Source organism: Zea mays, chromosome 7, assembly GCF_902167145.1.
Source record: "Zea mays cultivar B73 chromosome 7, Zm-B73-REFERENCE-NAM-5.0, whole genome shotgun sequence".
NCBI classification, from domain to species: domain Eukaryota; kingdom Viridiplantae; phylum Streptophyta; class Magnoliopsida; order Poales; family Poaceae; genus Zea; species Zea mays.
The window spans coordinates 42,654,662-42,726,750 of record NC_050102.1 but is presented as its reverse complement, the minus strand read 5'-3'; the positions used below and the strand labels follow the sequence as shown (position 1 = coordinate 42,726,750).

At 49.0% G+C, this 72,089-nt stretch overlaps 1 protein-coding gene and 1 pseudogene across 1 annotated transcript; both read left to right on the top strand.

The window, feature by feature from the left end:
• Positions 1-42,868: 42,868 nt before the first annotated feature.
• On the top strand, positions 42,869-63,463 carry LOC103632289 (uncharacterized; annotated as a pseudogene).
• A 3,959-nt stretch (positions 63,464-67,422) lies between these two features.
• Positions 67,423-68,461, top strand: LOC103633846 (uncharacterized). Its single transcript, XM_020541244.3, has 2 exons — positions 67,423-67,734; positions 67,934-68,461. Exons 1-2 carry the CDS (start codon positions 67,456-67,458, stop codon positions 67,979-67,981), a joined length of 327 nt encoding a protein of 108 aa, XP_020396833.1. The 5' UTR covers positions 67,423-67,455; the 3' UTR covers positions 67,982-68,461.
• The last annotated feature ends 3,628 nt before the right edge of the window (positions 68,462-72,089 follow it).

Below are 72,089 nucleotides of genomic sequence, written 5' to 3'. Positions count from 1 at the left end.
GTGAAAAATCCCCCGCAAAAACATGCGTCGAAAAAAGACCGCGACGACAGTCTTCGACATTCGACCAATTCAAGGTCACCGCGAGGCTAAGCGCTAGCCACCCTCGCGTGCGACAAATCCGCGCAGAAGTCGCCTAAGGGTGCAGCCGGACTAGCACAACAAGTGCGAAAAAATCAAAGTCTACCGCGAAGACTATCCGTGCAGAAGTCGCCTAAGGGTGCAGCCGGACTAGCACAACAAGTGCAAAAACACCAAAGTCTACCGCGAAGACTATCCGCGCAGAAGTCGCCTAAGGGTGCAGCCGGACTAGCACAACAAGTGCGAAAAAACCGAAGTCCACCGCAAGGACTAACCGCACAGAAGTCGCCTAAGGGTGCAGCCGGACTAGCACAACAAGTGCGAAACAACCGAAGCCTACCGCGAAGACTGTCCGTGCAGAAGACACCTAAGGGTGCAGCCGGACTAGCACAACAAGTGCGAAACAACCGAAGCCTACCGCGAAGACTGTCTGTGCAGAAGACACCTAAGGGTGCAACCGGACTAGCACAACAACAGCAGAAACGACAACATCAAACCGTCCGCGCCAAGACCGACTATAATTGCACCAGCACAGCATAACCAAACACACCAGACAAAGTACACAACGCCTTCGCAGGCACAGACAAGCGAGGGCACACAACTTCATCATACACACCTTTACATATATACAAGCGATGGCGCCACACTCTACATCGGCTCAACCTTAGGAATAATTCCCATCTCCCTATAATTAAATAACATTATCCTAAGCTCCTCACCCGCAAAAAGACTTCGCAGTTCCCCTTCACCTGTACTCGCGGCGGCCGGCAAAGATAACAGTTCCTGCCGGCCAGCCCTACTCACACGAAGCCGAGCCCTCTCCTCCCCACTAACCCTACGCTTCGCAACCACCCTTCGTCGTCGGCGCCCAGTACTAGGACCTGGCACATCTTGTGCGTCCGCGGCGTGTGGCGAAGCCTCCGCCGCAGCCACATCCAAGGCCGCAAAGTAGTCCAAGTCCTCCTCCGACGACTCCTCAGTCCACTCAACCGAGCTCCCAGAGTCAGCAAAATAAAAAAACTCAGATGCAGATCCACCACATTCATTTCCACCTTCCGCGGTCGAAGCCGCCAAAAATTTAGTAGTAGCGGTTGCGTGCGCAGGCCCAAAATCTTGAACCTGCGCAGCAACCAAAATTCAGCAACATATCCAAAATTCTCCAACCCTCTACACCCACTACGCCACCTACGAAGGCCCTGACGTCGCGGGAGCCTCCGCCGTTGGCTCCGCCGTCGCTTCCGCTGTTGTTTCCGCCGCCACCGCCGCGGGATCTTCAGCACTCGGCGCAGCAGCTGCGGGGGCATCAGGCGCGCCTTCGGCCACCTTTGGGAGCAGGTCCTCGCCGGCCACAGCGGATGCGGGGGCATCCGGTGCGTCTTCCGCCGTCTCCGGGGTTGGCTCCAGAGCGACCCCAGACACGGCCTCCGCCAGGGTCGGCTCCAGGTCAGACAGCGCGCTGTTCAACGCCCCGAAGTCGTCCACCCGCTCGCCACGCGCCGCCTAAGACAAAACACACAAAATTCAGCAAACGCACGCACAGCCCACATCCAACAAACGCCAAACAAACGAAAACGTTACCTGAGCCCTCGCCGTCTCGGCCCGCTCCCTGACCACCTCGCGACCGTGCGGACCCCACATCCGGTCGTAGATGGCCCCGACGGATTCCTTCACTACGGGGTCTTCAACCTTATAGATATCTCGCTCAAAATCTTCATCGGCCTGGTCGAAGACCTCGAAGTGCCGACACCCTTCGCGGGAGAGCGCGTTCATCGCCCCCTCGCAGGTGACCAGGGAGGCGTACGACATAAACCCCTCCACGACAGTGGGGAGTGCCTGCAGCTCCTCCTGCACCCATTCCAGACAACGAAGTCCAGGCTCTCGGTCCGGAACTTCGGTCCGCGCACCCAGCTCACGATATGTATCCATAAGCTGTGTGCGCGTCCGTTCGGCCTCCGCGCGCGTCGCGGCCTCGGCCCGCTCCACGCGGCTCTCCAGGGCGATGAGCCGCTCCTGCAGCTGCTCGGCGTGCTCCCTGGCAAGATTGCCCTCCGCCCGTGCCAGACTGGCCTCTGCCTGCGCAGCCTGCGCCTTGACGAGGGCCTCGTTGGTCTCCCTCCTCTCCCCCGCCAGTTGGCGCCGGAGGTCAGCCTTCTCTCCCTCCAGCGCGACCACCTTGTCCGCCAGCTTGCGGCACTTGCTGTCGGCGGCCGATTTCTCTCGGACGGCGTCAGCATGTTGTGTCCGAAGTCTCTCGACTTCGGCAGACACAACTGCCGTGAAGGCCCCCGACGCCGTGCGGTTGGCGAAGTCAGCCACCTGCACAACACACATAAGACCGCGGCCCCGGCAAAAAAAAAGAAGCCTGGCTCAGCGAACCTGACTTAGCGACTCCACCACCTCCTTCAGCCGGCGGGACGCAGCGCCCGTCTCATCCCTGACAGCCGCGAGGGCCGCCACCTCACCTCCGGCGCTAAGAGCCCCGCCCTTCGCCTTCGGTGCTACGGCAGCCGTCGTTGTCGCCGCAGCAGGCACAACTATAGCAAGCTGGCCTTCGTCCGACCCTGCGATGTGTCGACGAATAAATAATAATAATAATAATAATAATAATAATAATAATAATAATAATAATAATAATAATAATAATAATAAAAAGAAGAGCCAACGACTTACCACCAAGATAGTCCTCCACACTAATATTGGTGGCGAAGTCGGCGACACGTTTGCCCGCCGACGGCAACGCTCGGGCCGCCTTCGCGACCTCCGGCACTCTGCTGGACGGCGGCACTGCCTTCGTCGATTTTGAGCCCCCGGCGCCTGCCGTCGCCTCCGGCGCTTTGCTAGACGTAGGGGCGCCCGACTTCGCCGCCAGCGGTGGCTTGCCTCCGCCGGGGGCCACAGCCTTCGCAGACCCTCGTTGCCTCTTCGGCCTAGCTTCAACGAGCCTGACAACCGCCTGCCGCTTTTGTGCTGCTCCCTGGCGGTCCTTGTCCATCACTGCCGACACAACAGCAGCAATATTCCGCCCGTAAGGAAAAACTCTCCATTCACGAACCATGCGAGATGTAAAAAAGTCCTCGCCAGCCGCGCGGGGGATAGGAACGTTCCTAGGCCAGCAACCCCCGGTAACCCTCAGCATCCGAGCCGAAGACTCCCGGAGCTCGGGCGAAGACATCCTTCCCCCCGGGGCCGTGCACGTCCTCATCAACTCTCTAGCAAAACTATCAGAAACCTCAAGTCCTCCCATAGCAGTACCTAATTTTCTCTTTTTAGAGGATGGGGCGGCCGCCGGCGCAGGGTCGTCTCCAGTCTCCACCACCGGCTTCTTCCCACGGCGGTCCACGTCGTCTTGACCAGGATAGCCGTCATACGGCAATTGATTCAATTCAAAAACCCTGTTCAAACGGTCATTCGACCCGCGAATATCAAAGCTGCGCTGGCCCTCTGTCCTCGGCATGTAACGTCCAACGAGCCGCACCGCCCCATCCTCCGCCTCGCGCACAAAGGCGGCCGGGTCGCGGTTTTGCAGATTAAGTGCGAAGGCAGGACTTCGCACCACCCTTCCACCGTGAAAAGGCATTTGGCGAGGGCACACTTCGCCCAACGCCCAGCCATGCACCAAGGGCCATACCCCGTACGCAACAAACTCTTCAACCAAATCGCGCCCATTGCTCAGGCCGGCGGCGCCCCGAAGGGCCCCTTCGTCCAGATCCTCCTCTGCCACTTCAAAGGGCGGGTACGCTGAGTAAAAATGAGAACACATCTCGGACACGGGGAGTCCCTCATGGCCTTCGACGATACCCTCAGCAACGTAAAACCAAAATTCATTCCAGTTGCCCCACTTGTTGTGGGCGCACGGAACCAACTCGACCACCTGCATCGTGGTCTTGCCGGTCTTCGGCGTGAATGTGCAGGACCCAAACTGAGCAACTTCGTCCCCAATCCTCCTCTTCTGCCAGTGCAAACAATAATACTTCGCAAAAACCTCGACCGATGGCTGTCCGCCGTACGAAGTCGTCGCCCAGACATACTTCGACAGAGCCACCACGGCATTCGGTGTCAGCTGATGTATCTGAACATTAAACCTGCGCAGGACTTCGCCAACAAATCGGTGCGCAGGCAAGCGGAGACCGGCGGCGAAGAATGCCTCGAAAACAACCAACTCGCCCTCCGGCTCGGGGACTTCCTCTGTCCCTGGGGCACGAGCAACTCCGCCGCCGAAGTAACCCAACCGCTGCATATCTTGCACGCGGACCGACGACATCCGCGACACGCCAAAATCAACAGAATCGCCGGCGCGCAACTCCTCCGCCATCAAACTACTCAGCGTCTCCTCAGACGAGGCGGCGGCCGGCGGCGAGGAATCGGCCGGCGGCGTAGCGGCAGCGGAAGAAGAGGAGGTCGGCATCGCTACGTACCGTCGGCGGCGGCGGGCGGTCTGCTTCACTCGAGCCAGATCTCCGGCGAACAAGAGCACGGCGGGCAGACGAGCAGCAAGACGGCGGGCGGCTAGGGTTTTCACGGAGCGCGGAAAGTGAAGTTCAAAAAGCGCCGACCCCCGCCCCCTTTTATAGGCAGGGCGCGGCGCTTCGGGAAACCCGCAATCCAACAGTACGCCGTCAATCAACGGTCACATCAAAAACCCCCGCGGAACCACTTCGAGCGAGGGCAGCGTCTCCGCCATCTAGCGACGTCTTCGGCACCAGGTGACTTTGTCGAACTGGTCCCTCGGAGGGCAAATGTTGGGGCGAAGGCAAAGACGCCACCCTTCGCTTGAAGTCTTCGCTGCAGCCGCTGGTCTGACAGAGACAAAACCGGCAGGGACACCCTTCGCTTGATCGGCACCAGACAAAGACCGGCGACGAAGTCATCCCACCGTGCGGCCTCGCATCCGCTCAGAGGCCCACGTGCGATCCGGCCCATTGTAACGGGCCCTGCGTGGCCGCCGCGCGTTACGGGCCTAATTTGTAAAGGCACCCCTGTAATTACAGTCTGTAACCCCGCTTTATGGGAATATTCTAGGGATAATCTAGGTAGTTGAGGGCACATGCGTCCTTAACACAAGGCGCTGGGCGCTCAGGTACCTATAAATACCCCTGCACAGTGCCCGTGGGAGGGCAGATGAACAGAGCTATTGCCTTCTAGCACGTAACCCTGTTGTCATCACTGTCCACTCTTGTTGGCCTCCTTGCGACTGAGAGCAAGTTCCAACATATATCTTGGCCAATCTACAACAGGAGCTGTTATAGTTTAGATATACACTTATTCTAATAGCCTACCTCAATCACAACCTTCTTAGGTTGAGATTGATTTTGAAGTTTCCTCTACTGGTAATTCTTTTATGAATCCGCCTGCAACTTGATCTTGTGAAGAAACAAACTCAATTTCTAGTAACTTTTGTGCAACCTTTTCTCTCACAAAATGGTAGTCTACTTCTATGTGTTTAGTTCTGGCATGGAACACAGGATTCGCCGATAGATATTTGGCACCGATATTGTCAAACCAAAGTTTTGCAGCTTTAGAACTTTAAACTCCAAGTTCTTTTAACAGGGTTTGTGTCCAAATAATCTCTATCGTTGCATTAGCTATAGCATTATATTTTGGTTTTGTACTGGATCTAGATATTGTGGGTTGTTTACGTGCACACCATGACACAAGGTTAGATCCAAAAAAATACTGCAAAGCTTCTAGTGGATTTTCGATCATCAATACTGATAGCCCAATTTGCATCTGAAAAGCACTAGCCAAGGTAGAGGTCGACTTATGCATGTGAACGTCTACTGTCGGAGAGGAAATCTCCCCGGCCGGGTGGCGGATTGCACCCGCCCTAAATCCTAAAAAGAGGAGGGGCCTAAGCGTTTTGCTTGCTACGAGACTGGTGGATCAACACACGGGATCACGCGAGGGTTTAGAGTGGTTCGGGACGCCGGAGCATAATACCCTACTCAACTTGTGCGATGTATTGCTCGGGAGCTTATATGAACTTGTGAGTGTCTGCCTAAAGTTAAGTCTAAGTGAACCTCAGATTGCGTCGCATGCCTCCCCTTTTATAGCTGAAGGGGGGCACGCACAAAGGTACTGAGCCCCGACATGTGGGCCCAGGGACAAAATGTATATATAACACTTGAAGTTTCTAATGTTCGCTGCTGGGGCAATCTTCCCATGCCCTGACGCCGGAGATCTGCGTGTCCTTGGCGTGCAGGGGAAGCTTTCTTGCAGAAGGGATAACGAGCACAGTCCGCCGCATGGCACAAGCGCGCTGTTTGATGATAGATTGGACAGGCGCGCCGTCTGACACCGTCTGCCAGCGGAGAGGACTGGACGCATTAAATGCCGAGGGGCACATCTTTCGTTGGCTTGGCGGCAGACGTCGTGTCCCCACTGCAATAAATGTAGCGGCTGCGTGGCACCAGTGACCCGACGTCAGACTCCTTCCGTTGGCTCACGTCATGGGCCACAAGCCATGTGGTAGTAGCGGGTCTTTGCCTTGGCGGGGAGCGTGGTGCAAGCCCTGGACACCTGTCAGTCTCGGACCCCTTCCAGGGCAGGGCCCGGGTATTTCCTGCCCTAGGATTTGGGACCCGGTGGTGAACCGTCCTGACCTCACTTGGAAGGGTCCGGGATCTGTCTCGGAGGTCCGCTCGTTATGCACGGGGTCCGGCGCCTTCCATGCAGCAGGTCCAGGCCTGCTGTGTACATCTGGAGCACCTCCTTTCCCATGGCAACCCCCAAGGCGGCTGATGTTGCGCGACGGTGAGCCGTTTACCGCGCAACCAGAGACTTGGCACAACGCCTTTTCCTTGTAACAGGGGGTACCCCTGTTTCAAGGTACCGACAGTGGCCTCCGGGCCCACCTCAGGGGAGGGCGCGAGCCTGCAGGTGGGGCCATAACCCTCTTCCTGTGTAAGCTCTGCATGACCGAGAATCGGGGCATCTTTTTAGCGCGCGCCGTACTAACTCAGTGCGCACAAGCTGTCAGTTTGCTACTGGTCACCCCAATCGGCGTGCCCGTCTTTGCGGCAAACTGGCGTGTGGCCCCCCATGCATGGCGGTTCGGACATGCCCCACGTGCGTGGGGCGCCCTGCTGGCCCCGCCTATGTTAAGAATATCTTCCAGCAGCGGCCCCGAGATGGCGTGGGAGCGTGCGGCGGTTTGTTCTTCCTGTGCATGGAGACCAGCGCCTCAGCCATGTGACTTGCGGGTCCCTCTTATAGCGACTGAGTTGCTCAGGAGCTAGGTATGCGCCAGGCGGATTTTTTCGGAGCATGCGAGGAGCCATCTCTTGAAGGAGGGTTTTCCGCGCGTAGTGGTTTTGCCCCCGCATTCTTTCCTAACTGCTCCGCCCTTTCGCCTCCGAGCTTTCCACGCTTCTCCGCGTTCGTGCTCCTCAGTTTTCGGTCGTCGCGGTTGCCATGGCCATGCTGGTTCGCCCTGATCACTACCAAACCGAGGAGGCGCTCGACTCGGTGCGCCGTATGCTCGGATGGGGCTCGACTGCGCTCGCTGGGAGGATCCGGGCCAGCACTATTCCCCTCGGCAATCTTGCCGCCGGGGAGTTTGTGCTCTTCGTCTCCTATCTCTTCCGTGGATTGGCGCTGCCGATTTTGTCGTTCTTTCTGTTGCTGCTGGAGGAGTTTGGCTCCAACTCCAGCATCTCACGCCCCACTCCATCCTCCAGGTTTCCATCTTTGTTCATTTCTGTGAGATGTTCGTGTTAGTGGCAGCTCGCACTTCCCTCTTTCGCCAGTTTTTTGTGCTGGTAAGGTCTGGGAAGGGCAAAGACCACGTTGGGGCCTACTACTTCCAGAAAGGTCAGATTCGACAGTGACCTACATCGCCTCTCTTGGCGGCGCGAGGTGGGAGAACTGGCGGCACGACTGGGTGATTGCCCATACTGAGGTCAGCGACCGTCTTGCCCTTCCGAGTGACGGGCCCAGTCTCAGCTGGAAGCAGTGGAGGGAAAACCCATGCCTCGTGCCAGAGTTCGTGCCCATCCTGGATAGGATTAAGGTACTGGCGGTTGGCGGCCTGACCTCAATGCACGTACTTGGCGATTTCCTGAAGCGCAGAGTCATGCCACTGCAGGGGAGGCCGCGTCTGTGTTGTTGGTTCACCGACTCCAGTGATATTGGCAGGATCCTGCGCGAGCCTGGGACTAACCTGACCTGGGAGGAGTTGGAAATTTTCGTGAGGGGGATTACCGGTGAGGCTTTCATCCCCGAATCCTTGATGCTTCCCCAGGGCATTTCGCCACTCTGCAACGACCCAAGGTTACAGTCAGCGGTGCTGGCCCAGCTGTCGACCCTTGATGAGAGTGGTGTGGCGGTTCGCCAGACCAGCGGCCGGGACCCCATCGGGGGATCCATATTCCTGGTACACCAGCCGGAGGCCCCCAGCCTGCTGATGTGGCCCCCAGGGGCCCCCCCATGGGCCCCAGCTCCTCGGGCAAGGGCAAGGAGCCTGCATGCAGCTCCTCTACTCCGGACGTCGCCGGGAGGCCGGGGGAAGAGGGGTGACCTCGACTGCGTCGCGCCGATGGGTCCTTTGTTTCGGACCCACCCCTTGATTCGGCCACCGGGAGGTCGGGGGAAGAAAGGCGACATCGACTGCGTTGCGCCGATGGGTCCTTTGTCTCAGACCCACCCCTTGATTTGGGCTCCTCCCAGAAGCGCCAGAAAACAGTTGGTGGGGCTAAGGAGGCCGAACCTCAGGCCTAGGATGGGCAGAGGGGCGTGAGCCCTCCACCGCTACCTCCTTCGGATTTAACACCACCACCACCGCCCTCCATGTCAGATCGATCGTCATCACCGCAGGGGCAGCGGCAGCAACGACAACGGGCGCCCCGCTTCCAAGGCCACTAGGAGGTTCATGGCCCCAAGTAAGCTTAAGCTCTTCCAAATGCCATATTTCGAGCGTAGTTTTTAGCTGACAGGTCATGAACCACCCTTTGCCTGTAAGGGCCCCTCCTTCTTCAGCTTCTGTGGGCGCTCGTACCCCTTCGGTCGCCGTGCCCACTAGTGGGTCTGGTTCCCAGCAGCGTACACCCGCTGAGGACATCGCCGGCGATCTGTCAGCGGCTACCGCATCTTCAGCATCAGCGTCGGTGCCAAGTCCTCCATTGGCAGTGGCCAAAGAGGTTCCCATTATACTTGTCTCCACCGTGTCGGGTGGCGCTGGTGCAGAGGTAGTGCCGTCGGACCCCCAGGATCCGCCTATCACCGTCGAGGCGGCACCTTTGGGTCCCTGAGTTCCAGTTGAGGGTCCAGAGGTGGCGCTGTTGCCAACAGCTACTGAAGGCCTAGTAGTGGGGATACCGTCGGATGCACCATCGACGGTAGGCATGGGAGGCGCGTCCAACTCTGTTCCGCCACCAACTCCGGGGTCTCCAGAGGTTATCCTTGGGCGACCGCTCCGGTCTGGCCTCGAATCTGAAGCAACGTTGACTCCCCTCCCTCAGGTGCTGTCCCGCACTCACCAGGCTCTCCGGGAAACCGAGGTGGCTATCCATCGGGAGGAGGCGCTCGAGACCGAGCACCAGCGCCTTGGCAACTGGTGCACCCAACTGGAGGAGCGCACTAAGGCAGTGTCCTGCCACTTCGCCTTAGAACGGGCTGAGTTTGAGCAGGAGCGCGAGGACTTCAAGGAGGACATCCGGAAGGTGTCTGACCGAGAGGAAGAGGTGATCCAGAAGGAGAAAAGTCTGGCTAGGAAGGAGGTACGTTTAGACCAAAGGGAGGAAGCCGTCGCAACGCTCCATGCTAAGCTGAAAGCTTATAATACGGTGCTGGAGAAACAGCGGAACAAGCATGCTGCGGCTGAGGTGAAGCTGCAGAAGCTGCAGTAGGAGCTCGCCGACAGGGCCAGCGACATTGCTCGCGCTGAGGGAAGCCTCAAGGCAGGGGAAGCTTCCCTTGCGAAACGGGCAACTGGTCTCACCTGGCAGGGAGGAGATGTGGGCAAGGCGGAACAAGCTGCTGGATGAGCTTGAGCTCAAGGCCGAGGAGAAGAGGAAGCGTTTGGAGGAGAAAGTGCGGGCTCTGGAGGAGCAGGTCTGCCAGTTTCGGGCAGCGCAAGTTGCTCAAGCGACGCAGACAGCCTCGGGCCCCCAGGCAGTGGAGGCGATGCGGAAGACACTCGACGACCTCCGGGCTGAGCAACATGCCGGGGCCCAGCGCATCGCTGCCTAGGCCGACGAGGCAAGCACGGTGTTAGTGTTGTTGGGGGTGAGCCCCATCCCCTAGTGCGGCCGGCGTCCATCTCCGATGCGCTCCCGGTACTGGATTCTACTGTTGACCACCTTCGACGTCTGGATCAGATTCTTGGCGCCAGCTTGGAGGCCGAGGGCAGCAGACTTTGCCGGTCGGCAATAGAATACGTCTTGACATGCTTCCGGAGCCATGATCCGGCTGTCTCCTTGGGGCCAGTCATCGCAGGTCCGGTGGCCGATGCTGAAGATGCTGCTCGGGAGGGCGTGCAGGACGTTGTGGACGCGGTGGCCAGGCACTTTCAGCGGGATCCTACTGGCGATGAGTAGCTAGGCCTGCGTTGAGAAAATGAGGGTTCCGCTGGGGAGCGGGTTGTAATATACCATTGATTTCGTAAGATACTCTTCAGGTACTACTTACTGGGCGATATTACAACTTATCTGCACGCCACTTTTTCTTTGCTGTGTGCACCGTTACCAACTTCTTCCTTGATACTTGGCCCCCCTGGGATATGGCCTCGATGCGTCGGGGCTGGATACTAGGATTCGTAAGTGGTAACTGGTGTCGTGACCCTCAAGGGGCGCTCCCAACTGGGACTTGACCTGCACACAGTCTTGGCAAGGTATTTTTAGTAGTGCACCCATAGGGTCCGCCGGCTGGTATTTCTTATCCTTTGATTTACGCAACAGGGCCGACCGTAGGGCGGTGGGGCGTGTAGGCTTACGGTACTTGACCATACCAAGCGACTTCACGACCCCTAACCACCCCACCGTCTGGTTGCCGGGTCTGGCTACTTAGCTTGGATGTCACTATACCAGCCAGGGAATAAAACTGTATGGGTGGTGAGATAGCAATAATGGTCGCAAACTGTATGAATAAAATCCACATAAGAACAGTTTTGTGGGTCGAACCCCTTCCTTATAACTGGATATACACGGGCGCAGGCCAACAGACCGGGTTTATTGAGGGCAGACCTCCCCGGGCTGGCGCATATAAGTGTGCTTCTTGGTTACAGGGAAAGAGACCGAACCCCCAATTTTGTTTTTACGGGAAAAACTTACGGAGATGTTCTATGTTCCAAGGGTTGGGAAGAGGTACTCCGTTGGCTGTGGCAAGGCGGACGCATCCGGGCGGCATATTTCTGTCACTTTGAAGGGTCCTTCCCAAATGGGAGAGAGCTTATGGAGCCCTTCTTAGTTCAGTATTCGCCTTAGGACCAGATCCCCGACCCCAAGCTTCCTACTATGCACGAATCGTTGGTGGTAGCGCCTAAGCGCCTAGTTGTATCGTGCATTTCGGATTGACGCTTGCCACCTGTGCTCGTCGATGAAGTCCACATCTTCACGTCGCAGTTGTTTCTGCACAGACTCATCAAAAGACTGGACTCGCGGGGAGCCCATAATGATTTCCGGAGGGAGGCAAGCTTCAGCCCCGTACACCAGGAAGAATGGGGTCTCCCCGGTGGCTCGGCTGGGCGTGGTCCGGTTCCCCCACAACACGGATGGGAGCTCACTGACCCAATTTGCGCCATGCTTTTTTAAGCAGTCATAGGTGCGCGTCTTGAGTCCCCTGAAGATTTCTGCATTTGCCCTCTCCGCCTGCCCATTACTTCTGGGGTGAGCCACGGATGCGAAGCAGAGCTGGGTGCCGATGTCCTCGCAATATTCCTGAAAGATCCGACTTGTAAACTGGGTCCCGTTGTCTGTAATGATACGGCTTGGGACCCCGAATCTACAGACGATCGACTTGAGGAAGGCGACAGCAGCACCTTGGGTAATGCTGACCACAGGGGTGGCCTCTGGCCACTTGGTGAACTTGTTGATGGCGACAAAGAGGTACTGGTAGCCGCCGACGGCCCTGGGAAATGGTCCCAGGATATAAACCCCCCATACGGCGAACGGCCAGGAGGGCAGAATCATTTGAAGAGCCTGAGCCGGTGTGTGTATCAGCTTTGCGTGGTACTGGCACGCTTCGCAGGACTTTACTAGCTCGGCTGCATCCTGGAGGGTGGTTGGCCAGTAAAAACCATGCCGGAAGGCCTTACCGACCAGTGTGCGGGATGAAGAATGACTTCTGCACTCCCCTCCATGGATCTCCGTGAGTAACTCGTGGCCCTCCTCCTGGGTGATGCACCGCATAAGAATACCATTGGCGCCACAGCGGTAGAGATCCCCTTCTATCGTCGTGTACCGTTTGGCCAACCATACTATGCGTTCTGCAGAGACATGGTCTTCAGGAAGGATATTTTCCTTCAGGTAGTCCCGGATCTCGGAGATCCATGCATCGGGACCACTCTGAGTTGTCAGTTGCGGTGCTAGGGGGCCGGTGAATCCCCCCAGTGCACACACCACCTTTGGTGGGTCCTGGGACGCCACCAGGACCGCCGGCTTCGAGGTGCCGGTCTCGCCCCCCCCCCCCCCCCCTCGCTCAGTTCGGCTGGCTGGGCGGTGGGTCTCAGCAACTGCCTTTCGAAGGTGCCCTAGGGCACGGGTGCTCCAGTTGATGCTCTCTGGGAGAGATCATCTGCCGCTGAGTTGTCGGCCCTGGGAACATGTTGTAGTTCCAAGGCCGCAAAGTCCTTCTCCAGCTTCTTTACATGAAGGAGGTAAGCTGCGAGCCTGGGCTCATTACAGCTGCATTCCCCACGGGTCTGCTTGATGATTAGCTGAGAGTCCCCCTTCACAAGGAGCTGGCGGACCCCCAGGGATAGGGCCGCAGATAGGCTGAAGATCAGTGCCTCATATTTTGCCATGTTGTTGGTGGATTTGAACTCGAGGCGTACCACATACTTCAACTGGTCCCCGTCTGGGCCGACGAGGATCACTCGTGCGCCAGCACTCTCTTGTTGGGCGGACCCGTCGAAGAAGAGTGTCCAGTGGGGTTCGGTGAAGACCGGGCCCCCGCGCCCCGCAGGTGTGGGGCCTGGCTCGGGGTCCGGGCCCCCAGGGGCGCACGGGGGTGGAGTCCACTCGACAATGATGTTGGCTAGGACCTGACTTTTGATAGCGTGGCGGGGCTGGAATTCCAGCTGGAATTCAGCTAGCTCCGCTGCCCATTGGCGATGTTGCCAGTGGCGTTTGAGTTGTGGAGGATGGCCCTCAATGGAAAGGAGGTCACCACCACAACTCTGTGCGCCTGGAAGTAGTGACGTAACTTCCTAGACGCAACCAGGACAACATAGAGGAGCTTATGTGTCTCGAGGTACCTAGCCTTCGCTTCATGGAGGACCTCGCTGACGTAATAAACTGGTTTCTAGACAGTCCGGGCGCCCGATGCTGGTTCTGAGTTCTTAGGTCCTTGTCCTTCTGGTGTCGCCCTTTTAGCGACTAACACCATCCTCACTGCTTCCGCAGCCGCCGCAATGTACAGGTACAGCGTTTCTCCTGGCTCTGGGGCGACCAGGATCGGCAGGGAGGTTAGGTGCTGCTTCAATTCCCGGAAGGCTTGTTCCGCCTCTTCGATCCAAGCAAAAGGGCCAGATTTCCGTAGGAGCTTGAAGAAGGGCAGAGCCCTCTCAGCCAACCTTGAAATGAAGCGGCTCAGAGCAGCCAAAGATCCCATAAGTTTCTGGATGTCCTTGACACGAACGGGAGGCCTCATTATCTCGATAGCCTTGATTTTTTCTGGGTTAGCTTCAATGCCCCGGTATGAAACCAGGAAACCCAGCAGCTTTCCTGCGGAAACGCCGAAGATGCATTTCTCCGGGTTCAGTTTGGTGCGGGTTGCCCGCAGTTTGTCGAAGACCAGGGTTAGATCTTCTACTACAGTCGACCCCCTTCTAGTCTTGACCACGATGACATCGACGTAAACCTCCACCTTGTCCCGGATCAGGTCCCCAAAGGTCTTACTCATCGCCCGAACAAATGTTGGCAGGGCGTTTTTTAGACCATAAGGCATCACAACATAACAGTACAACCCATCTACCATTACAAAAGCAGTGTGCTTCCTATCCTCCCTAGACATCCAGATTTGATGAAAACCGGAGTAGGCATCTAGGAAAGACAAAAAGTCACACCCCGAGGTAGAGTCCACGATCTGATCTATACGTGGAAGCGGGTATGGGTCCTTGGGGCATGCCTTATTCAAGCTGGTGTAGTCGATGCACATCTGGAGTTTCCTGTTTGCTTTTGGCACGATGACTGGGTTGGCCAGCCATACGGGGTGATGAACCTCTTCAATGAAGCCAGCGTGCAACAGCTTCTGAACCTCCTCACAGATGAAGTCCTGCCGTTCCACGGACTGTCTCTGAGGCTTCTGGCTTACTGGCTTGGCGTTTGGATAGATTTTTAGATGGTGCTCAATCACCTCCCTAGGGATCCCAGGCATCTGCGACGGCTCCCAAGCGAATACGTCGGTATTTGCCCGGAGGAAGGTGACGAGCGCGAGTTCCTATTTCTCTCCCAGATCTCCCGCGATGCGGGTGGTCCGGGATGGGTCTGCGCTGACCTGGAAGGTCTTCGCAGTCACCTTCGAGTGCCCGCCGTCTACTTCGGTTGGTTGCACCTTCAGTGCTTTGGCACCAGGGACTGAGGAGCTTCTTCCTCCACCGTCCGGCCGAGCGGTCTCGGCCGCCAGGGTGTGTAGCTTTTCAACAGCCGCCAGCGCGGCGGTGCGGTCACCCTGCATGGTGAGTACTCCTGTGGGGGATGGCATCTTGAGGACCAAGTACCCGTAATGGGCGATGGCCATGAACCGGTACAGGGCCAGCCTCCCAATGATGGCGTTAAAGGGGAGGTTGACCTCCGCGACGTCGAACTGGACGTTCTCCGTGCGGAAGTTTTCCTCCGTCCCAAATGTAACCAGGAGTGTAATGCTCCCGAGCGGATACATGGGCTGCGGGCCTACCCCAGAAAATGGGCGGGAGGCCCCTAGCCGGGACCCCAGGATCTGCAGCTGCCTGAACGCTGCATGGCTGATGACATTGAGGCCAGCCCCTCCATCGATCAGTACATGATGCAGCCGTATATTGGCTACAATGGGGGCGGTGATGAGCGGTAGTACGCCGGCCCTCGCCATGTTGTTGGGGCAGTCGAGTGCCCCGAAAGAGATGGTGGTGCCCCTCCATCATTGGTGCGGGACATCTTTGGGGATTCCTGGGACTACCGACAGGACCTCCCGTCGCAGGGTCTTGACACTCCTACGGGAGACAAGCTCCCAGCTTCCGCCGTACATGACATACAGCTTCTTGCGGCGGTCGTCGTCATTGCTGGAGTCGGTTTCTTCGGTGAAAATGTCTCTAAGGTTTTTCTCGGGCGACTGGTAGGTGAGGTCCTGTCCCCCCACAGCCGCAGCCTTTTTGTTGGCCCCTTCCTTGCGAAGCCAGCGACGAGGCGGCGAGCCGTCCCTGGGGGATCGCTCGCGTCGCTTGCTGACGTGCTTTACTAGTTTGATAATCTCCCGGCAGTCAGCGGCACTGTGGCGACTGCTGGGGTGCACCGGGCATGTGTTGTTGCTGCCTTCCTGGGGCCGTGAGTGCTTGTTACGCTTACCTTGGCCCCCAGTCGCGGCAGTGACGACTGGGGCAGCAACCCGCTGATTCTCGTGACCGCGGCCCTTGTTTCTCTTTTTCTTCTTGACACCGTCCTGGGCGACGGCGCAGAAACCGCCGGTCTGGGTGACCCCAGCTTGCGGCGACGAGTGCCAAGCACGGCCCTCGGCGGCCCTGGCACATTTATCAGCCAGAGCGAAGAGTGTGGTGACGTTGTCCACATTACGCGTGGCCAGTTTTTCCAGCATCTTTTTGTCACGCACCCCCTGGTGGAAGGCAGTGATGATGGAAGCATCTGAGATACGAGGTATTGTCCCACGTACCTTGGTGAAGCGGGAAATGAATGCCCGGAGGGTTTCCCTGGGTCCCTGCCTTACTGCATGGAGGTGTGCTTCTACACCATGCTGCTGGTAGGCGCTGGCGAAGTTCGCCATGAACCGCACACAGAGCTCTTCCCAGGAGTATATGGATCCTGGGGCTTGGTTCATGAGCCAAGTCCGGGCTGGCCCAGACAGAGCTACATGGAAGTAGGTCACCATTACGGTGGTGTCTCCACCTGCCGCTGTAATGGCGGTGATATAGACCTGCAGGAATTCTGACGGGTTTGTCGTACCGTCGTATTTTTCCGGCAGTGTGGATGAAACTTGGCTGGCCACGTCGCCGCGCAGAGGTGGTCCGCTAGGGCGGCGCAGCCTACTCCAGTCAATGGGATGCCCGTCTAGAATCGAGCATCTCCCGAGCCCTGCGGCACGATGGCTGCGGGACCTTGCTCAAGGTTGTGACTCTCGGGGCTCCGGCAGCATTCACGTGCCTTCCTTAAGGAGAGGTGGGCATCCTTGCCCGCACGCCTAAGGTTAAGTTCGTCCTGTAGGTCTTCTGGTCTCTCTGGGTTGACTTGCATATCTTCTGCCGCACGTCTACGATTGAGCTCTGCTCGTAGATCTTGGGTCGGCACGGCCCTCTCCGAGGGCGAGTGCACCGACGCAGATGCGTCGTAACGGCGTCGGGACGATTGAGGCCTGGGCCTAATCGATCCAATATGTGCTATGCCAAGGAGGCGATCCACGTCGTCGCGCCATTGTCCCACGGCCCCCGGCGAGGCTGTGGAACTCGGTGGGTGGCGCAGCAACTCCCTGGCCGCGGAGAGCGCTCCAGCGGGAGCAAGCCCTGATGGAGCCCGGGTTGCCCGTGCCAGTCTGTGCTACCGTGCGGAGCGCATAGTTGCGGCATCAAGCGCCGAGCAGTTGGAATCCTGTGGCGTAGCGGATGCGGCCCCCTCCTCCAAGAGGAAATCCTTGGAGGCCTCAACTTGGTGCTCGGTGATATGGACCATAGTGTCAAACAGGTAGCAAGCAAAAATCTAAAAGCTTAGCCCCCTACCTGGCGCGCCAAATGTCGGAGAGGAAATCTCCCTGGCCGGGTGGCGGATTGCACCCGCCCTAAATCCTAAAAAGAGGAGGGGCCTAAGCGTTTTTCTTGCTACGAGACTGGTGGATCAACACACGGGAGCACGCGAGGGTTTAGAGTGGTTCAGGCCGCCGGAGCGTAATACCCTACTCCACTTGTGGGATGTATTGCTCGGGAGCTTGTATGAACTTGTGAGTGTCTGCCTAAAGTTAAGTCTGAGTGAACCTCAGATTGTGTCGCATGCCTCCCCTTTTATAGCTAAAGGGGGCCATGCACAAAGGTACTGAGCCCCGACATGTGGGCCCAGGGACAAAATGTATATATAACACTTGAAGCTTCTAATGTTCGCTGCTGGGGCAATCTTCCCATGCCCTGACGCCGGAGATCTGCGTGTCCTTGGCGTGCAGGGGAAGCTTTCTTGCAGAAGGGATAACGAGCACAGTCCGCCGCATGGCACAGGCGCGCTGTTTGATGATAGATTGGGCAGGCACGCCGTCTGACACCATCTGCCAGCGAAGAGGACTGGACGCATTAAATGCCGAGGGGGCACATCTTTCGTTGGCTTGGCGGTAGGCGGCGCGTCCCCACTGCAATAAATGCAGCGGCTGCGCGGCTCCAGTGACCCGACGTCAGACTCCTTCTGTTGGCTCACGTCATGGGCCACAATCCATGTGGTAGTAGCGGGTCTCTACCTTGGCGGGGAGCATGGTGCAAGCCCTGGACACGTGTCAGTCCCGGACCCCTTCCAGGGCAGGGCCCGGGTATTTCCTGCCCCAGGATCCGGGACCCGGTGGTGAACCGTCCGGACCTCACTCGGAAGGGTCCGGGATCTGTCCCGGAGGTCCGCTCGTTATGCACGGGGTCCGACGCCTTCCATGCAGTAGGTCCAGGCCTGCTGCGTACATCCGGAGCACCTCCTTTCCCATGGCGACCCCAAGGCGGCTGATGTTGCGCGATGGTGAACCGTTTACCCCGCAACTAGAGACTTGGTACAATGCCTTTTCCTTGTAACAGGGGGTACCCCTGTTTCAAGGTACCGACATCTACCTTTATAGATAATTTAATATGTCTGAGGATCCTTTTCACAATTGCCTAATGCAGAGATATGGGTGCATGAAGAAATTGACAACCTTTATTAGCTGAGAAGGCAATGTTAGGTCTAGTGAGAGTCAAATACTGCAGTGCCCCCACAATGCTCCTATACTGAATGACAACATTGACCCTAAATGGTGCCCCTTCACTAGTTGATAGAAGTGTGCTGACATGTTTACAATCTGACATGCCTACTCTTTTCAATAAATTAGAAGCATATTTGCCCTATGTGACAATAATGCCACCACATACCTTATTTACCTCTATACCAAGGAAATAATGGAGATCACCAAGATCCTCGAGAGCACATTCTTCTTTAAAATCACTAACAGAGCCTTTGTTGCTTTTTCTATGGAGCTTGTGAAAATAATAACATCCACATAAACTAGTACAAATATGATGATACATGCCTTGCTATAAAAGAATAGAGATGAACCTGCTTTAGAGGAATTGAAGCCAAGACTCACCAATTTTGTACTCAAGAGTGAGTACTATGACCTTGGTCCTTGTTTCAATCTGTATAATGCTTTGTCAAGTTTACACACATAATTCGGTTTTGATGAATCCTCAAAATTTGGTGGCTGATGCATATATATCTCCTTATCAAGCAACCCATGTAGAAAGCATTTTGAACATCAAGCCACCTAAGGTTCCACCCTCAAGACACAACAATGAATAAAATAATGTGAATGGTTGCTGCTTTAATGATAGGATTAAAAGTATCTTCATAGTCTATACCATATCTCTACTTAAACCCTTTTGTTACTAAGCGTGCTTTGTATCTATCCAAACTTCCATCATCTTTTCTTTTAATTTTGTATACCATTTGCAACCTATAAGTATAACATTCCTTTCTTTTTGGGTGGAACAACGTGCCATGTTTTATTGTTTACTGAAGCTAAATATTTTGCATCCATAGCTGATTTCCAATTCTTATCACTGGTAGCTTCTTTAATATTACTAGCTAGGTTCACTAGTGGATGTAAAGAAACCATACTTCATAATACCATCAGTATACACCTTTTATTTCCTGACGCCGCTCTGCAGTCTCGTGTGAGGCAACATGAATCGACATCGGAGCCTCTTGTTGCTCTATCTGATTCCCCCTTGAACCGGTAGTACATCAGATGGAGCCAACACGGTCATGCTTGTATTGCCTGTTGGAAAATTAATAGGGCCTAAGATTAATTTGATAATGCAGCATAAAATGAAAAACCCATATGTATTGGCAGATAATATCCACGACATTAGAACATAACAGATCTGAACTAACTTAACAAAATTAACGTATAAAAGAAGAATCGACAATAGATCTAACCATAAGACCATCATCGCAATAAACTGAAAATGTAGATTTACTCATGGTGATTTCCACGAGTGTTGAAGAAGAACCCGAACGGACGTGCGTGAAGCACTTCCCAGAAATCTGGTTCGCCGGCACCCATGCATGTCATCAAAATGTTGATGGTTGTTTGGAGACACCGCTCTCCCTTGATATGCTGCACGACAGACGAAGGGACGACAGGGTAGAGAAGCGATGGCGTAGAGAATTGAGAAGAAGAGGACAAGTCGGTTGTTATTCGCCTATGTCCTCCGACGGAAGGACGTCCACCCTTTATAGACGGGCCGCCGCAACTGCTTGATTCGATCTGCTATATTTCAGGAACCGCCCCTGTAATATCTCTACGTGCAACCGCCCGGAGATCTCGCATGTAACGTGCGTGTCCATTACTCCTGATTGATGTGGCAGTCTAGGTATGATATTTGACGTGGCAGTCTAGGTATGATATTTGATAACCAAATAAACAAAAGACAAAAATAAAACAGTCGTTTAGAACTCGTCACGACGCGATCGCGCATCATCGCAAGTCACACGAAACGCGAGCGAGCGTATGTGGCAGCCTCCGTAGCCCTTTATTTGTCTCATGTGAAGAGTAGGGAACACTCCCATATATAAGCTGGTTCTCTCCTATCTAGATAGGCGATATGGGACTAAAGTCCCGTGCCATCTCTACACACTACCTTGATTTCCTTATTAAATTGGGCCACACACTAGTGGACCTAATTCCAACATTGTCTGTAGGAGGTATGTCCGGAGGTAGGACATTGTCCTATGAAGCAACGACAATAGGGTCATGTGTTGTAGCAGCACGAGAGGGCACAATCTGATGTGTTCTCGAGCTAATGGCCAGGTTCGGAGCATGAGCAGGAACTGTACTAGTAGTAGTGACACTCATACTATCGGTACCCTGAAACTAGGGTACCCCCTACTACTGTATAAAGACGCAGTGCCCACACGGCTATCTCTTAGTCGCGTGGTAAAGGTGCTGTGTGTGGGACCAGGCCATGGCTCGCCCCAGTCACGAGCGGCTACTCTGGGTCCACAGCAGCACCCGACTCCACCACATGGGTGGGTCCGGAGCCGCCACGTGTCCAGAGAAGGTGATATACTCCAAGGCATCAACGGTGAGTCAGGACCCCCATGGGAGAGCGTCGAACCCTTGGATATGCAGTCTGGACCTCCAAGGTTGGTCCAAAACCGCCACATGTGCAAGCCGGACCCATGGAATGGGATCCGGACCCTCCCGTATGGGGCCCGGGCCACCCACAATGGGGTCCCAAGGTCCCAGGACAGAACATACACGGGCCTTGAACAATATCCAGGCGGGGGTCCGGTACCGACACGTGTCCAGACCTAGTCTGGTGCGGACCTATCCGCATACACTTCTGCTCCCCGCCCAAGCGGAGACCCGATGCTGCCACGTGGCCTACTGCACGTGATGTAAGCCAACGGGCGGAGCCTAATGTAAGGTCTCTGGGTTACGCGGCCTCTGCATTTATTGAGGATAAGGCGCACCGCCTGTCCATTACACTGGCAGGCGGTGTGCCACCTCTGCATTTATTGAGACCTGTCCATTCCGCCGGCATGCAGCGACCTGTCCATTCCGCAGGCAGTGTGCCTGTCCATTCCACTGACAGGCGGCACACCCATACTGCCGCGTGCAATACACTCATCATTACTCACACGTTACCAAGGAAGCTACCGCCGCATATCAATACTGCACGAACTGCGGACATCATGGTGCCTAAAGATTGCTCAGGCGTTACTTGCATTAGTTACTCCTATAATGTACGATCGGCAGCGGAGTCCAGCACCGGGAGCGCGTCGGAGATGGACGTCGGCAACTCCGACACCAAGATGGGACTCGTCCCTAGCGGCACCAGTGCCGTGCTCACCTCGCTGGCTCATGCAGTGATGCGCTGAACCCTGGCGCGATGCTCTGCTTGAAGGTCTTCAAGAGCCTTCCTGGTGGCCTCCACCGCCTGGGGGCCCGGTGCCGCCAGCGCCGCCTGGAACTGCCGGATCTGCTCCTCCAGCTTCCGCTCCTTCTCCTCTGCCTCCAGCTCGTGCTCGGCCAGCAACATGCCCCGCCTTTCAAGCATTTCCTTCTGGAAGGCGAGGTATGTCTCTCGCCTGGCGAGATCCGCCGCCCGCCTGTCCAGGGATGTATCCTTCTCCTTGAGGTTCTCCTCAGCGAGCGCAATGTCTCTGGCCTTGTCCTCCAGCTCTTTTTTCCATTTTTTCATCCTTTCTATGGCCTCTACTTGCTGACTCACTGGGCCTCCAGGGTCTAGTCCAGGGCCTGCAGCTTGGCCCGAAACTCTGTTGTGAGGGCCTCCCTCTCGCTTAGGGCTTCTTCCCTCTTGGCCAACCTCTTCTCCCATCGCGACGCCTCTAGCTCCCGGACGTACACCTTCTGGAGGTCCCTTTTGTAATCCTTGTGGTCCCGCTCGGAGGTGAACTAGCGGGACGCTGCCTTGGTGCGCTCCTCTAGCTGGGTGCGGCAGTCACTGAGGCGCTGGTGCTCGGCCTCAAGCGCCTCCCACTCCCGCAGGATCGCCGCCTCAGTCTCATGAAGAGTCTGATGGGCACGAGACAGCACCCGGGGGAGGGGAACTGGCGCTGCTTCTGGCTCGGCGCCGGACCGGAGCCGTCGCCCAAAAACCACCTCCGTCTCCTCTGGAGTGGGCGGCGGGATGGAGCTGGACACGCCCCCCACATCACCCTCGATGGCGGGGGTGGGCGCAGTTGGGACCTCCTCCGCCGCTGCCGACGGTGTACTCGACGACATCACCGTCATTAAGGCTGCGGTAGCCGTCGGCGCAGTTGGGACCTCCTCTATCGCTGCGACGCCACCTGATGCTGACGCCGCTGCTGCTGGACCCACGGCTGAGGCTTGAGAAGCCGCTGGCGCTATCTGGGCAGCGGTTGGAGGTGGACCGCCGGCACCGCTCCCAGCAGATTCCTGCTACTGAGAGCCGAACCCATTGGTGGGCCTAGTGCCTAGCGGAGGAGGTGTGGCCTTAGGAGCGGTGGAGGAGGAAGCCCTAGCGAACAGACGATGGGTTAAGACCTGTCGACATGATAATTAGACTCATGGAAAAAGGGGATAAACTTACTTAGGGCCCTGGCCTTTCCAGCGACCCTAGAAGCAGGGCGACCGCTGTTGTTGCTGTTGCTGCTGCTGCGACTGTTGTTGCTGCTGCCGCTGCTGCTGTGGTTGTTGCTGCTGCTGGTGCCCCTGGGGGAGATTACCCCTAGGTGGTGGTGGTAGCGGCGGGACCGATGGTGGTGGTGGTGGTGGTGGCGGGGGGCCCGATGGTGGTAGTGGCGGAGGACTGACGCGCCTCTGCGCGCCCTGGGCCTGGGAGCCAGCCTCCTCGGCCCCACCGGCAGTCCTCTGACGCTTCTAGGGGGTCCGAAACAAGCGACCCGTCGGTGCAACGCAACCTGCGTCGCCTCTCTTCCTCCGACCCCCCGGTGCCACCTGGGGCGGAGGAGCTGCTTGCAGGTCCCTTGCCCCTATCCATGGAGCTAGGGGCCACGGCGGGACCAGCGGCGGGAGCCGCATCGACAGGCCGGGGACCCCCAACCGGTACACTGGGGATCTGGATCCCGCGGAGGGGGTCCCGACCGCCGGTCTGACAAACTGCCACGTCGCTCTCGTCGAGGGTCGGGAGCGTGGCCAAAACCGCCGTTCACAGCCCTAGATCATCACACAGCGCCGAGATGTCCTAGGGGAGTATCAAAGATTCAGGGACGAAGGACTCAACAGTTCCCCTTCACCAAGAGTTCCAGTTCCTCCTAGGACAGATCGGTGCCCGGCCCATGCTAGATCCTGCCGATATCATTCGGGCCAGTCAACCAACAGCACAGGCGTGGCCTCCTCTACAACGGCATGACCCGGCGCTTCAGGAAGTCCCCGACCACATGCATGGAGGTCAGACCACCGGTTGCCAAGGTCTTGATCCTGTCTAGTACGGGCAGGAGCTCCGGCTATAGCGATGGCTTGGTCCTCCAGTGCTTGCGGTCGAGGGATGGCCCGTTGCTTGGCAGGACGAGGCGGTCGTTGGCCTCGGCGCTGGCGATCACCCAATCGGTGCGCCAGTTTTCCCACCTCACGCCGCCGAGGGTGGAGATGTAGGCTACGGCCGAATCCCGTCTGAAAATAGTAGGCACCAAGATGGTCCCTAGCCTTCCCAGACTTGACCAGCACGAAGAAATGGTGGAAGAAGGAAGTGGAGGGGGCCACCCCCACGAACATCTCGCAGAGGTGGACGAAGATGGCCGTCTGGAGGATGGAGTGGGGCGTAAGGTGCTAAAGCTGGAGCCCGAACTCCTCCAACAACAGCAAGAAGAAAGGCGAGATCGGCAGCGCCAACCCGCAGGAGATGTAGGAGACGAATAGCACGAACTCCACGACGACAAGGTCACCGAGGGGAGCTGCGCCAGCGCGAATCCTTCCGGTGAGCCCCGGTGCACTCCACCCGAGCAGGCCGCGCACCAGATTGAGCGCCACCTCAGTCTGGAAGCGGTCGGGATGACCTAGCGAAGCCATGGCAGCTATGGCGGCGTGAGCATAAAGCACAGGAGCGCGAAGGCAAAGGGGCACAGAGGAGCTCGAAGGCGAAAGGGCACAAGCGATTGGGAGAGAATGCGAAAGGGTAACTGCTGCATGCGGAGGTGAACCCTTTTTCAAGGAAACCAGAGTCTTCACTCAAGGAAACCCTTTCGTGCGCCCCTCAATCGCCGCAGGAGACCTGGCCCGACGAGCACCAAGGACCAAGACAACCAGTCTATGACATGGGGGCCCAGGCCCATAGGTCATACAGATTGTGTGCCAGACTCAGAGTGTGAAAAGAGCGAACCACCGCGCGGGAAGCGAACTACCGCACACGACCGCGTGCTGCCTTGGGGCCACCACAGAAGGATATTTTTAACCAAGGCGGCGGCAACGAGTTTGTAACGCCCCGAATTTTGCAGTTGAATTTTTTTCTTTTCTTTACTCGCCAAAATTCGGGCGTTACCTTTCCTTTTCTTTTTCCCTCGCTAAACCTTGACCTTTTCCAAAGTTCTAGCGGGATTCGGTTTGGATTTCCCGTGTAAGAAAAACCCTAAATGCTTTATGTTGCTCGATGCACCATGCCGAACCTTGCATTTCCTTTGATTGCTTTGAAAGTGCAAATGCATTCATGTAGAAGAATCGGATTTCGAAAATGTTTTCTTTCTCTTTTCTTTCTCTTTTCTCTCTCTCTTCCTTTTTTTTTCTCTCTCCCGCGCCGTGGGCCGACCCCGGCCGGCCCAGCCGCCCCTGCGCGCCCCCCCCCTGGGCCCAATAGGCCCAACCGCCCCCCCCCCCACCTCCCCTTTTTCCCCAAACCCTCTCCCTCTCCCTCTCATTTTCTCTCATTTTCTCTCCCTCTCCCTAAGCCGCCGCCCCTACCCCTGCCCTAAGCCGCCGCCGCCCCCTGCCCAACCGCCGCCCTCGGCCGCCCCTGCCGCCGGCCGCCCCTCGCCGTCGCGCCCCTCCCCGGTGAGCTCCCCCTCCCCCTCTCCTCCCTCCCCCATCCCCTCTCCCCTTTCCCCATGGCCGGTTCGGCCGCCTCCCTGCCCGCCGGTTCGGCCGCCCCGCCCCCCGGCTCGGCCGCCCCCTGCGCCGCCTCCCTGCCCGCCGGTTCGGCCGCCCCGCCCCCCGGCTCGGCCGCCCCCTGCGCCGCCCCCTGCCCCGCCGGTTCGGCCGCCCCCCCCCCCGGCTCGGCCGCCCCCTGCGCCGCCCCCTGCCCGCCGGTTCGGCCGCCCCGCCCCCCGGCTCGGCCGCCCCCTGCGCCGCCTCCCTGCCCGCCGGTTCGGCCGCCCCGCCCCCCGGCTCGGCCGCCCCCTGCGCCGCCTCCCTGCCCGCCGGTTCGGCCGCCCCCCCCCCCCGGCTCGGCCGCCCCCTGCGCCGCCTCCCTGCCCGCCGGTTCGGCCGCCCCGCCCCCCGGCTCGGCCGCCCCCTGCGCCGCCCCCTGCCCCGCCGGTTCGGCCGCCCCCCCCCCCCCCGGCTCGGCCGCCCCCTGCGCCGCCCCCTGCCCCGCCGGTTCAGCCGCCCGCGCCCGCGCCCCGCCTAGGGCCGGTTCAACCGCCCTAGGGCCGGTTCAACCGCCCCCCCCCTTCTGTTTTTTTTATTTTATTTTTTTTATTTTATTTTATTTACTTTCTGTAATCATAATTACTGTATCTTAAGTAGGCTAATCACTGTTCATGCTATGGGAAAATAGGAAGTTTAATTTAAAATTCCGTTATGCTATTGATGCACGTAGTTAATTGTTTACCCTGTGCAATGTTGATCAACTAAAAGTGATTAGGTTTCCATTAGTGTATATGTAACAGAATTCTTTTGGTAAAAACCAATTGTGTCATTAGTGCATAAGATTTAACCCCCCCTGCGAGACCTTTCCCGTTTCTTTCTAACCATAACAAATGCGTTATCGAATGTCATACTTGATGCATATTCGCTTTATTTGTTATCTTGTATGGTGTACTGTTCTTTTGTATTAAATATGTGGATGTATGTATGTATGTTTGCGCTCGCATAGAGAACGATCCGGTCGAAGAGCCCGAGGAATTCGCAGGAGAAGCCCCTGAGCAGCAGTCGTTTGGTGGAGGCAAGTGTCCTTTGACCTATCTATGTCCTATTCATTCTTTAATTCACCTCCCGCTTTACACATTTATACCTAAGGATTGACTAGCTTTTGTTATCCATGTCCTTGTTTACCTATTTGGGTCGGATTATTACTACTTAGTCTGATGCTATTGCTCAACTCTAATCAATGAACATGATGTGATTATCTATGATACGCTGTTTTCCCGCTCTTCTTTATGATTATACTTGTGGTTTTCAAGGGGACTCGAGCGGTTTCTCGAGTGCCTCTCCGTAAGGACCTGTTCTATGGATGACCGCCCGGGAAAACAGTGCAACCATGAGGGTGGAATGGGGTGCCCTTAGCTGAATAATTAGAGGATCCGGGGTGTAGTTCACTTAGCCGTCGTGCCGTCAATGGGGCTCGGTGTATGCGGCTCGCTCTGCCAAGTTTGGGTTCGCCCCTTGGGGAGGAGTGCGGTGCATTTAGGAAACCTAACGGGTGGCTACAGCCCCGGGGAATCTTTGTAAAGGCTTCGTAGTGATGCCCTGCTGGATCACCTTGGTAGTGATCAATGGAGAGTCATGATCTCCGGGCAGAATGGGAATCACGGCTTGTGGGTAAAGTGCACAACCTCTGCAGAGTGTTATGAAACTGATATATCAGCCGTGCTCGCGGTTATGAGCGGCCAAGGGAGCTCCAATGATTAGTGGTACTTGATCAGAGATATTGTGGTACAGGTGGTTATGAGACTGTTGAATCTGATTATGATTATGGTGCTGGTAAGTGGTATTCTTTCCGTTTGGAAAGGATACATTGGGCTAATAACTTGGGTTAATGTTAAAACCTGGCTTTCTACTAGTAAGTAATAACCTGACCAACTAAAAGCAACTGCTTGACTTATCCCCACATAAAGCTAGTCCACTACAGCCAAACAGGATACTTGCTGAGTATGTTGATGTGTACTCACCCTTGCTCTACACACCAAACCCCCCCCCCCCAGGTTGTCAGCATTGCAACCACTGCTCAGGCGAAGATGAAGCTGTGGAAGGAGACTTCCAGGAGTTCCAAGATTACGACGAGTTCTAGGTGTGGGTTAGCGGCAACCCCCAGTCGGCTGCCTGTGAAGGCCGCGTTATCTACGTTTCTTTTCCGCACTTTGATTTATTGTAAGAACTATATGGACGTCTCAGACGTATGATGTAATCGACTATTATTTCCCCTTTTAATACTATTTTGAGCACTGTGTGATGATGTCCATATTATGTAACTGCTGTGTACGTGAATAACTGATCCTGGCACGTACATGGTTCGCATTCGGTTTGCCTTCTAAAAACCGGGTGTGACATAAGTGGTATCAGAGCCGTGCTGACTGTAGGACCGCTAACCTAGAGTAGAATGGTCGTTCTAAGGATTATAGACCTCTGTCTCTTCCTTGACTTTGATATCCCTTCAAAAGTTGGTCCTACTGACCAAACCTATGTTCTACTATATACTATACCTTGCCAAAAATCATGTTTTATTCCAATCCTTCATTTACTTATGATTCATTACTTGCTGGTCATATTAATTCTGTTCTCACCCTTTTGCTTGCGATGTCTTTTGTAGATGGCTCGACTTAGACACACTGCACGAAAGTCAGTCATCCCCTTCTTACCCTCCCGCCTTGCTGAGCGTCCGCTTCGCCGTCCCGTGGCCGGACAGTCCAGCCACTTGGAGAGACTACACCACCGCCTGCGTGAGGAGCAGGAGCGTCGACGACAGGAGCAGCGGAGCTCTTCCCTCTCGCTCCACCAGGAGATAGAGTCTGTGAGGAGCTGCTCCCCTGTGCTTCCTCTGGAGCCGCCCCCTGCACCACCACTGGGCGCCCCAGCTTCTGGAGTAGCTGCTGGGGGGGACCCAGACGACGGAGGAGGCGACGACAGCTCGAGCCACGACACCGACTTCTCTGCTAATCCTGAGCCGGAAGGATGGGTTGCTCGACCCATCACTCGCGACGCTGCTCGCGGGTGTCACTTCCATGATGCGCTCGACACCCTGCTACGTCGGGCATTTGACCGGCATACTTGGTCCGTCGAGTATCGCTGTGTGGTCTACCAGCATAGTCGCGGGGTCTACCCGGACCGCTGGGAGGCGACTTGCTTGGTGCGCTGCCCGGAGGACAGTCTCCAGGGTGCAGAGGCCTGTTCAGAGCACTATTCTATCTCTGAGCGGGACTCAGCTGAGGCAGCCATGCAAGATGCTGCACGGCGTGCGCTTTCGCACTACTGCTCGGTTTTCGGTGGGGCAGCTGACGGTCTTGACCTGAAGTATTACCCCCGCCGTTCATCTGGCAGCACAGGAGGCGTGATTGTCTCACCCGTCGGTGAGGGCAATCCTAGGTTGAGCAGCACAGTCAACCTAGCCGCCGTGCTAAACACGGAGCTGGACCATGCATTAGACGAGCTGAGTAGGGCTCGTGCTGAGATCGCCCTGCTGCGGGCTGAGCGCGCGGAACGTCGTTTTCTGGACGGTGGATCCCCCGCTCCCGTTGGGACTCAGCACCCGTACCGCTCACCTCAGCGTGGACACCAGTCTTATGGCAATCCCGCCTGCAAGACCAAGATCAACCTAGAACCATAGATCGTTAGAGTTGGATCTTGTAATTAATACGAAATATATACATGGAAGCTTCAGTCTTAGCGTTAGCCTCGATCTTAGTTAGTTTTAGTTAGACAGGGTAGTTTGCTATATCCTGTGCATCTATGTTTGTCATGATGAACTATGTTTGGTTTGGATCTTTGTAATGATTGTCACCAGAGTGTGGGTATCCCCTGCATTTTGGTTTACATACTATGTCAATAAAGTTAGTTATATAGTTGGGAAACCCATTATTCTCCTTTCCTCTTTATCTGAGAAGCTGTGTGGTCTGTGTTGGAGATCAGTGAAGATGCTCATCTGTTCAGTGCTGTTGGAGAATTCTATACTCTTTTCTTATGCTGCAAGCTTTGCCAGATCAGTTCTGATGTGTGGTTGCGTTCTGCAGATGTCAGAGAACAGGCGTAGAGGAGGAAGGCGTGCTCAGCAGGAGCGAGCCGCTCCGCAGGATGAGGTGCCCCAGCAGCAGCACCTGCCGCCCCCGCCCCCGATGTCGATTGAGCAGATGTTTCTGATGCAGACTCAGGCAGTTCAAGCTATCGGTCAGACTCTGGCCGCCATTCAGCAGCAGCAGCAGCAGCAGCAGCAAGCACCACCCCAGCCTCAGATGCCTCAGATGCCTAGAGATAAGCGTGCTGAATTCATGAGAGGTCATCCACCAACGTTCGCTCACTCTTCTGACCCCATGGATGCTGAAGATTGGCTGCGCACTGTGGAGCGGGAGTTGCATACCGCTCAGTGCGATGACAGGGAGAAAGTTCTGTATGGTCCCCGTCTGTTGAGAGGAGCAGCCCAGTCATGGTGGGAGTCTTACCTCGCCACCCATGCCAACCCCGACACCATCACCTGGGAAGAATTCAGGGGTAGCTTTCGTCAGTACCATGTTCCTGCAGGTCTGATGACAGTGAAGAAGGAGGAGTTCCTGGCCCTTAAGCAAGGGTCATCGTCTGTCAGTGAGTATCGGGACAGGTTTCTGCAATTGTCTCGCTACGCTCCCGAAGATGTCAATACCGACGCCAAGCGACAGTACCGTTTCCTGAGAGGCTTGGTTGACCCTCTGCAGTATCAGCTGATGAATCACACCTTCCCGACATTCCAGCACCTGATTGACAGAGCAATCATGACAGAAAGGAAGCGCAAGGAGATGGAAGATCGTAAGCGCAAGATCAGTGGACCCCAGCCTGGAGGCAGCAGCCGTCCCCGTTTCTCAGGCAATCAACCTCAGCAGTTCAGGCAGAACCAGCGTCCACCTCAGCAGCATCAGCAGCGTCAGCAGTATCAGCAGTTTCAAAGGCAGTACCCTCAGAATCAGTACCAGAACCGTCAGAGCAATCAGTCAGGAGGTCAGTTTCAGAAGCAGAATCAGCAAGCACCTCGTCTTCCTGCCCCAGCAAATCAGCAGAACAGTCAGGCAGCACCAGCTCAAGTTGGAAACAGGGCATGTTTCCACTGTGGAGAGCAAGGCCACTGGGTGATGCAATGTCCGAAGAAGGCAGCCCAGCAGCAGTCAGGCCCCAATGCCCCAGCAAAGCAGAATGTGCCTCAGCCTGGAGCAGGCAATCGCTCTCAGCAGCGCTATAATCATGGAAGATTGAATCACTTGGAAGCTGAAGCAGTTCAGGAGACCCCCGGCATGACAGTAGGTATGTTCCCAGTCGATTCCCATATTGCAGAAGTGTTATTTGATACTGGAGCAACACATTCTTTCATTACTGCATCATGGGTAGAAGCACATAATCTTCCAACTACTACCATGTTAACCCCCATTCAAATTGACTCAGCCGGTGGTAGAATTCGAGCTGATAGCATTTGTTTAAATGTAAGTGTGGAAATAAGGGGGATAGCGTTTCCCGCCAACCTTATAGTAATGGGTACTCAGGGAATAGATGTCATCCTAGGGATGAATTGGTTAGATAAGTATCAGGCAGTTATCAGTTGTGATAAAAGGACCATCAAGTTGGTGTCCCCACTAGGAGAGGAAGTGGTGACCGAGTTAGTCCCGCCTGAGCCAAAGAAAGGAAGTTGTTATCAGATGGCTGTTGATAGCAGTGAAGCAGACCCAATTGAGAGTATCAAGGTTGTGTCTGAATTCCCAGATGTGTTTCCAAAGGATTTACCGGGTATGCCACCAGAGCGGAAAGTTGAATTTGCTATAGAGCTTCTTCCTGGAACCGCCCCCATCTCTAAGAGAGCTTACAGAATATCTGGACCAGAGTTGGATGAACTTAAGAAGCAAATTGATGAGCTGTCAGAGAAAGGTTACATCCGGCCAAGCACCTCGCCTTGGGCCGCCCCTGTCTTGTTTGTGGAGAAGAAAGATGGTACTAAGAGGATGTGTATTGATTACCGAGCTTTGAATGAAGTCACGATCAAGAACAAGTATCCTTTGCCCAGAATAGAAGATCTGTTCGACCAGTTGAGAGGAGCCAGTGTGTTCTCCAAGATCGATCTGAGGTCAGGTTATCATCAGCTCAGGATCCGACCTTCGGACATTCCGAAGACGGCATTCATTACCAAGTATGGTTTATATGAGTTCACAGTGATGTCTTTTGGTTTGACCAATGCGCCAGCATTCTTTATGAACTTGATGAACAGTGTATTCATGGATTATCTTGATAAGTTCGTGGTGGTATTCATTGATGACATTCTGGTTTATTCTCAAAGTGAAGAAGAGCATGCAGATCATTTGAGGATGGTGTTGCAGAGATTGCGAGAGCACCAGTTGTATGCAAAGTTGAGCAAGTGTGAGTTCTGGATCAGTGAAGTCCTGTTCTTGGGTCACATAATCAACAAAGAAGGATTGGCTGTGGATCCGAAGAAAGTGGCAGACATTCTGAACTGGAAAGCGCCAACAGATGCTAGAGGAATCAAGAGCTTCATTGGAATGGCCGGATATTATCGGCGATTCATTGAAGGGTTTTCGAAGATTGCGAAGCCAATGACAGCGTTGCTAGGCAACAAGGTTGAGTTCAAGTGGACCCAGAAATGCCAAGAGGCCTTTGAAGCGCTGAAAGAGAAGTTGACAACAGCGCCTGTCCTAGTCTTGCCTGATGTGCACAAGCCCTTCTCGGTGTATTGTGATGCTTGTTACACAGGTTTGGGATGTGTGTTGATGCAAGAGGGAAGAGTTGTGGCTTACTCGTCCCGACAGCTGAAGGTTCATGAGAAGAATTACCCAATCCATGATCTAGAGTTGGCAGCAGTGGTTCACGCACTGAAGACATGGAGGCACTATTTGTATGGACAGAAATGCGATGTTTACACAGACCACAAGAGTCTGAAGTACATATTCACTCAGTCAGAATTGAACATGAGGCAACGAAGATGGTTAGAAGTGATCAAAGACTATGAGTTGGAAATTCATTACCATCCAGGAAAAGCGAACGTAGTGGCAGATGCTTTGAGCAGAAAGAGTCAAGTCAATCTGATGGTTGCTCGCCCGATGCCTTATGAGTTGGCCAAGGAGTTTGACAGGTTGAGTCTCGGATTTCTGAACAATTCGCGAGGAGTCACAGTTGAATTGGAACCTACCTTGGAGCGCGAAATCAAAGAAGCGCAGAAAAATGATGAGAAGATCAGTGAGATTCGGCGATTGATTCTAGATGGCAAAGGCAAAGACTTTCGAGAAGATGCAGAAGGCGTGATATGGTTCAAAGACCGCTTGTGTGTTCCCAATGTCCAGTCTATTCGGGAGTTGATTCTTAAGGAAGCTCATGAGACAGCCTATTCGATTCACCCTGGCAGTGAGAAGATGTATCAGGATCTGAAGAAGAAATTCTGGTGGTACGGAATGAAAAGGGAAATCGCAGAGCATGTGGCTATGTGCGATAGTTGTCGAAGAATTAAGGCAGAACACCAGAGACCAGCTGGATTGTTGCAACCGTTGCAGATCCCTCAGTGGAAATGGGATGAAATTGGCATGGATTTCATAGTCGGATTGCCTCGCACTCGAGCCGGCTACGATTCCATTTGGGTAGTAGTGGACCGCTTGACCAAGTCAGCCCACTTCATACCTGTCAAGACCAACTACAACAGTGCAGTATTGGCAGAATTGTATATGTCTCGGATCGTTTGTCTTCATGGTGTGCCAAAGAAGATAGTGTCAGACAGAGGAACGCAGTTCACCTCTCATTTCTGGCAGCAGTTGCATGAAGCCTTGGGCACGCATCTGAATTTCAGTTCAGCTTATCACCCGCAGACAGATGGTCAGACTGAAAGAACCAATCAAATTCTTGAAGATATGTTGAGAGCCTGTGCGTTGCAAGATCAGTCCGGATGGGACAAGCGATTGCCTTATGCAGAGTTTTCCTATAACAACAGTTATCAGGCCAGTTTGAAGATGTCACCATTTCAGGCGCTCTATGGAAGGAGTTGTAGAACTCCGTTGCAATGGGATCAGCCTGGAGAGAAGCAAGTGTTTGGGCCAGACATTCTGCTTGAAGCCGAAGAGAACATCAAGATGGTCCGAGAGAATCTGAAGATAGCGCAATCAAGGCAGCGAAGCTATGCAGACACAAGAAGAAGAGAGCTGAGTTTCGAAGTCGGAGACTTTGTTTATCTGAAGGTGTCACCGATCAGAGGAGTCAGAAGATTCGGAGTGAAAGGCAAGCTAGCACCCCGCTACATTGGTCCGTATCAGATTCTTGCAAGACGTGGAGAAGTGGCCTATCAGCTCAGCCTGCCAGAGAATTTGTCTGCTGTGCATGATGTCTTTCATGTGTCTCAATTGAAGAAGTGTTTGCGTGTGCCAGAAGAGCAGTTGCCAGTGGAAGGTCTTGAGGTCCAGGAGGACTTGACCTATGTTGAGAAGCCAGCTCAGATCCTTGAGATTGCAGATAGAGTCACCCGAAGGAAGACCGTCAGAATGTGCAAAGTCAGATGGAGTCACCACTCTGAGGAAGAAGCAACCTGGGAGCGTGAAGATGATCTGATGGCCAAGTACCCGGAGCTCTTTGCTAGCCAGCCCTGAATCTCGAGGGCGAGATTCTTTTAAGGGGGATAGGTTTGTAACGCCCCGAATTTTGCAGTTGAATTTTTTTCTTTTCTTTACTCGCCAAAATTCGGGCGTTACCTTTCCTTTTCTTTTTCCCTCGCTAAACCTTGACCTTTTCCAAAGTTCTAGCGGGATTCGGTTTGGATTTCCCGTGTAAGAAAAACCCTAAATGCTTTATGTTGCTCGATGCACCATGCCGAACCTTGCATTTCCTTTGATTGCTTTGAAAGTGCAAATGCATTCATGTAGAAGAATCGGATTTCGAAAATGTTTTCTTTCTCTTTTCTTTCTCTTTTCTCTCTCTCTTCCTTTTTTTTTTCTCTCTCCCGCGCCGTGGGCCGACCCCGGCCGGCCCAGCCGCCCCTGCGCGCCCCCCCCTGGGCCCAATAGGCCCAACCGCCCCCCCCCCACCTCCCCTTTTTCCCCAAACCCTCTCCCTCTCCCTCTCATTTTCTCTCATTTTCTCTCCCTCTCCCTAAGCCGCCGCCCCTACCCCTGCCCTAAGCCGCCGCCGCCCCCTGCCCAACCGCCGCCCTCGGCCGCCCCTGCCGCCGGCCGCCCCTCGCCGTCGCGCCCCTCCCCGGTGAGCTCCCCCTCCCCCTCTCCTCCCTCCCCCATCCCCTCTCCCCTTTCCCCATGGCCGGTTCGGCCGCCTCCCTGCCCGCCGGTTCGGCCGCCCCGCCCCCCGGCTCGGCCGCCCCCTGCGCCGCCTCCCTGCCCGCCGGTTCGGCCGCCCCGCCCCCCGGCTCGGCCGCCCCCTGCGCCGCCCCCTGCCCCGCCGGTTCGGCCGCCCCCCCCCCCCCCCGGCTCGGCCGCCCCCTGCGCCGCCCCCTGCCCGCCGGTTCGGCCGCCCCGCCCCCCGGCTCGGCCGCCCCCTGCGCCGCCTCCCTGCCCGCCGGTTCGGCCGCCCCGCCCCCCGGCTCGGCCGCCCCCTGCGCCGCCTCCCTGCCCGCCGGTTCGGCCGCCCCCCCCCCCCCCCCCCCGGCTCGGCCGCCCCCTGCGCCGCCTCCCTGCCCGCCGGTTCGGCCGCCCCGCCCCCCGGCTCGGCCGCCCCCTGCGCCGCCCCCTGCCCCGCCGGTTCGGCCGCCCCCCCCCCCCCGGCTCGGCCGCCCCCTGCGCCGCCCCCTGCCCCGCCGGTTCAGCCGCCCGCGCCCGCGCCCCGCCTAGGGCCGGTTCAACCGCCCTAGGGCCGGTTCAACCGCCCCCCCCCTTCTGTTTTTTTTATTTTATTTTTTTTATTTTATTTTATTTACTTTCTGTAATCATAATTACTGTATCTTAAGTAGGCTAATCACTGTTCATGCTATGGGAAAATAGGAAGTTTAATTTAAAATTCCGTTATGCTATTGATGCACGTAGTTAATTGTTTACCCTGTGCAATGTTGATCAACTAAAAGTGATTAGGTTTCCATTAGTGTATATGTAACAGAATTCTTTTGGTAAAAACCAATTGTGTCATTAGTGCATAAGATTTAACCCCCCCTGCGAGACCTTTCCCGTTTCTTTCTAACCATAACAAATGCGTTATCGAATGTCATACTTGATGCATATTCGCTTTATTTGTTATCTTGTATGGTGTACTGTTCTTTTGTATTAAATATGTGGATGTATGTATGTATGTTTGCGCTCGCATAGAGAACGATCCGGTCGAAGAGCCCGAGGAATTCGCAGGAGAAGCCCCTGAGCAGCAGTCGTTTGGTGGAGGCAAGTGTCCTTTGACCTATCTATGTCCTATTCATTCTTTAATTCACCTCCCGCTTTACACATTTATACCTAAGGATTGACTAGCTTTTGTTATCCATGTCCTTGTTTACCTATTTGGGTCGGATTATTACTACTTAGTCTGATGCTATTGCTCAACTCTAATCAATGAACATGATGTGATTATCTATGATACGCTGTTTTCCCGCTCTTCTTTATGATTATACTTGTGGTTTTCAAGGGGACTCGAGCGGTTTCTCGAGTGCCTCTCCGTAAGGACCTGTTCTATGGATGACCGCCCGGGAAAACAGTGCAACCATGAGGGTGGAATGGGGTGCCCTTAGCTGAATAATTAGAGGATCCGGGGTGTAGTTCACTTAGCCGTCGTGCCGTCAATGGGGCTCGGTGTATGCGGCTCGCTCTGCCAAGTTTGGGTTCGCCCCTTGGGGAGGAGTGCGGTGCATTTAGGAAACCTAACGGGTGGCTACAGCCCCGGGGAATCTTTGTAAAGGCTTCGTAGTGATGCCCTGCTGGATCACCTTGGTAGTGATCAATGGAGAGTCATGATCTCCGGGCAGAATGGGAATCACGGCTTGTGGGTAAAGTGCACAACCTCTGCAGAGTGTTATGAAACTGATATATCAGCCGTGCTCGCGGTTATGAGCGGCCAAGGGAGCTCCAATGATTAGTGGTACTTGATCAGAGATATTGTGGTACAGGTGGTTATGAGACTGTTGAATCTGATTATGATTATGGTGCTGGTAAGTGGTATTCTTTCCGTTTGGAAAGGATACATTGGGCTAATAACTTGGGTTAATGTTAAAACCTGGCTTTCTACTAGTAAGTAATAACCTGACCAACTAAAAGCAACTGCTTGACTTATCCCCACATAAAGCTAGTCCACTACAGCCAAACAGGATACTTGCTGAGTATGTTGATGTGTACTCACCCTTGCTCTACACACCAAACCCCCCCCCCCAGGTTGTCAGCATTGCAACCACTGCTCAGGCGAAGATGAAGCTGTGGAAGGAGACTTCCAGGAGTTCCAAGATTACGACGAGTTCTAGGTGTGGGTTAGCGGCAACCCCCAGTCGGCTGCCTGTGAAGGCCGCGTTATCTACGTTTCTTTTCCGCACTTTGATTTATTGTAAGAACTATATGGACGTCTCAGACGTATGATGTAATCGACTATTATTTCCCCTTTTAATACTATTTTGAGCACTGTGTGATGATGTCCATATTATGTAACTGCTGTGTACGTGAATAACTGATCCTGGCACGTACATGGTTCGCATTCGGTTTGCCTTCTAAAAACCGGGTGTGACAGAGGCGCCCCGCGCATGGCCCGACGAAACTGCCAGACGTGGGGGTCACGGGTCAGTCGGCCGCAGGGACATATGTGAAAGTTGACGTGACCGAAGGCAGATTGATAGCGCGTGCATCGACAGATGCGCTAAATTAATGTGGTGCGTCAGTAGGCGTGCTAAGATGGTGCCCCAATCACCGGTCATGCCATGTTGAGGCAAAGTACAAGCTTTGGCCCCACCTGCAGGCTCACATCCTCCCCTGAGGCGGTACCCTGAAACTAGGGTACCCCCTACTACTATATAAAGACACAGTGTCCACACAGCTATCTCTTAGTTGCGTGGTAAAGGTGCTGTGTGTGGGACTAGGCCATGGCTCGCCCAGTCACAGGCGGCTACTCTGGGTCCACATTAGCACCCGACTCCACCACATTGGCGGGTCCGGAGCCGCCACGTGTCCAAAGAAGGTGATATACTCCAAGGCATCAACGGTGAGTCAGGACCCCCATGGGAGAGCGCAGGACCCCTGGATATGCAGTCCAGACCTCCAAGGTTGGTACAGGACCGCCACGTGTGCAAGCCGGACCCCTAGAATGGGATCCAGACCCTCCCGTATGGGGCCCGGGCCGCCCACAATGGGGTCCCAAGGTCCCAGGACAGAACATACATGGGCCTTGAACAGGACCCAGGTGGGGGTCCGGTACCGACACGTGTCCAGACCTAGTCTGGTGTGGAGCTGTCCGCATACACTTCTGCTCCCCACCCAAGCGGAGACCCGATGCTGCCATGTGGCCTACTACACGTGACGTAAGCCAACGGGCGGAGCCTGACGTAAGGCCTCTGGGTTACGCGGCCTCTCTATTTATTGAGGATAAGGCACGCCGCCTGTCCATTACACTGGCAGACGGTGTGCCGCCACTGCATTTATTGAGACCTGTCCATTCCGCTGGCAGGCAGCGACCTATCCATTCCGCAGGCGGCGTGCCTACCCATTCCACTGGCAGGCGGTACGCCCATACTGTCGCGTGCACTACGCTCATCATTACTCGCATGTTACCAAGGAAGCTGCCGCCGCATATCAATACTGCGCGGACTGCGGACATCATGGCGCCCGGAGATTGCTTAGGCGTTACTTGCATTAGTTACTCCTATAATGTATTCCTTCCATTATGCTCCTGGGCCCACATGTCGGGGCTCAGCATCATTGTATGTGCCTCCCTTGAGCTATAAAAGGGAAGGCACAGAACGTTACAAGGCAGACCCAACTCAAGCTCTCGAGCAGACCCCTCGGGTAGGCTCACAAGCTCTCGAGCACACAGACACGCAATACAATACACAGACAGTGGAGGTAGGGTATTACGCTCCGGCGGCCTAAACCACTCTAAATCCTCGTGTCCTCGCGTGTTCATCCACCATCTAGCAGACAGGCAAACCGCTCAGGGCCCTCCTCATCTTAGGATTTAGGGCAGGTGAGTTCCGCCACCCGACCAGAGAATTTCCTCTTTGACAAATACCATGCACTGCTTGAGTAGTGGGGATGCTAGTAGCTCCTGCTGATGAAGTAGTACCTAACAGATAGCTAGTGTCATAGTTATTAGTAATACTAGGAAGAAAATCGAGCGCATATGAGTCAGAACTGTAAGCCCCTGCAGTAGCCATAGAATTGGGTAGAAGAAGAATTTCTTGACATAACCTGAGTCTTGCGTTAGGATGGAGTTCGGAAAAAGGGGAAATGATTTTATCAAAGGTGACATCTCTAGAATTATATATTGTGCCTATAGATATATCAAGGCATTTAAAGCCTTTGTGAAGAGGACTATAACCAAGAAAGACACAATGCTTGGATTGGAATTGAAGTTTATGTGTGCTGTATGGATGAAGATTGAGCCAACAAGCACAACTGAAAATGCCAAGAGATGAGTATTATGGTTTTTAGTGGAACATACATTCTAAAGGAGTTTGATGGCTGATAACTTTACTAGGGAGACAATTAATGAGGTAGGTAGCATATAAAAATACTTCATCCTAGAATATGAGGGGTATTGAGGCATGGGCAAGAAAAGCCAGACCGACTTCTACAATATGTCGGTGTTTTGTTTCAGTAGCTATATTCTGTTGGTGTGCATGAGGGAACGAGATAAGATGAGAGATGCCATTTTTTGTAAAGGAGTGTAATTTTTTATTCACCCCCCAATCTGTTTGAACAACACAAATTTTCCTATCAAACTGGTTTCTGAAATTCAACAAGTTTTTGGAAAACTTTAGATTTGAATTTAATAAGACAAGTCCACGTGAACTTGCAACAATCATCAATAAATCTGACATAATATTGTTTTCTGCCAACATATTCGATAGCAGAACCCTAGACATAAAAAATACAAGTTCTAAAGGAGAACTAAATTTACTAACTAAAATAGGATATGGCAATTGGAGTGCTTTTCCCTGCGGATAGGCATTACACACAAAATCATTATTATTTGAATCTTACAAACAAGGAAGATTATTTCTACTTATTTAAAGAAATTAACACCAATTTCAATAACAATTTCAACAGCAATATATATCACAATAGTAACACAAATACTCACAAATCCATCACAGATATCATAATTCCTCACAAACACCAAATTCCACCACAAATATCACAATATAGCACAAATACTCACAAATCCATCACAATATACCACAAATACATCATAATCCATCACAGTTCGTAACAAATCCATCACATCGACCAAATTCACCACAAGAGTCCAATTATCAAATATTGGGATCGTTTGCTACCTCTAGAAGTGAAGAAGTTGTTTACAAAGCTGTCTATCTAGTTTGGAGTCTAAAAATAAGAATACATGAATAACTACAATGTTAAGTTGACTACTATTCAAATGAATTGTTTGTCAAACTAACCTCGTGTGTAGTAGCTCCCTCCAGTCCAACCTGGTGCTAGTATCACTAGTGTGGCATGTTGTGGCCCATGACCCCAATCCCTACAAAATCATGTTAAGCCAATATTTGAATGGTTCATACAAATGACAAGTCTAAACTAAATTAAATTTGAATGACGCACCAGGGTTGGTTCATAGTAAGTTGATCTAGTTCATAATACATTCAAGTGTAGATACTTATCAACGTACTTGATCTAGAGGAGGTGTTGGAGCATGTAATCCCCATTAAGGCATCGACGACTGAAATTGAGGGAAAATGAATGGTTGGTGTTGTACCTGCTCTGGAACCAAGACAATATATTAATTATAGGCCAAATATACGACAGTGCTGAGAATAAATGAGACACTCACGTTCATTGCTTGTTGTGCATGTGTGTTGTAAGCAGCCATGGACTCTGATTGTTGTGGATGAATATCATTTGGTCCTGTCGTAGCTCTTCATGAAACCTTTCTCGTTGCTCCCTCATAGTCTTCTCCATGCTCGAGTGCTAACTACGACTGCTACCACAACCCACTTGCGACAAAGAGACCCCATGAGACTGCAACTCCATCAAATCGATCACATCGGTAAACATAAAATGCCTTTAAAACAAGAAAATTAGGTATTCGGTCATAATTTTAATCTTATTGAAAAACAATTTCACAATTTCATACCATCCATGGGCCTTTCCTCCAATAGAATGCACAACTTCAGTGTCGATGGTAGACGCTCCTCACCAATCATAGTCTTCACCATGCTTCCTAACAATCATCTACCTGTAAGTCTCCTGCAATACAATATAAAGGTTCATCACACATGTGATGTATAGCTATATGGCAAGAATACACTACTAACTAGATGCTCAGTAGTCGCCTAACTGCATAACTCATCGGGATTTTCACTGTTTTTCCATCTATGCCATCGCCTATAAACATTGATTGGGCTTGGGACAACTCTAGTTTGAGCCTCCTGCAAATGTATGAGTTTAAATCGATTCCATTTATCAGTAAAATAGAATATTACATACTCACCATTTGCTTTGCCAACCGAATATGTCCATCAGTCCCTTATGTATGGTTGACTACAACCTCGTCCCCGTCCTGCTGATGGCGTTGTCTGTGTTGATTCATGTTCGACTTCTCAATCCACTCTGGCGAAGCCCATATCTCACACAAAAGTCTATAAGCCTGCGACCAGTGTTCCATCCATAGAAGAGTTACCTGCATCTAAGCGTTAGCACATAATTATATTCACATTAAAATGAACTGGTAGAACTGAAGTAAACATCTGAATATTGTCGAAAGTTGTTGATAGAATGATCTCAACGCTTTATGTACGCATTCACAACTTGTATACGAGCATTGGAAAATGCATCCTTGCACACTTTCTTCGCATTTTTTCTAATACTTGGTCAACATGATCCTAAGTCTCAAGTTCCACACGATAGTGTCTCTGCCCAACATCAGAAATAAAGTTAGTACCAAACAAATCATAAAATGTTAGTATCAAACAATACTCTTACCCAAAAATTATGCTTGATGGTGCACTGAGCTATTCCATATGTAGCATGTGGAGCTAGTGCAAAGTGTGACCAGCTATTGCAAGGAACAACCATGCCTTTCAAGTCGGTAACAATTCCAGGATTATGTAGACAACATAGGTTACCCTAAGACCTGATTAACCTGTCTATGGTGACCTCCATCGTCGAAAGACGTGTCATCCCATTGGCTGCATGACAAAAAACAAGAAATTCATGTTATCCAATGTATAGTAAAAAAGGGAATAGGTAAGAACATAAATGGCCAAATGTCAATCCCTATCACTAACTGGGATGATAAGTACCCGAGCTTCTAACTGGGCAGGCGCTGATGGAGGGAGGACAAAGTGGCCCTTTCTAGTGCCCTCCGTCGAAAGGCAGGAGGCTCAATGGAATCGTTTGCATCCTCGTCCTCATGGCCCTGCCCCTAACGTTTGTGGCCCTAACCTCCTCCTCATGGCCATGACATAGCTTTTCATATAAGCAAATAAGTTTAATTGAATTTTCAATTTAAAGATTACATCAATACAATCAAATTACTATTTGAATGCATCAACAAGTAAATCTGTGATTAGTTATATATTTTAGAGGCATGAACAAGAAAGTATATGACTATTTATAACTAACCCTAATCAACGACTAATTACATATACTACCATTTACTAATTTTGGTGGCTAATGAAAAAATCCACCAAAAAATAAATCATAAAAATAAAACAATCACCTTGATGCTTGATCGAGGACGTCACAGTTTACTAGACAGTGGGCGGCGTTCTTCTCGAGGGAGGGACTGTGGCATGAAGATGAGGGTCAGGCGCAATCCTAATGAGGGTGGAATGGTGGCGTCGGGCGAGGACAACTTGATGGCAGTGGCACGATGGGGGTGGCACGACGGCGTGTGAGGGAGGGGGCGGCTGATGACACGCGTAGGAGTGCGAGGGTGAGCGGGGTGGCGTCAGATAGGCCACCACAGGTGGCGGCGGGGCTACAACAGACTCGGCCACCTCCGGTGATGGTGGCTCGGCGGGGTCACGCGGAAAACGGAAGCGGAGAAAAGAGCAACGACTACGAGCAGAGAAAGAAAAGAGAGAGCACAAGAGAGAAGGGAAAGAAAGGGGCCCAGTCCATAAAAAGACATATTTTCTGTGGCCATATTTTTAACATCAAAAATAGCGGTAATTTTCGGCGGCCTTTGTCCTAGCCGCTGAAGTAGTGGTTATTTTTGTCGGCTTGTTGTACCACTAAAAATTACGCTTTGTTTTCGGCAGCCTCAGGCTGGACGCCGAAAATGCAGCTATATATCTCTTGTTGTGTTTGAGTATAAATTCAACAAGTCCTAGCTTAGAGATGTCAAAATTTGAAGACTTAGTTAAGTAGCATTATAATGCAATTTTTATATGTAACGGCTCTTTTAGCAATAATCTGTCTGTAATTTTGATATTTTTTATTCATAAGCTTTGAACTATTAGGATTAATTTGGCAGCTTAATTCCCCTTAGGGGATCTTATTTTTTCCCTATATTGCGCCTACGTGTGAAGAATCTGTGCGACATTTTTTGGCCTCTTTGGAAGACAGCAGCATAGGGATTTCGGCCCAACCCTGAGCCAAGCTTCCATGGGGATCTCGTCCCAGCCTCCGAACGCCAGGCAACTATCCCGAGCAGCACGCCGCCTCTTTTCGCACAGGAATTTTGGCTTAATGAACGTTCGATCCGCTGCGCCGCCAGCATCCACTGCGTCGATGGGGGGCGATTGCGATGGGGAGATGACCGCGACGGATCGATTGCGATGCCTCCATCCGCTGCACCGACGTTCGATTCACCGTCGTCCATAGTGCCGCCATCCCCAGCCATCACGAGCATGACATCCTTGGCCGTCGTGCCCAGCGTGTCATCCCCGTCCCTAGTTTGAGGTATTCGACGATGATCTCCCTCTTATCGTTCCTTATGTTCTTAGGTAGGGTTTCAAAAAATTTCCCATTCTGATGTTAGCTCTTCTTCGATTCTTGATCTTAAAGATCCAGTGGTTGATCAACTCCGTGTGTGCTCTTCTTCGTTCCTTACACAGCCGTCTCTCCTCCAAGATCCAAACCCCAGCGCTAGTGAGGTATGCCTCCAAGTATAACGTCTTGTGTGCTGATTTGTGCTTGTCTGTTCAAAAGTAGCGACTTCAATTCCCATCAGATTGCCCAATGCGGTGTACACATGAATACCAAATTTGCTTCTTGTTTCTTTGTGGGCGGCAGCCATTTAAATTCATAAATGTGTTCATATCTAAGCTTGGATGCGGTATATGCGTCAGTCTGCATTGTCATGGATTCACATTTTTTGTTGTCTCCTGTAGTTGTGTTGTACTAGCTAGTTTGAAGTTCTTTCCCATGTAGTTTTGATTGAGCAAAGTGCTATTAAGTGGAAATGATCATTGTTACCAGTAACAACTTATCAAGTTGTAGCAAATTCAAATACTAATATTGTCTATAGAAAGATATGGAGGGTTCTTCGAGGTGGATAATTTAATAGAATAATATATATATATAGTGCCTAGCTGTTTGGGATGGTGGATCTGTGGCTGTATGGATTTTGTATATAGCGTTAAGATTATATATTACTATTTAGTATATTTGCACGAAACACAACATTGAAACTTAAAATGTCCTCCTCTTTCATGGTATTTGCTGTTAGTTTTTTGTGGATAAGAAAATGCTTTGCTTAATGCTAAAGTTTGGTGAATTACTTGCTTATTGCTTTCAATATTACTTGCTTATTGTTTTGTTCAGATTAGTAGATTATCACGTACTAATGAGAGGTAGCACAACTATATAAGTGCATGATTAAATTTTATATTTCTAGATAATGGGTTCTTGGGAGGAGCATGTTAGGCAATTTTTGTTGGAGGAGGAGGAAGATGACGATGAACTATTTTTTGTTGTTCTCCCTGCTATAATCCCATACCTCTCGGAAGAGAAAAGGCCCATCCACACATCCTCCCTCACCAGTGCTAAAAAGGTTAAATAAATTCTTGAAGGGCATGAGAGCTGGTGCAAATCTGAGTTTAGAATGGAGAACGAAATATTCAAAGCCACATCAAATTTTCTTAGAAGGGGGGATTTACTACATGACACAAGAGGATTTAGCATTGAGGAGCAGCTTGGGATGTTCATGTATATGATCTCCCACAACGCCAGTAACCAAATGTTACAAAAAGGCTTTTCAACATAGTGGGGAGACTATCCATCGAAAAATATCTGAAGTTTTTGAGATAGTTCCCATATTACTCAACGATTTATGAAGCTTCCTAGCTCACTTATACTCATGCTAGGATTGCAACAGATTCTTGGTTCAAGCCCTTTTTCCAGGTGAGCTACAACTGTAAACACACAATTATCCTTTGCTAATTGCCACATGTCCTCAACATATTTCCATATTTCTTCCTTTAATGCAAAATTGCCTTAGTGCCATTGACGGCACACATGTACCCATCACTATCGCAGAAGACAGGGCCCCTCCATATAGAAATAGAAAAGGAACTCTTTCACATAATGTAATGGTAGTATGTGACTTTAATCTCAATTTCAAATTTGTCTCATGTGGATGGGAAGGGACGGCATCAGACGCAGGGGTGCTTCAATCTGCTATTAGCAAAGGATTTAGTGTGCCAGAAGAAAAGTGTAAGGAAAATGGTCCCCGGGCCATTTGGCTCAATAGGTTTTGGTGTTTGATGATCAACACAACCTCTGGACTAATGTGTTTGCTAGTGTTTATGTTTGTAGTTCACAGGATGCTAAAGTTAATTGGACTAAGACATTGAGGAAAGCAACACCTCAAAAGAAGACATTATGAAGATCACAAGTGAAGATCAACAAGTATCAAGCAAAGTCCAAGAAACGAAGAATAGTGTTGCTGTGAGCACCTAGAGGGGGGTGAATAGATGATCCTGTAAAATTTAACACTAAATAGCATAAACTTGGTTTATGAAATGTTAGTGAATTCAAACCAAGATGTAATGACAAGAGAGAAGTGACTTCTTCACTTAATTGCTCTTCACAAAGTGAGTATTGAACTTAGAGCAACTATCAAGTGAAAAGACAATCGTACAAGAAAGCAACAAGAGACACGGCGATTTTTATCCCATGGTTCGGTCAAATATATCACTTGCCTACTTCCACGTTGTGGCGTCCTAATGGACAAGGGTTGCACTCAACCCTTTCAAGTGATCCAATGATCCACTTGAATATCACGTTTTTCTTCTTTAGAGATGTTTCCCGTTTCTGAGTAATCTCCACAAGTTGGAGCCTCTCACAATTACAAAGTTGATCACAACACAAAGCACAAGAGTAAGGGAGGCAAAGAAACACACACAAGGATCGCAGCAATCACACGCACACAAGTCAAGACGTGAGCACAAAACACGGCGCAGGGAGTTTACAACTCAAGAATTGCTCAAATCTTAAACACGGTGATCTGAATGCGTGGTTGCAGAGTCTAGGCGTCTTAGGATGTTCAATGGAGGCTTGGCGGTGTGCTCCATGCGCCTAAAGGTCCCTTTTTATAGCCGCAAGGCAACTAGGAGCCGTTGGAACTCCATTTGGTAGGCAATTCTTGCCTTCTGTCGGGTGGCGCACCGGACAGTCCAGTGCACCACCGGACATGAACAGTCCTTGTCCGGTGCCCGATCTCTTTCTTTTTTTTGGCGAAGCCTACCGTTGATCCCTCGGTCCCCTTGGCGCACCGGACAGTCCGGTGCGACCAAGTGACCGTTGGCTCGGGCCACGTGTCGCCCGTTGATCACGCTGCCGACCGTTGGTCGTGGGCGCCGTTGGCTCACCGGACAGTCCGGTGCACACCGGACAGTCTGGTGAATTTTAGCCGCGGTGCCCTCAGTGAATTCTCAAGAGCGATGAGTTTGTCGCCGAGTGTTGAGCGCGGGCGCTGATGGCTCACCGGATAGTCCGGTGCACCACCAGACAGTCCGGTGAGTTTTAGCCATGTCGCCCTCGCCGATTTCTAAGAGCAGCAACTTTGCTGCTGAACCAGCCTGTGCACCGGACACTGTTCGGTGCACACCAGACAGTCCGGTGCACCACAGGCTGATGCAAGTCTTGGCTAGACTTAGCCAAAACTTCTTCAATCCATTTCCACTTTTCTTGACAAGGTTCCTAGCACTTAGAGAAATGCATTAGTACCAAAAACAATTCACTAAGGCTAGAGACATACCTTGATTCTTGATTTTCACTTCTTTAGCACTTAGCACATATTAACCAAACCAATATGTGTTGGACATCTAATCACCAAAACATTTATAGAAATGGCCCAAGGGCACATTTCCCTTTCAATCTCCCCCTTTTTGGTGATTTATGCCAACACATTTAAAAGCCACTGGAACTTCAATATTATTCTCAAAAGATGCAAATTGAAGACCAATTTGTCTCACATAGGATTTGGCATATATTGGATCACTTTTGCCACCACTTGGTTTATTTTCACAAAACATTTTTTCCTATCTCTATATCAAAACACTTGTTTTAGCGAATTTAGAGATCTATCAAATGTAAATTTGATCAAGTGTCAAAAACTCCCCCTTTTCCCATAATCAAAATTCTTTCCCATAAGAGACCAATTTTTGCAATAAGAGGATTTTGGACGCAACACAAATTCTAACTCTACAATTTTTGAAATTCACAAGTGGTTGGCTGATCCATTTGCTTTGGCCTTAATTTCTCCCCCTTTGGCATTAAGCACCAAAACGGGATAACTTTTGGCCCTTTAACCCCATTGCCTCACCAAAATGTCAAATAAGAGCAAAAGGCAATGAGAGCACAGCAAAGAACTTAAGACAAGATACATTTTACCGGAATACAGTGGAAGCTCCTTTTTGTCCAAGTTTACTTTTCCCTTTCAATATCCCTTTGAGACTATTTCAAGAATACTCAAACAAACAAGTTAGTCTCAAGGGAGTCAAAATGTAGCACATCTACCCCTAAACACGTGCATCATTTGCAAAGGGACTTGTGAGGTCTGGGGGTGACTTGTACAACTTGAGCACCAAATGTAAGCAATGAAAGACAGTAAAGCTTAAAGTAACATGATCAAAGGCATAGAACACATGTATGCTATAGATCAATACAAGTTACGTGAATCTAAGACATTTAGCTCACTACGCAACCTGCAAAACCTTTTCTCATCTAAAGGCTTGGTGAAGATATCGGCTTGCTGGTTCTCGGTGCTAATATGCTATATATCAATATCTCCCCTTTGCTGGTGGTCTCTCAGGAAGTGATGCCGGATGTCTATGTGCTTAGTGCGGCTGTGTTCAACAGGATTATCCACCAAGCGGATTGCACTCTCGTTATCACATAGGAGTAGGACTTTGCCTAGATTGTAGCTGAAAGTCGCCTAGAGGGGGGTGAATAGGCGAAACCTGAAATTTATAAACTTAAGCAAGCACTAAGGTCGGGGGTTATCGTTAGAATTAAATTCAAGTCCGAAAGAGAGAGGAAAACAAATCAAACAAGAATCAAGGAGAGTGAACATGGTGATTTGTTTTACTGAGGTTCGGTTCCAAAGAACCTAGTCCCCGTTGAGGAGGTCACAAAGACCGGGTCTATTTCAACCCTTTCCCTCTCTCAAACGGTCACTTAGACCGAGTGAGCCTTCTTCCTTAATCTCACGGGTCACTTAGACCCCGCAAGGGCCACCACACACTTGGTGTCTCTTGCTTCGCTTACAAAGCACTTGAGAATAAGAATGGGAAAAGAAGAAAGGCCAAACCAAGCGACAAGAGCAACAAAAGAACACAAGAGATCCTCTCACATGTCCTAATTCACTAGAGTTGATTCGGGGACTTTGAGTGGATCGATCGATTTTGATTGTGTCTTGGAGTTGGGTATTTTGCTCTTGTATTGAATGCAATGTTCAGAATCCTTGGATGCCAAAGGTTGTGGTGGTTGGGGTATTTATAGCCCCCAACCACTTTGGTAGCCGTTGGGAAGGCTGCTGGCGATGGGCGTACTGGACAGTCCGGTGCACCACTGGACAGACACTGTTCCTTTTCTGGTGCGTTGCCACGTCACCCAACCGTTAGGGTTCGGAGCTCGGTCGACCGTTGGAGCTTTGTCTCTTACGGCACCGGACAGTCTGGTGCCACACCGGACAGTCCAGTGCCCCTCTGACTTCACTGCTCTAACTTCTGCGCGGAACTGTTGCTCACTGTAGCACTTTGCAGTGTCTACCGTTGGTGCTGGATAGTCGTTGCCTGCTGACTCACCGGACAGTCCGCTGGCACACCAGACAGTCTGTTGAATTATATTAGAGTGCGCCCTGGAATTCCCGAGAGTGGCTGGTTGACATTTGTACGGTCATGGTGCACCGGACAGTCCGGTGCGCCAAATTTCAGCACACTCAAGGTATTGCTCCGGTTCTTGATTGAGTCCCTAACTTGATTCTTTTATTGGTTTGTGTTGAACCTTATGCACCTGTAAAGCATGTATTCTAGACAAACTAGTTAGTCCATATGTTTGTGTTGATCATCAACCACCAAAATTAATTATAGGAAATGGTTAACCCAATTTCCCTTTCAATCTCCCCCTTTTTGGTGATTGAGGCCAACAGAAACCAAAGCAAATAAAAAGTGTAGAAATGTAACTAGTTTGCATTTATAATGTGCATAGGTTACTTGGAGTTAAACCAATTGAAAATCTCACTGAGTATGAATGGATTGCTTTTTCTTTTATTTAGCATTTTGGACCACATTTGCACCATTTGTTTGTAATTGCAAATCTTTTGAAAAATCTTTTCGAAGTCTTTTTGCAAATAGTCAAAGATATAGGAATAGGATTGCAAAAAGCATTTTAAGGATTTTGAAGATTCTCCCCCTATTTCAAATGCTTTTCCTTTGACTAAATAACACTCCCCTAAATGAAATTCTCCTCATAGCTTTCAAGAGGGTTTTGAGATAGATACCAATTTTGACATTTTATTTTCAGAAATCAACATAAATACCCACATTAATTGAAATTTTACTTTTGAAGATACCAATTGAAAGTTCATGCCAATTTAAATTTGCCTTGAATACCAATTGAAAACAAACATTTGTGAAAAGTTTGAAATTTGAAATGGTGGTGCGGTCCTTTTGCTTTGGGCTTAATATTTTCTCCCCCTTGGCATTAATCGCCAAAAACGGAGAACTTGAGAGCCCTTTTTCATCTTTCTCCCCCATTGGTAAAAGAAATATGAGTGAAAGATTATACCAATCGAGAGTGACATGAGTAACGACAAAGGGTAAGTGATACCGTCAGAGTTGGAGTGGAAGCCTTGTCAAGCCGAAGACTCCATTTCCCTTTCAATCTATGACTTATTATATATTTGAAAGCACATTAGTCGTAGTCTTGGTACAGAAAGAATAAGGAATATGCATTTGTACCAAACGAAAGAGACATGATCAACGGTATATAAAATAGCTATGTGTGCAATGTTTTAATCAAAATTCTGAGAATCAAGAATATGTAGCTCATTCCTAAGTTTGCTAAAAGTTTTCTGATCTAATGGCTTGGTAAAGATATCGGCTAATTGGTTTTGGGTATTAACATAAGCAATTTCAATATCTCCCTTTTGTTGGTGATCTCTCAGAAAGTGATACCGAATGTCTATGTGCTTAGTCCGGCTGTGTTCAATGGGATTATCCGCCATGCGGATTGCACTCTCATTATCACATAGGAGAGTGACTTTGCTCAATTTGGAGCCATAGTCCCTGAGGGTTTGCCTCATCCAAAGTAATTGCGCACAACAATGGCTTGCGACAATGTACTCGGCTTCGGCGGTGGAAAGAGCTACGGAGTTTTGTTTCTTTGAAGCCCATGATACCAGGGATCTCCCCAGAAACTGACAAGTCCCTCATGTGCTCTTCCTATCAATTTTGCACCCTGCCCAATCGACATCGGAATATCCTATTAAATCAAAAGTGGATCCCTTGGGGTACCAAAGCCCAAACTTAGGAGTGTAAACTAAGTATCTCATGATTCTCTTCACGGCCCTAAGGTGAACTTCCTTAGGATTTGCCTGAAATCTTGCAGACATGCATACAGAAAGCATGATGTCCGGTCGAGATGCACATAGATAGAGTAAAGATCCTATCATCGACCGGTATACCTTTTGATCTATGGATTTATCTTCCGTGTCGAGGTCGAGATGCCCATTGGTTCCCATGGGTGTCTTGATGAGTTTGCCATCCTTCATTCCAAACTTCTTAAGTATGTCTTGAATGAACTTTGTTTGGCTGATGAAGGTGCCTTCTTGGAGTTGCTTGATTTGAAATCCTAGGAAATATCTCAAATCCCCCATCATAGATATATCGAATTTTTGAATCATGATCCTACTAAACTCTTCACATGTAGACTTGTTAGTAGACCCAAATATGATATCATCAACATAAATTTGGCATATAAACAAGTCTTTTTCAACAGTTTTAGTGAAGAGAGTAGGATCGGCTTTTCCGACTTTGAAGTCATTAGTGATAAGAAAATCTCATAGGAATTCATACCATGCTCTTAGGGCTTGCTTGAGTCTATAAAGCACCTTTGAGAATTTATACACATGGTTAGGATACTCACTATCTTCAAAGCTGGGAGGTTGCTCAACATAGACCTCTTCCTTGATGGGTCCATTGAGGAAGACACTTTTCACGTCCATTTGATAAAGCTTAAAGCCATGGTAAGTAGCATAGGCAAGTAATATGTGAATTGACTCAAGCCTAGCTACGGGTGCATAAGTTTCATCGAAATCCAAACCTTCGACTTGCGAATATCCCATGGCTACAAGTCGGGCTTTGTTTCTTGTCACCACACCATGCTCATATTGCTTATTGTGAAATACCCATTTGGTACCTACAACATTTTGATTAGGACGTGAAACTAAATGCCATACCACATTCCTTGTGAAGTTGTTGAGATCCTCTTGCATTGCCACCACCCAATCCGGATCTCTTAATGCATCCTCTACCCTGTATGGCTCAATAGAGGAAACAAAAGAGTAATGTTCACAAAAATGTGCAACCCGAGATCTAATGGTTACCCCCCTTATGAATGTCACCAAGGATGGAGTTGACGGGGTGATCTCGTTGAATTGCTTGGTGGACTCTTGGTGTGGCGGTCTTTGACCCTGAACATCTTGCTCATCTTCCTTGTCTTCATTATCTTCATCTCCCCCTTGATCATTGTCCTCCTCTTGAGGTAACTCATCTTCTTGATTTTTCATCCTCATCATCTTGAGCCTGTTCCTCATCTTGTGTAGGTGGAGATGCTTGGTTGGAAGATGATGGTTGGTCTTGTGCTTGTAGAGGCTCTTCGGATTCCTTAGGGCACACATCTCCAATAGACATGTTCCTTAGCGCGACGCACGGAGCCTCTTCATCATCTAGTTCATCAAGATCAACTTGCTCCACTTGGAAGCCATTAGTCTCATCAAACACAATGTCATAAGAAACCTCAACCAATCCAGTGGATTTGTTGAAGACTCTATATGCCCTTGTGTTTGAGTCATAACCTAGTAAAAAGCCTTCAACACCCTTAGGAGCAAATTTAGATTTTCTACCTCTCTTAATAAGAATAAAGCATTTACTCCCAAAGACTCTAAAATATGAAACATTGGGCTTTTTACTAGTGAGGAGTTCATATGAAGTTTTCATGAGGATTCAGTGAAGGTAGAGCCGTTTGATGGAGTAGCAAGCAGTGTTGATTGCTTTCGCCCAAAACCGGTCCGGAGTCTTGTACTCATTGAGCATGATTCTTGCCATGTCCAGTAGAGTTCTATTCTTCCTTTCCATTACACCATTTTGTTGAGGTGTGTAGGGAGAAGAGAACTCATGTTTGATGCCCTGGAATTCCTGAGAGTGGCTGGTTGACATCTGTACGGTCATGGTGCACCGGACAGTTCGGTGCGCTAAATTTCAGCACAATCAAGGTATTGCTCCGATTCTTGATTGAGTCCCTAACTTGATTTTTTTATTGATTTGTGTTGAACCTTATGCACCTGTAAAGCATGTATTCTAGATAAACTAGTTAGTCCATGTGTTTGTGTTGATCATCAACCACCAAAATTAATTATAGGAAATGGTTAACCCAATTTCCCTTTCAGTAGCCAAAATCCTGGAGGGTTTGCCTTATTTAAAGTAGTTGCACGCAACACTGTCCTGCGGCAACATACTCGGCCTCAGCGGTGGATAGGGCAACAAATGTTTGTTTCTTAGAGCTCCAGGACACCAGGGACCTTCCCATGAACTGACAAGTCCCTGATGTGCTCTTCCTATCAACCTTGCACCCGACATATCGGAGTCTGAGTATCCGATTAAGTCAAAGGTAGACCCCTTTGGATACCAGATCCCAAAGCAAGGCATAGAAACTAAATATCTAAGAATTCGCTTAACAGCCACAAGGTGACACTCCTTGGGGTCGGATTGAAATCTAGCACACATGCATACGCTTAGCATTATATCCGATCTACTAGCACAAAGATATAGTAACAATTGACCGGTATGCCTTTTGATCAACGGACTTACCTCCTTTATTGAGTTCCAGATGTTCGTCCGTTCCCATCGGTGTCTTCGCGGGCTTTGCATCCTTCATCCCAACCCTCTTGAGAAGATCCTGAGTGTACTTTGTTTGGGAGATGAAGGTGCCTTCCTTGAGTTGCTTCACTTGAAATCCAAGGAAGTAGTTCAACTCGCCCATCATCGACATCTCGAACTTTTGCATCATCACCCTGCTAAACTCCTCACAAGACTTTTGATTAGTAGAACCAAATATAATGTCATCGACATATATTTGGCATACAAAAAGATCACATCTAAGTAAAGAGAGTAGGATCAGCTTTCCCAACCTTTAAAGCATTAGAAATAAGATCTCTAAGGCATTTATACCATGCTCTTGGGGCTTGCTTAAGTCCATAGGGCGCCTTAGAGAGCTTGTAGACGTGGTCGGGATACCTATCATCCTCAAAGCCAGGGGTTGTGCCACGTATACTTCCTCCTTGATTGGTCCATTAAGGAAGGTGCTCTTCATGTCCATTTGGAACAACTTAAACGAATGGTGAGCAATATAGGCTAATAATATTCGAATTGATTCTAGCCTAGCTACAGGAGCAAAAGTCTCCTCAAAATCCAAACCTACAACTTGGGCATAGCCTTTTGCCACAAGTCGAGTCTTGTTTCTTGTCACCACACCGTGTTCGTCTTGCTTGTTGCGGAACACCCATTTGGTTCCCACAACATTTTGCTTTGGACGTGGCACCAGGCTCCAAACTTCATTTCTTTTGAAGTTGTTGAGCTCTTCCTGCATGGCCAACACCCAGTCCGGATCCTGCAAGGCTTCTTCTACCCTAAAAGGCTCAATAGAAGAAACAAACGAGTAATGCTCACAAAAATTAGCTAAGCGTGAGCGAGTTGTTACTCCATTGCTGATATCACCCAGAATTTGATCCACTGGATGATTTCTTTGATCGTTGTTCGAACTTGAGTTGGAGGAACTCGTGATGCTTCTTCCTCCTTATGGTGTTCTTCATGTGCTCCCCCTTGATCCTGCCCTTCTTCTTGAGGTACCTATTCATCATCTTCAGTTGGGGGATGCACCACTGTAGAGGAAGAGGTTGATCTTACTCTTGTGGTTCCTGTGGTCGCACATCACCTATTGCCATTGTTTGTATTGCGGCCGTCGCAGGGGCAGGCCCAGGATTTAAAGTATGGGTATTCAAAATTTTGGTAGAACATAACTTTTTTGACAATCTAAAATCACACTATTGTACTGTATGATCGGTTGCACGGTAGAGAAATGAAGAGGGCTAATAAAAACCAAATTTTAGACAAAATAGTTGTAAAATAGTATGATTTTATACTTTTTATAATATTTTAGCTTATATACATAACATATACATGTATATATAATTGTTTTTCTAAAAATAATGGGTATTCAATTGAATACCCTTGATTGTATGTAGGCCCGCCATTGGGCCGTCGGAACCTCATCTTCATCTACATCATCAAGATCAACTTGCTCTCTTGGGGAGCCATTAGTTTCATCAAATACAACATCGCTAGAGACTTCAACTAATCCTGATGATTTGTTGAAGACCCTATATGCCTTTGTATTTGAGTCATATCCTAATAAAAACCTTCTACCGCTTTGGGAGCAAACTTTGAATGCCTACCTTTCTTTACCAAGATGTAGCATTTGCTCCTAAATACACGAAAATAGGAAACATTAGGTTTGTTACCAGTTAAGAGTTCATATGATGTCTTCTTGAGGAGGCGGTGCGGATAGAGCCGGTTTATGGCATGGCAGGCTGTATTCACAGCTTCCGACCAAAACCGCTCAGGCGTCTTGTATTCTCCAAGCATCGTCCTTGCCATATCAATTAACATCATGTTCTTCTTCTCTACCATACCATTTTGCTGAGATGTGTAGGGAGCGGAGAACTCGTGCTTGATTCCTACCTCCTAAAGATATTCTTCGATTTGAAGATTCTTGAACTCAGATCTGTTATCGCTTCTTATCTTTTTCACCTTTAGCTCAAATTCGTTTTGAGCTCTCCTTAAGAAGCGCTTTAGGGTTCCTTGGGTTTCAGACTTATCCTGCAAAAAGAACACTCAAGTGAAGCAGGAAAAATCATCAACTATAATAAGACCATACTTACTTCCCCCGATGCTGAGATAGGCAACGGGCCAAAGAGATCCATGTGAAGGAGTTCCAATGGTCTTGATGTTGTCATCACGTTCTTGCTTTGATGAGTGTTTCCCACCTATTTTCCTGCTTGGCATGCTACACAAGGTCTGTCTTTCTCAAAACAGACGTCGGTTAGTCCTAACACATGTTCTTCCTTTAGAAGTTTATGAAGGTTCTTCATCCCAACATGTGCTAGACGGCGGTGCCAAAGCCAGCCCATATTAGTCTTAACGATTAAGCATGCATCTAGATCGAAATTCTCTTTTGAGAAATCAACTAAATAGAGCTTGCCATCTAATACACTCTTAAAGGCTAATGAACCATCACTCCTTCTAAAGACAGATACATCAATATTTGTAAATAAACAATTATAGCCCATATGACATAATTGACTTATAGACAATAAATTATACCCGAGCGATTCTACTAGAAACATATTATTGATTGAATGCTCGGTTGTGATGGCTATCTTGCCTAAGCCTTTAACCTTGCCTTGATTCCCATCTCCAAAGCTGATGGTGTCTTGGGAATCCCTATTTTTGACGTAGGATGTGAACATTTTCTTCTCCCCCGTCATGTGGTTTGTGCATCCGCTATCAATAATCCAGCTTGAGCCTCCGGATGCATAAACCTGCAAGGTAATTAAGCTTGGGTTTTAGGTACCCAACTCTTGTTCGGTCCTACAAGGTTAGTTACAATAGATTTTGGAACCCAAATGCAAGTTTTTCTCTCTTGCATTTAGATCCCAACTTTCTAGCAACTACTTTAGCACTTTTACACAACAATACAAATGAGGCATCACATGTTTGATACACAGTAGTTGGACCAGTGTATACTTTCCTAGGCGCATGAGAAACAGTATGATTTCGTCTAGGCCTACTTCTACCATGAACATATGTGGAGCTAGATGCAAACAAAGCATGTGAATCATGATAAGTAGGTAAAGCAGCATGATTATAACACTTATCATGATGATCAACATTAGAAATTTTCTTGACATGAGCATAAAGATAAGCATGATTCTTTTGATCATCTGAAGAATGCGAGCTACTAGCCATAGGAGCCTTCCCTTTCTCCTTGTTGAGACTGGAAGTCCTTTGGCTTGTTAAGTTCTTGGTTTCTTTTCGAAAACCAAGTCCATCCTTAATTGAGGGGTGTCTACCAATGGTATAGGCTTCTCTAGCAAATTTGAGTTTCTCATAACTATCTTTGCAAGTCTTAATTTGAGCATTAAGACTTGCAACATCATTGTTTAATTTCTGAATGTAGAGGCATGTTCTTTACAAGCATCAAGGTTAAAATCTTTGCACCTATTGCAAATAACAACATGCTCTATAGATGAACTAGCAGAATTTGCTTCTTCAAACTTAGCATTTAAATCATCATTTAAATTCTTTAGGCTAGAGATAGATTTATGACAGGTAGATAATTCGGAAGACAGCAATTCATTCTTCTTAATTTCTAGAGCAAGAGATTTTTGAACATTAATAAACTTATCATGTTCCTCATAGAGTATATCTTCTTGCTTTTCTAGAAGTCTATCTATTTCATTAAGAGCATCAATTAATTCATTTATCTTTTCTACCTTAGATCTATCTAACCCTTTAAATAAATCACTATAATCTATTTCATCATCAGAAGATTCCTCATCGCTAGAAGAAGAATACTTAGGGGGTATCTCGAATACGTACCTTCTTCTCCTTAGTCATACGGCACGTGTGGCGTTCGTTGGGGAAGAGAGAAGACTTGTTGAAGGTCGCGGCAGCTAGTCCTTCATCATCGGAATCGGATGAAGAACAGTTGGAGTCCCACTCTTTTCCAATGTGCGCCTCGCCCTTCGCTTTCCTGTAGTTCTTCTTCCTTTCCTTCTTCCCATGCTTTTCTTGTGCCTGGTCATTGTTATTATCGGGACATTGTGCTATGAAATGACCAGACTTAACGCATTTGAAGCAGGAGCGCTTTCCCCTTGAATTGTCCTTGTTGGGGTACTCCTTGCGTCCTTTCAAGGCGGTCTTCAAGCGCTTGATGATGAGCGCCATTTCTTCCTTGTTGAGTCCGGCAGCCTCCACTTGTGCTACCTTGCTAGGTAGCGCTTCCTTGTTGTTGGTTGCTTTGAGAGCAATGGGCTGCGACTCATAGACAGGAAGTGGACCGTTCAAGGCATCGTCCACATACCTTGCTTCTTTCACCTCCATACGCCCGCTCACGAATTTTCCAAGGATTTCCTCGGGCGTCATCTTGGTGTACCTTGGGTTCTCATGAATAAGGTTTACAAGATGAGGATCAATAACAGTAAATGACCTGAGCATGAGTCAGATGATGTCATGATCTGTCCATCTTGTACTCCCATAGCTGCGGATTTTGTTGACAAGGGTCTTGAGCCTGTTGTACGTTTGTGTTGGCTCTTCTCCCCTTATCATCGCGAATCACCCAAGCTTGCCTTCCACCAGTTCCATTTTAGTGTTCATGGTGGCATCATTTCCCACGTGAGAAATTTTGAGGGCGTCCCATATCTGTTTGGCATTATCCAGGCCACTTACTTTGTTGTATTCATCCCTGCATAGAGATGCTAGCAAAACAGTAGTAGCTTGTGCATTTTTGTGTATTTTCATTGATAAACATAGGATTGTCAGAGCTATCAAAATGCATTCCATTTTCAACAATCTCCTAGATACTAGGATGGAGAGAAAATAAATGACTACACATTTTATGACTCCAAAAAGAATAATCCTCTCCAGTGTGAGGGTTTTCCAAGTGGAATTGATAGTAAATGAGCATTTGAGTTATAAGGGATGCGAGAATAATCAAAGGAATAGTTTTGATTAACCATTTTCTTTTTCGACGAGGAGTCTTCGTCGTCGCCATCCCTTGGTGAAGAAGAGGAGGCGTCGCTGTCGTAGTAGATAATCTTCTTAATGCGTCTCTTCTTCTTTCCATCCCTCTTCTTGTAACTCGAGCCTGAGTCAGTGGGCTTGTCATCTCTTGGCTCGTTGAAGAGGGGCTCCTTCTCCTTGTCGTTGATCACCATCCCCTTACCCTTAGGATCCATCTTTTCGGGCGGTTAGTCCCTTTAATGAAGAGTACGTCTCTTATACCAACTGTGAGCACCTAGAGGGGGGTGAATAGGTGATCCTGTAAAATTTAACACTAAATAGCACAAACTTGGTTTATGAAATGTTAGTGTTGGAGACTTGTTCTCAAATGCTTAGAATTAAGAACAAGGCAACATAAATTGTTAAATGTCAATGTCCTTCGTCTATGAAACATTATTCTTTTTGAGAATAATGAATCCTGGACGAAGGTTGATAAAAGCATAACTACGAAGCTCGAACCTTCGTAATAAAATTCCGGTAAAGATTATAAAATGACATAAAATAAAAGGTATAAGAGGAATAAACATGTCATAGATGAATTACATTGCATTTACTTAATATACAAAATCATTGAATACAATAATACCTTTGCCTTGGCAAAGAGTTGAATTCCGAGAGATGCGATTGCAATTAATCGAATGCCCGAACAGTAACGGAATACTGTTCACTATTTATAGGCACAGGACGCAGCCTGTGAGGAATTACAAGTATGCCCCTTATAAAAACTTACAACATTGACTCAGACCTTTATGGACTAAAAGGTCATTCTATCTTTAAGTCGGTTTGTAACGCCGAAGCTTTACGAAGAGGAACCTTCGGCTACTTTATACAAACAGCTTCATCCGAGGACCACTTCTTTCTATAAGACCTTCGGCGACGAAGCATAGACCCAACAGTTAGTGAATTCAAACCAAGATGTAATGACAAGAGAGAAGTGACTTCTTCACTTAATTGCTCTTCACAAAGTGAGTATTGAACTTAGAGCAATTATCAAGTGAAAAGACAATCGCACAAGAAAGCAACAAGAGACATGGCGATTTTTATCCCATGGTTCGGCCAAGTATATCACTTGCCTACTTCCACGTTGTGGCATCCCAATGGACAAGGGTTGCAATCAACCCCTTTCAAGTGATCCAATGATCCACTTGAATACCACGGTTTTCTTCTTTAGAGATGTTTCCCGTTTGTGAGGAATCTCCATAAGTTGGAGCCTCTCACCCTTACAAAGTTGATCACAACACAAAGCACAAGAGTAAGGGAGGGAAAGAAACACACGCAAGAATCGCAGCAATCACACGCACACAAGTCAAGATGTGAGCACAAAACACGGCGCATGGAGTTTACAACTCAAGGATTGCTCAAATCTTAAACACGATGATCTGATTGTGTGGTTGCACAGTCTAGGCGTCTTAGGATGTTCAATGGAGGCTTGGTGGTGTGCTCCATGCGCCTAGGGGTCCCTTTTATAGCGCCAAAGCAGCTAGGAGCCGTTGGAACTCCATTTGGTAGGCAATTCTTGCCTTCTGTCGGGTGGCGCATCAGATAGTCTGGTGCACCACTGGACATGAATAGTCCTTGTCCGGTGCCCGATTTCTTTCCTTTTCTGGCGAAGCCGACCGTTGATCCCTCGGTCCCCTTGGCGCACCGAACACTATCCGGTGCACACCGGACAGTCCAGTGCGACCAAGTGACCGTTGGCTCGGGCCACGTGTCGCCCGTTGATCGCGCTACCGATCGTTGGCCACGGGCTCCGTTGGCTCACCAGACAGTCCAGTGCACATCGGACAGTCCGGTGAATTTCAGCCACGGCGCCCTCGGTGAATTTCCGAGAGCGACGAGTTCGTCGCCGAGTGTTGAGCGCGGGCGCTGATGGCTCACCGGACAGTCCGGTGCACCACCGGACAGTCCGGTGATTTTTAGCCATGTCGCCCTCGCCGATTCCCGAGAGCAGCGTCTTCGCTGCTGAACCAGCCTGTGCACCGGACACTGTCCGGTACACACCAGATAGTCTGGTGCACCACAGGCCGATGCAAGTCTTGGCTAGACTCAGTAAAAACTTCTTCAATCCATTTCCACTTTTCTTGACAAGGTTCATAGCACTTAGAGAAATACATTAGTACCAAAAACAATTCACTAAGGCTAGAGACATACCTTGATTCTTGATTTGCATTTCTTTAGCCCTTAGCACATATTAACCAAACCAATATGTGTTGGACATCTAATCACCAAAACATTTATAGAAATGGCCTAAGGGCACATTTCCCTTTCAGTTCCACTAGCGGACTATCCTGTCGAGGACAGCGGACAGTGTGCACTAGGGACAGTAGCCCAACGACTAGTTCCTGGTGGCACTGGTGGAGAGAAGCCATCGGACTGTCCGGTGTGACGTCCGGACTGTCTGGTGTAAAAGCCTGCAGCGCCAATGATCACTTGCGGTGTCAGATCCAATGGCTAGGCGCACCGGACTGTCCGATGTGCCGCAGAGAGCAGCAGCTTTTCTCCAACGGCTAGAATTGTGTTGGGCCTATAAATACCACTCCAACTAGTCATTCCATTGTGTGGGAGCCCAAGCAACATACCAAGGCATAATATAGACATTTCCAAGTGCTCATACACCCAAGTGCTTAATAGAATCACTCGGTGATTAGTGTAGGTTCTTTGTGAAGTGCTTAGGTTAGTTAGACCGCTTTAGCGCTTGCTATAGGTGAATCCTAGTGAGTGAGTTTAGAAAAACCACACAATTCCTCGACTCTTACATGAGCCATTGTAATTGTACCGAGTGGGGCGAGAGTCTTGCGAGACCATGACAACCGCGTTTGTGTCTTGGCCACCACCGTGTACCGGAGGGAACGAGGCCTGTGGTGTTTCAGCCGGAATCTCGATAGTGGAGACGGCGGGGAGCGTCCGAAAGGAGCCAAAAGCGAAGCACCACTTGCGTGTGGAGAAGGCTCGTGGCTCTCTACGGAGTTACTCAACCGAGGTGCTTGGCCCTCGCGTGGGGTTTCCTTTGCGTAGGGGCACTAACAAGGATTGGTCGGAACCTTGCGTGGTTCTGGATACCTCGGTAAAAATACTGGTGTCATCCACGAGTGTTTGCATCTCTACCTTGCTCTTTAGCTTCCTCATTTATACTAAGCATTTAAGTTTCAATCTTGTCTTCATACTTAGATTGTTTAGGATTGAAACTTAGACATTGCGGTAGAGATAGCAACACTTAGACAAAACCTAGTTTGCACATTCTAGTTTGATTATTTGCATAGTTTTTGCTCTAGGGATTTATTTGTGGCCTAGTTTAGAGAAAGTTTTAGAAGTCCTAATTCACCCTCCTCTTAGGCGTCACCTATTTCCTTCAGAAAGTTTTATCTAGTAGATGGTGGGTATGCAAATACATCATCTTACATTGCACCATATAGAGGTGTTCGATACCATCTCAGTCAATTTAGGAGGAGTCGTTCATCGCAAAGTGGTTATGCAAATTACAAAGAGTTATTCAATCATCACCTTGCAATTCTCTGTAACCATATAGAGAGGGCCATTGGTGTTCTTAAGAAAAGGTTCCCAATTCTAAAAGTAGGCACATTCCATCCCATAGAAAATCAAATCAAGATCGTTGCTACAGCCATTGCATTTCACAACATAATTAGAGGGCAAAATGGTGATGAAGGATGGCTCGACAACCAACCAGATTATATATCTCCAAGTCAATATGTTGATGTCCCTATAGGAGACAACAACTATCCCAATGACACAGAGTCAAGTGATGGAAGTACACTAAGAGATTAGATCGCACTACAGATGTGGGATGCCTACAATAGTTGATTAGCTTAAGTCCAAATACAATAAAGCACTGTAGATGTGGAGTTTTTGCTATGTCTAGTTTCTCTACCATGCTTTTTTAATGTTTTGCCCGATGCTTCTTAATTCGGAACAATGTTTGCAGCTTGTTGTAATGCAACTATCTTATTTACTTAAACAATTGTGTTGCCTTATCTACTTATCCAGCTTCTATAAACACTCAAGAAGAGGCAGCCAAAGCCTATCTACACATCTTTTTTCAACAACTTTACTGATTGCCAAATCCATTTTTCTTTCTTTTTTCAGCAACATAATCTCTAAGAAGTTACTACTACTACTACTATTGCATGTTGTGCTAGTTACTCCATCACTTTTTTTGTGTGATCTAAAATGTCAAATGCAGGTATATTGTAACGTTCACAAGTCAAAACTGTTACAATATGATGAAGTACACTTGTTGTTTCTTCTCTTTTTTGGCCTTTATTCAACTGTCCATAGTGTAATGTTGTATGTTTTTTACTAATGGCTTTGAATATTTATTGGAAAATATAGCCATGTCAAAGGAATTTGCAAGGGCGGCCTGGAACTCAACATATGAGAAGGGTTTAGTCGATGTACTACATGACTACAAAGATAATCCAAAGTTGAAGGTCAAAATGAATGGAATTCAGAGGCATGGAAGTGTAGCACTGCTAAGTTTAATGAAAGGTTCTCTTTGGCTCATTTCACAAAACAACAACTACAAGAGAAGGATAAAGAACTTAAATCAAGCTATAAAGTAGTAAGATATTCAAGAAAGGAAAGTGGGACTAGTTGGAATGACTCCCTATGTATGATATTGGTTGAACCAAAGGTTTGGGCAAGGTTGATTAGTGTAAGCAATTTCTTGTTATAACATTATGTCTTTGCTTGTTCAATATGATTTTTTTGTTGCTAAAAACTAATTACATTTCATGTAGCATTTAATAGGCTCACTCAAAGGTTGCAAGGTTTCGCAAGAAGCCATTTCCTCTTTTCTACTCTTTAGAAGCACTTTATGAAGGTGAGTGTGTGTCCATTTCCTCTTTTCTACTCTTTTCTAATAGGCTATGAGCTATTATACCTATTCATATATATACATTTTTATAGGTAGTGTGGCTACAAGAGAATTAAATTTTACATCAACTCAACGACTGCCTCCTTATGCTCCTCTATCTGTTGATAATCTTGCTCCTCCTGCTACTGTTCCTCCTCTTGCTCCTCCTGCTCCTACTTTTGTTATTCCTTCAGCTAGAAGTATGTCTGAATAGACTCTCCATCCATTCAATACAAATCCATTTGATTTGGATGGACAAGAGATGACAAGTGAAGCTCAATCTGTGTCAGTTATACATGAAGCAAGAGAGGGAGAAGGTAGCAAAAGCAGAAAGCATAAGCAGAGCCATGTTGGAGCAGCTCTCGAAGACTATGTGGAGTTCAAAAAGAGCCAAACTAACAAGACACTTGATGCTCTTAAAGAACTTTCCATGAGGAAGTGTATGAAGAAAATGGAAGCAATGGATGGATTCACAGATGAGAAGAAGTCATATGCTGTGGAGGTCTTTAAGTCCTAGATTAATAGAGAGGCTTTCATGTCAACAATGAACCACAATGTTCGAAGAATGTGGCTAAAGCGCAAAATTAGGTGTGTCCATAGTTAAGCATGTAACAAAACATAGCTTTATGATTTTGGTTTCAGCTTAGCATGAGCACATATTGTGTGGCAACAGCTTCATATTGCCATCCAAGAACATGTTAGCAACAATATCTTCATATTGTTTACCTCCGTCCATGTTGTATTATTGTTTTTTAGTTTTCACTCGTGACTTTGGAAACTTTGAAGCTCCTGACATAAGTGCCAAAATCATTAGACAACCAATTTACATAAATGCACCGTTGAATAGTAAAGTAGCTTGTAGGATACATGGAACATAGCCTTATGATCTTTGTGCATACAGTGCATATTTGTGCATACAGTGCTTGGCTGTGGGTTTTTCTTTGTGCATACAGTGCATATTTCCTAGTTGTAAAATGTTGGTACATTGTGTAAACTAAATCGTGTGTCAATTGGTATTACTTGGTACTTGCAGAGTGCTAAGTGGAAGCAACATATGAAGCTGACATGTAGAAGGAAAATAGAACGACAGTCCACTTGAAGCTTGTAAAAAAGGAGTTAAACTCATAATTTATTCTAGTGTAAAAGTTCATAATGAAGGGACTTGTACTCTGTTTCTATGTTATATTGTCTATTTGTACGTGTGAATGGAGATGATCTTATGTGATGTGATGATGGATAGATTAACTTTGTTGGATATTAGATGATATTTAAGTTAAACTTTGTTGGATATTAGATGATCATGTCTGGTGCATGTTTTTTAGATTTTTAGTGATGTTTCATTGTGTTTTTTATTTTTATAAATATTTCCTATTTTTTGGTTTTTTATGAAGTATTTTGTCACAAGAGGGGTTTTTAGCCCCTTGGTTGCTAAACTGTGGCAGGTAAATACACCCGAGTGGAAAAAATCCTCTTACAGCCCGTTTGGTTCCCTAGAATTGGTCCAAATTGAATCAAATTCCATGTCTCGGCCTGTTTGGATCCCCTTAGAATTGAATTGGCCATTTCAGCCCATTTCCCATCCATGGAAATTTGGTCTTGTCTCATTTTAGACCATCACCCATCGGAAAGCGTCAGAAAGTGGCTAGGGTTAGCCGCCTCGCTCCCTGCTCACCGCCCCGCTCCCTGCTCGCGGCATTGCTCTGCTCCAATCCGCCGCTCCACTCCAAGTCGCACGGAGGCAGCCATCGCAGCCTCGCCCGACTCCGCTTCCCCTGTTCTTTGGGTGAGTTCTCTGCTGATCCATCCTCCCCTTGAAAATCTTCGCTGTCGCATCTGAATGTTCAATCTGTATTCTTTCCCCCGTCCGGCTAGTCCTTGTAATCAATTCATATTTGGTTAGTTCTCTATTGATCCTCTTCCCTCCAAATCTTCTGCCGCGTGATTCCGAGCAAGGATGGGGAGTAATCGTTTCATCTCGGTAGCTAGAATGAATTGGATCAATCATAGTCATTCAAGTATAGGGACAATCTCATCTATTGACGCAGATTATAACTATCAATAGTGGATTTAATTCTATGTATATGAACCTACAATGGCGAAGATTTCTTCAGCAATCACAGGATAGATTTGGTTTATTTAGTTCTTGAACTTCGAGATTCACGAGCTCTATAGCTTTGCCACCATATGTAGGCCACTATTGATAATCCAAATTGTATCTCAAGAACTGAACATGAAGTCTGTGGACAAATTAACAGGAGACTTGGTTTTGAAGAACCTCAGTGGATGAGGACCTTAGCTTACCAGCCTGATCATCTGCCACTAGCTCGAACTACTTGTTTCGATTCGAATACAGCTCTGTCTCATATAACGTTTGGTACATTCCGATGCTGGTGAATAATGGCCAAGACTTTCTTAAGCAAGTCTGTCTTTTCAGTCCACTAGATATTAGTATTACAAACTTTGCCAAGCAGGCTGCATCCCTTCGGACGGGAGGATATAGTTACCACTTCATACATAGTTACCACAAAAAAGAACTTGTGCTTTAATTATTGGTTGGTCAATCATGCAGCGGAGGATATAGTTACCACTTCATACATAGAATTAAATCCACTATTGATAGTTATAATCGTGCAGACATAGTTCGTACCTTAGTTGCAGGCTGTCATTTACTAGCATTTGTTCCATTGGTTTGCTTCGATCGGGGAGACTATAATGTAGCTTTGTCCGAGGGCATAAATAATCTGTGTGGATATTCGGTTCCTGTCCATTTTTAAGGGCGCTTGCTTGAATCTTGTATCTGTCTTTTTCATGCACTTGTCTGCACTCATAGATGGTGGAAATAGGAAGGGAAGGAAAAGACAAATGGATTTTTTTTACTTGTCTACTGTTCTGATATCTTCTGAACTCCCTCACTTGAAACCTATGTGATCAACAAAGATGTGCTACTGCTGTTCAGGAATCTACTTTTTCTTCTTTTGTGTGTTAAGTAATGTTTCCAACAAAGTTTTTTTGCAGTCTCGTCAAACTACCTCCAACAAATCATTTGCAGGAGTGTTAAAACAGCTCGCTGTTTTGGTATTTGCTACCTCAAGTTTCATCTAGCTACCTTGAACAAATCCTTCAATCTCCATGGCTACATCGGTACTTCTCCTATTCCACCTTGTGCTCCTACTAGTTGTGTTTTTATTCTTGAGTAGAGCATTTTGCTTTCAACTAGCATGTCTAATTGCATATAAATTACTTGTTCTAGATATCAACTCAATATACTAACGAGGAGGAAATTAAAAGGAAGAGAAAGAAGCGAAAGAGAGTTGTTGTATTAGCTGTGTCTATTATGGCTATTATTGCAAACCGGTATCAACGGAGGAGACCTAGACACATCGTAGATGCTAACGAAGTTCAAGAGAGAAATGTCGAGTCCAGAAAACAAATGCTACGTAATATGTACCAGGGTTCAAATGTCTATTGCTATGACAGTTTGCGCCTAACTAAGAGATCTTTTAATGACTTGAGTGCCATCTTACGAGAAAAGAGTGGCCTACAGGATACCCTAAATGTGTCGGTAGAAGAAAAGCTTGCAATTTTTCTGCTTATAGTAGGTCATAACACCAAAATGAGGTTGATCCATAACACTTATGGGTGGTCCCTTGAACCAATCAGTCGACACTTCAACGAAGTGCTTAGAGGGATTCTATTTTTAAGTCATGAGTTCATCAAGCTTCGTAATCCAGAAACCACTCTACCTGAGGATCCAAAGTGGTAATGGTTTGAGGATTGTCAAGGTGCACTAGATGGCACACATATCGATGTGAATGTTCCATTGACTGACCAAGGTAGGTATAGAAATAGGAAGCAACGAATCACCACTAATGTATTAGGGGTTTGTGATAGACAAATGAAGTTTTTATATGTCTTGGCTGGATGGGAAGGGTCGGCTTTGGATTCACACATACTATGTGATGCCATGTCACGGGAGGACTCATTTGTTGTTCCTAGTGGTAAATACTATCTAGTGGATGCTGGATATACAAATGGTCTAGGATTTCTTGCCCCGTACCGATCTACACGGTACCACTTGAATGAATGGGCTATTCAAGGCAACAATCCATCTACTGCGAGAGAGTTATTCAACCTACGCCATGCAACAACTAGGAATGTGATAGAGAGAACTTTTGGGCTATTGAAGATGAGATGGGCAATCTTGAGGACCAGCTCATATTTTGATTTAGAAAACCAGGTATAACATAGTAGGTATTCAATTAAAATTCAGTCGTTAGTTTTAAAATTGTGTATTGACTTAGCCATATTATTCTATGCAGATTAGGATCATCCATGCTTGTTGCATATTGCATAATTTTTTAAGGGATAGACAAAGAGATATGGACGATATTCTAATACATGAAGTTGATAGTCTCATCTCTACTGCTTCTACTGAAAATCAAGGAGAAATGAGTTTGATTACGCATGTTCAATCAACTAATGAGTGGGGTAATTTTAGAGACACCAAAGCTAGTGAAATGTTTGTTGATTATCTAGCGAGGCATGGTCAAAGCTCATAGTTGTATGCTTCTATTTTTCATGTCTTCGTCTTTTCTGAATTTTTGTGTTTGTGTTTTTTATATGTGTGGTTCTTTGATTGTAGGACAAGAAAACAAGGGGCTATGTTCCTTGGAATGATGAGATGGTTAAGGTACTCCTTGATACATTTGTGGACTATTACAATAAAGGTGATAGATGTCAGAATGGGTGGAAGTCTCATGTATACACAGCTGCTGTGAAGAATGTTTGTGAGAAGTGCAATGTCACCATTACAAAGGAAAATATTAGCTCTCGCAGCAAGACCTTTGATAAGCACTACAATATCATTAATGGTTTGTTGTCCACTAGTGGTTTTGGATGGGATTGGGAGAAGAACAAGCTCAAAGTTGATAGTGACACTGTATGGGATGAGTACGTTGAGGTAAGAAAAATTTTGTAGTTCAATTTTTTTAGTTCAATTTTTGTAGTTTAAATTTTGCACTACAAAATCTTTAGTTTTTGCAGTTCAATTTTTATAGTTCAGTTTTTTGCAATTCAATTTATTCCATTTTTTGTAGTTTAGTTTATGTTTCAATTCCAAGTTTATTTGTTGATGTATCTTTGTAACAATTTTTTTGCAGAGGAATAAGGAAGCAAAAGGATATAGACATAAGGTTGTGAAGTTTTGAGATCTACTCAGCCTAGTGTACAATAAAGACCAAGCAAATGGAGAGGGTGCTAAAACAGCAGCTGAAAGTTTAAAGGAAATGGCAAAAGAGAATGATACCGGAGGCAAGGATGCTCCATATTCTGTATCTTTCTCGAGTAGTTTAAAAAGACAAAGATCAGATGATTCATTTAACTCTATGTGGTGTGATAAGTTTGACATGCTTACATCTGCATTGAAAGATGACGGTCCAAAGCTACCCTCTTTCGTCGAAGTTCTCGCCGCATTACAAGAGGTTGAGGGACTTGATGAAGACACAAAACTTGAGCTTTATGACATCCTTACCTCTAATGCGCGTAAGTTTGAGTCGATGATGGCACTCCCAATGGAAAGGAGGAAGAGGTGGCTTATGATGCAGCTAAGGAAGTGAAACAACTTATATGTGAACTTAGATCTTTATGTTGAACTGATTGTGTGAACTTGATGGCTATGTGAAACTTTTGTGTGCGAACGTGATGGCTATGTGAAACTGTCGTGTGCGAACTTGATGGCTTTATGAAACTGCTATGTGAAGATTTGATGTCTTTGTAGAACTTTTATGTGCGAACTTGATGACTTTGTGAAACTGTTATGTTTGACTTGCCTTTGTGAAATTGTTATTTGTGAACTTAATAGTTTTTGATAGTTGTAAATTGTCCATGCTCATTTTTAAGCAGATGCAAAGTCAAGAGATCCTTGTTTGTATTCAAATTCAAATTCCGTGTGCAAAGTATCCAAACAACATCTAGAATTTAATCTAGGAATTCAATTGCTTGTACAACCGAACAAAAAAATGGAATTGAATCACTTTCTAGTCGATTGAATTCTATATAATTCATTTCTTGGAATTTATTTCTTGGAAAATGTTTCATTTCTAGGCATCCAAACGGGCCGTTAGAGAATTGAAGTGTCATTTAAAATCCTCTTGGTGGATTACTTCCCCAGATTTTTTGTCTATTTGTTGCCAGACTAGCCCTTAGTGTAAGATATAAAATTCCTGTTGCCATTTCACAAACGGAACAATATATAGTTAAAATAATACGAACGACTACATAATCATCCAGGAGATGAGCGAACAAACAAAAAGCTAAGGCATGAATGAATGAAAAGGTCATGGCATGTGACATGGCTGGTACCAGATTGAGAGAGAATTTTAATCTTTATTAGTTGGGAACAGCTGGTGCGTTCACCTAATGCTTCCATTAGGTCGTCCATCCGTCCAGAGCATGCAAGGGCAGCATCAGCAACGCAACAGCCCCAGAATCATCTCCTCTCCTTCATTCCAAGCTAGCCACGATCGAGCTGAGAAAAAAAAAAGGAAGAGATCGCCGTCCCCGTTGTCCTCACTACCGGAATTTGGCTCTTTGCCGAGTGTCATATTCTTTGCCGAGTGTTTTATTTCGGGCACTCGGCAAAGAGCTCTTTGCCGAGTGCCACATAAAAAACCCTCGGTAAAAGAAAACACTCGGCGAAGAAGCTCTTTGCCGAGTGTTTTATTTTTGACACTCGGCAAAGAGTTTCTTTGCCGAGTGTCTTTTTTTGACACTCGGCAAAGGGCTCTTTGCCGAGTGTCACAAATACAACACTCGGCAAAGAGCTCTTTGCCGAGCTCTTTGTCTTTTTTTGACGCAAACCAGTTTCTTTGCCGAGTGCTTTTTGACACTCGGCAAAGTCTTTGTCGAGTGTCCGAAAAAAAGCACTCGGCAAAGAACCCTTTGCCGATGAAATCTTTGCCGAGTGTTCTTTGCCGAGTGTTACACTCGGCAAAGCCTTTGCCGAGTGTAAAATAGCCTTTGCCGAGTGTAAAATAGTCTTTGCCGAGTGTCTTAGACACTCGGCAAAGAACGCGATTCCGGTAGTGCCTTCGTCTGTACGTACTACTTAATAGTAATAATTTGTACGTCTACATAGGCACAGTTCTCCCCTCGCACTAAACACGGAAACTGGTTTGCGTTGCTTTTGGTAATTTGATGGATCACAGCGTGTTACTCAGAGCTCACTACAGCAAACGAATCAACTTTCGACAACTAAAACCGTCGGACATAAGCTTTAAACCGTCGGACTAATGTTCGACAGCGCTCTAAAGAGAGATTCCAACAGGAGAAAACGGTGCACGCGTAGTACGCTTAGGAGTACACGTGGACGTCGAGACCATCATTCCTTTCCTCGATCGGATGGCCAGCCAACAACAGCCAAGAGAAGTGACGGAGACCGTTGGAGCGCCGCGCGCGTACGTCTTTCTGCTCCAAGTCCAACAACACATGCATGCTGCTGAAACGAGAGGTCGTCTGGAACATTCCAGCGTCCTCCGGTGTACGCTCCGAATGGCGGTGCCGTGTTTCGCCTTGTCTTCGCGCGCCGGCGCGCGGAAGCCCAGCACGGATGTTTCTCCCGCGACGTCACGCCGCTCTCCAGCAGGGCGCCGGACCACAACTATACTGTTGCTGTTGTGTCTCGCTGGGGATTCATCAATGAGTGCGTGCCAACATCGTCACCGCAATGGAGCTCGTCTGGCCGCGCGCGGCCCTTTGCGACGACCAGCACCAGCCAGCCAAGTTACTCTGCCTCATCAAATTGGCTCTACTACGTACTCGGTCGTCTGTTCTCTGGGCCGTGGCTGCTAGCTTGGAGCTTCAGATTTTTTTATTATTATTTTAATCTTCAGTACTGTAGCTTTTGAAGACTAGCCTCCACTCGCATCATCAGCAGTGCGAGCGAGAGGAGGATGGTTGGTAGCCACAAGTACTGGAAATACTAATCCGTACCAGCTGATTGGGTAGGCTGATTCAGCTCCATGTCATGGCCACGTGATGTGATGAAACCGAACTCATGCATGCATGCATGCTTGCTGCTGTCACTTTCTCTGGATTGAAATTTGAAACCGATCCCTTGTCCCCGGTATCGCGCTCTGCACATTCCATTCCATTGCCCTGCAGGCTGTAATCAATAATAATAACAGTAACCTGTCCAGCGGGCCTACTGTGTAGCAGCATGCAGCGACGACGTGCTGTTCCGTTGCTGGTGAAATGCGAGACATTACATTATTGTGTCGTAGTAATGTACAAGCATATATTTTATTCTGAATGAAAGCACGTGTTTTGATTTATATTTATCACCCCCCCCCCCCCCCCCCCCCCCCAACACACACACACATGGAACATTATTTTTCAGCTCCATGCGTATGTGTACCAATCTCTTGTGTACACCAAGTCCTCGAATAGAAACGATAGAGTTGCACTATTTCACGCCCTATATATAATAGCGATGACGAGTCATGCCGCGCATCCAATAACCGTACCTAAACTAAATACTAATTAAAATGAAAAAGAAAAAAAGAGAAAACTCTGCAATCATCAGCCCGCGCAGTCTCTCTGCTAGCTGTGAGAGAGTAGTATTGGCGTTTAAGTGCATTTTTGTCTACGCAAATGAAAAGGACACGTACGGAGGAGAGGGGGGGGGGGGGGGGCGACAATGAAGCGTAAAAAAAATACGTGCGTACGTCTGGCGGGGCGGGCAACCGGCCACGGACAGCGACCGCCGACGTGGACATATATGTGCCGATCTCGTGGTCGTGTGTGACGGGGAAAGCTAGCTACATTACACCGCCGCGCGTCTCCTAGCCACACAAGCATAATTAGCGAACCTGTGTGCGTGGGCTAGCTGTTGCCTCGAGTCCTCGACTAGGACCCCTAACGTACTAGCTCCCCCTAAAAGCATGCATATGAGTGCGTGTACTTTTTAGCAAAGTGCTGTACATTCTCTGCTGACGATAATAGCAACCCGCCGTGCGCCCTGCATGCATGCTCTCTTTTGTTCTGGTCGTTGCTAGCGGGCCCTCGAGTTCCATCTGCGTGCTTGGACTAGCACAATCTCCAGAAGCATCCATCGCAACTCATACACGCAAACCGGCCGGCATGATGCTATCGGGGCCGGCCTGGGTGGGTGCGGCCACACCGGGTCCTAAAAAACAGAGGCCTCTTATTCATTGGACGCTAGCATTTTTTTGTTAAATCTATTTATTATAGACATAAATACGCAAAAAAAAGATGTGATGTTGAGTTATCGACTAGTCTCGTTTATATTGTTAAACT

Coding starts and splice junctions, on each gene's coding strand:
- LOC103633846 (XM_020541244.3), top strand. CDS start 67,456: ATGGTTAAGGTACTCCTTGATACATTTGTGGACTATTACAATAAAGGT. Junction 67,735..67,933: donor TATGGGATGAGTACGTTGAG/GTAAGAAAAATT, acceptor ATTTTTTTGCAG/AGGAATAAGGAAGCAAAAGG.